The following is a 69,154-nucleotide window of genomic DNA, read 5'->3' as shown; positions in this document are numbered from 1 at the left end:
ATGTGGGAGCACACACACACATTTTCGGCGTGAGGAATGAGTGACCCAGCTCTGTCCCTTCCTAGTTGTCTGACTTTGGGTCATTTCTGGAGTCCCTGGGACTGTTCCCTATCTGTAGAATGGACGTAGGAGGACTGCCTTCCTGCAGGGCTGCTGTGAGGATTAAAGGAAGTCACAGCTGGAAAGGGCCTGGTCCATTGTAACAACTCAAGAAACGGTAGCCACGAGGATCCCCCAGACCCGTATGGATATATCCACACAAACACACTCATGGACACACACCCCAAACCTCAGATGTCAATACACAGGCAAGGACCAGGTGTGTTTGCACAAAGATACACAGCCACAAACAGCACCCACAAGGATAACAGCAGCCCCCACAGCAACCATAAATTCGGGTTTTACTGCCCAGGGTGTGACGGGAACAGCCAGCCCAGCTGGGTGGGGGGCGGAGGCCTCAGCGTCGGGTGGTGCCACTCTGCCGGGCTCCCACGCAGCCCCAGGGAGAGGACGCTTTCATTCTTCCAACACACCCCTCTCTGTGCCCCCGAGAGCAGTCACCCCATCCTTTCTCCACTGTCACCAGATATCAGGCCTCGACCTCTCGCAGGCCTGAGCCCCAGGGTGGGGCCCCCCAAGGATCTGGGCCCCGTGTGGCTGGTGGGGGGGCATGATGGCCTGGCTTGCTGGGGAGGGCTTGGGGGTGGGCAGGGACAATCCTGTCTCCACTTCTCAGGCCTGATGGACTCTGGAGGGGAGTGGTTGTGAGGATTTGGCTGCTGGGCCATGGAGGCAGCCAGAGGGGGACCACCTGCAGCTGGGGATACCCCTCTGAGCTCAGATCCCCCTGGGCTCCGGACAGGTTTCCAGCAGCTTCCCTCTACTTTCTGTCTGAGTTTTATTGTGGTAAGAACACCTAATACGAGTTCTACCCCCAAACAGGTTTTTGTGTGTACACTGTGCTGCTGTGCGCTGCAGGCGGGGTGTCCTGCCGCAGCTCTCTAGAACTCGCTCTTCGGGCACAATGAGCCGCCCCCCACTGTGCCTTGTGCCCCCATCCCCAGCTCTATCCTGACCCCCACCCCTCCCCAGAGCTGGGGACATTTGAAAATGGTTCTCCTGTCTCAGGGGAGCTAGGAGTCCCAGCTCTGGAAGGAGAGTGTTTTCCCAGGGAGCCATGGCCACAGCACCTGTCCTTCCACTTAGGGCTTTCCCATTGCCCCGGAGCTCCCTTCCTCCATCCGCACATTAGGATACTGGGTGGTCCTAGTACCATAGGCTATCGGAGCTGGAAGGAACTCGAAAGGTTACTGAGTCGAGACCTGAGATGGAGGGCCCCATGGCTGAGGTCACACAGTGATTCTGTAGAAGCAGCAGTGGGATCGAACCTGGGGCTCCTGCCTCCTCATCCAGAAAAGCCCCGAGGCTCCGTGCCCCCAACCGCCACCCCCATGTCCATTTTCGCAGCGAGCAGGTCTGCGCCCCTCCGTGGCCCTCTGTCCTAGGAGCTGGGCTTGGAGACTGGAGCAAGGAGGGGACTCGGGCCCTGTCCTCTGGAACTCCAGCCCGATGGGGGAGGAGGCTGTCAGATCCAGGGAATAGAGAGCCACACGCCTTAGATAGGACCAGAGCACACCAGACGGGAAGGGTCGCACAGACTCTGGGAAGCTTAGCAGGCAGCTGCCTGGGGAGGGTTCTGAGGGAGAGGATGGACATGGACAAGTCCAGGGGTGACCTCTGGACCGTGGGGTTGGGGGTCTTGAGGGGAGATGGATGAGGCTTGCTCTGTCCCCTTCAAGGAGTAAGCTTGCTGATTGCCACCCTGGGGACTAGATTCCAGGGCTTGCCATGGGGCACCAGTCACCTTTGCTTCAAATGAAGTGGCCAGAGGGAGGACTGACTGTCTCATGCAGGACCTGGGTGTAATGTCCTACAGGCTGGGACATGGTCACTTTCAGGGGCTGGTCCCTCTGGGGGAACTTGGGGCCAGAGGATGATTCCACCAGTGCCTTGCCAACCTCCACTCTCCCATTCTAGAACAACCCAATTCAAGCTTCCCAGAGGCCAGCTGGCCCCCGAGTGTGGCCGTGTCTTGCGAACGGGTCCTCAGAGGACTGGAAGGCTTCTCAACTGCCCAGGCCTTCAAAAGACCCTGTCCTTTCCTGCTCTCAGCTTTCCTGCCCCCGCTCTGCCCCCAGGCCCTGGATGAGCCAGAAGGGTGGGGCTCCCAGTTGGCAAGACCCAATTTTGCTGGCTAGGAGTTTTTCAGGGTGCTAATTAAAAGGAGCCACCCAGAGAGAATGACTTCACCTGTTCACACACACACCCTCCTGCCCTGCCCTCTCCTCTGCCCCCATTCACACGCCCAGCCGAGGCAGGGGGCGGTGGAGGGAGCCCGGCGGGAAAGGGCGGGCTGTGAGCACACGCAGTGTCAACACGAAAATGGCAGGCTCAGAGCATTTCTGACATTTTTTCCCAAGTCAAATGTTGCAGTCGCTGCATTTCACCTCGCGTCCCCTCCCAGCAGAACTGGACGGGCAGAAATGATCTGGATGGGAAGGGACCCAGGTGTCTCCCAGGAGCCCCAGGGAGCCCCAAGACTGTGGGACATCCTCCAGGGGCCTGTCCTCACTCCGGTTAGCTGCAGCCCTGGGGGTGAGGCTCCAGCTGGAGAGGACTGGGTGGGTCCACCTGCAGGACAGGTGGTGTGAGCTTCTCCCCACTCCCTCACAGTCCTCTCTCTTCCCCAAATTCTTCCAAAAGTGAAACCACGACCCCTCCCATGGCGGAGTTGCAGGAGGGGGTTGTGACGCCTGTGGTGGGCGCAGGTGCAGATCCAGTGGTGTCTGGAGGGGCATTGCTGAAAGCCCACCCAGAGCTCCCTGATACTCCTGCTTCCGTGCTTGCTATGAACCCCTTGGTCTGGGCTAATTAGGGGTGGGATGTGAGTTTCTGGATTCCATCAGGACCTGGTGGGGGACCACCCCCAGAGTCCGTGGTCCCTGGAGTAGCAAGCGCGTGGGAGGCCAAGGGGCTGGGCGCTGGGCCCCACGTGTCCTGGGGAGGAGTCCGTGCTTGTTCCTTCCTCCTGTCCATCCTGGGAACGCCCTGCAGGGGTCGCCCTAAGCCAGGCTTCCTGCCGGCAGCCTGAGCACAGGCCCTCCTCAGAGGCAGGGTCCCAACTCGGGCTCTCCTCTCCCTCTGGGGTCCTGCAGCCCTCAGGATCTAGGAAAGGCCACGAGGAAGGGACAGAGACAATGCGGGGCCCAGAGGCTCTGAAGGGACAGGAGTGACAAGTGTCGGTGGCTGGACAGAGCACATACAAATGGCGTGCAGATGAGCCTGGCTAGCCTGCCCAGAGCCAGAACTGGAGGGTGTTTGGTCCCAGGCCCCTTTCGTAGCCATAGGGGGCGGGTCCTTGGGTGTCAGGATCCCCTCTCTGCTGCTCCCTCCCTCCAAGGAACTAGCTATGCCAGGCATGTGCTAACAGCTTCAGATGCCTCTCTTCATTATCACCGTAACCCACTGGCAGGGAGGTTACCCTCATTTACACACAGCTCCCAGGGGGGTGGAATAACATTTCCCAGCCTCACAAACGGCCAGATATCAAATGGGCTTGAGCAGAACGTCACAGAACTGGCACCCCAGCCCCTCGAGAGTGGGGTGTTGGGGGTCTGACTTCAGTGCCCTTGCTGCCACACTAGCCGTTACCCTGGTGGTGGGCCAGGCTTTCCGAGGAACTTTAGAAGAAGGTTTTTGATGCAGCTTCTGTATCTTCCTCTTGCAAAGGGCCTTCAGGAGGCCGGGGGGGGCGGCACAGTGACACTTGTCACTTGCCTGGAGTAGAGTCCCAGAGAGAGAAGGCCTGTGGAAACACTCGGCTTCCCTTGGATTTCTGATGCCTGTTCTCCCTGGCGCTTGGCTGGGCCTGGGGGAGCTGTGAGGGGGCCGGGGTGGGGCCCAGCGCGGTTTGCCCTGCCTGCTCCTTCAAGGGCTCTGCCCCGGCCTTGCCCTCCGCTCCCCCCATGGCACCCTTCATCCCAGTTCCTCCCCCCATGTTCTCCTCCCATCACCCGGCTGTCTCTCTCACCTCCCACTCCCTCCCTGGCCCCCTGCCCATCTCCTCCCTCCTGAATCTTCAGCCAGGCGCCCCCTTCTCTGGGCCTGCTCCTCTGGGCACCAGGGCTGGTCTCTCTGGGGTCCCACTGGGTTTCTCTTCCCCTTAGGCCTGGGGGCTCGGTGCCTCTCCCTGTTGCTGGGAATGAGGTGGCTCAAGGAATGAAGCCCTGGCACATTCCAAAGTCTGGAGGTGCTCAGTGCCAGCACCTGGGCTCCTTGGCATCTGAGACCCCCTGGCCCAGCAGAGGCTATGGGACAGATGGCCCAGGCCTCCTTGGGGTAATGATGGCACAGGGGACAGGCTTTTTGGGGGCTCAGCCACCAGGCCTCAATTCTACTATCTCCGCTCCCCACTCTCTGCCCTGCTGCATGTGCCAGCACTCCCCGGCCAAGTGTCACAGAGGCCAGGGTCCCCATCCTTGTCCCATCTTTCCCCCATGCTACAGTCTCTGCCCCTTGCGTCCTGAGGCCCCAGCCGCTCCCCTCTCCTGGAAGTCTTTGCTGACTGCCCCAGCCCACCATCCCCCGAGTTGTTCCATCTGGTCTGGGCACGTGCCTGTCTTTCTTTGGACCCCCCATCGCCTGATGGAGGGGGAAGAACAGAGGTGCCGATGCCTCCTGAGAACAGACAGGTGGATGCAGCCACAGACCTGAGAAGGGGTCCAAGCATTACAGACAGACCTGCGTTCAAATCCCAGCTCTGCCACCACTGGTTGTGTGATCGAGGACAAGTTATTTCACCTGACCAAGTCTCAGTTTCCCCACCTATAAGATGGGTTAATTAGAGGTACCACATGTAAAGCACCTGGCATGTCATAGTTGTGCTTAAGTGACAATTCTTCTTCTTATTTTTAATTTGATTTTTTATTTTTTTGAGGAAGATTAGCCCTGAGCTAACATCTGCCACCAGTCCTCCTCTTTTTTTTTGCTGAGGAAGACTGGCCCTGAGCTAACATCTGTGCCCGTCTTCCTCTACTTTATATGTGGGACACCTACCACAGCATGGCTTGCCAAGCAGTGCCATGTCTGCAGCCGGGATCTGAACCAGCAAACCCTGGGCCGCCGAAGCGGCACGTGCTAACTTAACCGCTGCACAACCGCGCCGGCCCCGGTGACAATTATTCTTAATACATATAATAGTATTAACAATTGAGACGACTTCATGGAAGAGAGGTCTTCTGCGGAACCCCTTCTCCAGCCCCTGCCCCCGAGTGGCCCTTCTCTCTGAGACACCCCCCCACCCAGTCCTCCATCGTGATTTTGCCTCCTTAGGAGAGGCGGGGCCCGGTTGGGGAAGTGCCTGCCTCCTGGGAGGGGGTTGACCGTGGGCTCTGCGGCTGCCCACCTGGCCCCTGTTCCCCTCTGGCAGGGAGTTGCCGGCTGCCCCTGTCGGGCCTGCCTGGGCAGGCAGGCAGGCAGGCAGAGTGCTCTCAAAGCCCGCAGAGGGGCTACAGCTTTCCCGGCAGGGGCTGGGAGCCACCCCGGGCGACCTTCAGGGGCTGGAGAGCGGCGGGGAGAGGGTGCGGGCCTGAGCCGAGGGTGGGCGATGGGGGGCGAGGGTGGGTCCCGGCACCCTGACATTCCCGGTGGGGGTGCGGGTACAGGGCGGGCCGGCTGGCGCTGGCTTCCTCCCCAAGTTTCGATCAGTGGGGCGGGTTTAAGGCTGGGCTCTGTTGAGCTAGCAGCTTCTCTCCGGGAACCTGGAAAGCTTTGAAGAGAAAAAAACAGCAGGGCTGGCGCACGTCGAGTCAGGGGCCCTACCCCCTCAGCGCGGGGGACGTTTGTCCCTGATGAAGTCCCCTCTCCAAGAGATGTGTGCAGGGTAGGGGGCTGGGGATCGTGGACATTCACACACAGCCCCACAATGCATTTGCACCCCTGTATCCTCTCTCTGTCTCACACACACCCTTACACACCAAGGTACATGAGTGTCTGTGATACATTCACAGAGGCCGTGTTCACACTTCCGCTCTTACCCTTACGCAGCTGAGTTACACATTGACACAAACCATACTTCCCAGTCCCTACACTTTTACTGGTCCACACACATATGGGCCTGTGTGATCGTATACAATCTCTGCACATTCACACTCCTTCCCCCACATTCATCTCACGCTCCCTGCAGTACACGCCCATGTGTTCACACACATGTTCACACACACGTCCCTACTGTCTCTTTTGCCCCAGCTCAGAAGGGACTGCTGTCTTCAGATGACAGGGAGAGCAGGAGGAGCTCCAGCAAAGTCAGCCTTGAGTAGGCCAGGCTGGCTGGGGAGTGGGGGCTCAGAAGGTAAGAATACTAACAAAAGCGGAGAGTTGGTGACGCCACCCTACACTAACCTGTTCTGAGCACTTGACGTGTATCATCTTGTTTGACACATAGCAGCCCTATGAAAGAGGAATTATTGTCCTCTTAATATAGCCACGGATGCAGAGGCACAGAGAGCTTGAGTCACCTGGCTAAGGTCACCCAGCTAGCCAGTAGTGGAGATAGCTTCTGAACCCAGGCAGTCCATGCTCTTGACCACCACCCATAGGCCCTCTTTCCAGATCCTCAGCCTCACTCTTGTGCTCGGCCCAAGTCACCTCTAGGATCCCAGGGCCAACTGGGACTTCTCACAGTCCAGAAAAATTCCCAGGAATCACTAGTGCCTGAGGTCCCCATATAGGGGCCTGATTGGGGCCTTATACCCCATCAGGCACCAGGGAGGCGGTGGCAGAGAAGGGACTTCAGGAGTTCTTGCTGGGCCCCTGTTTCTCTTCCACCTATGGCTGCAGGGCTGGCTCCGGCCCGGCTCCCAGGCCCTGTCCCAGTTGCGAGAGGCCCGGCCGCCTGCAGGGGGAGCCAAGCGTGGGAGATGCTGGGCTCCTGCTCCTGCCCGAAGGGAATGCCGGGAATGGGTCCGTGCCCCGGAAAATCCTGGAAAGATGTCTGGGCGCAGGACTGGATCAAACTGCACTGCCTGGCAAGCCGCCGGCTGGCTCCCATGGCTACGGTGTGTGCACGCGCGCGTGTGTTTCTGTGCGCATGCATAAGGCCAGGCTTCCAGTGGGTCACATCTCTTCTGGGAAAGAAATCAGACAGTGGACCTGGTGACAAGCCCTGAGGATCCACGCAAGGGACACTCTGAGCCGTTCACAATAGTCTAAGGGCGTAGTTACTGACACAGACGGGGACACAGGCTATCAATTCACATGTGTCGTATGATCCCACCTCTGGGAAAAACATGTTTATATGAATATGTGGTGCTTCCACTGCAGCAGAATATAGCACTCTCCTAGACACGTGGATGTGCGTGTACACACACACACGTCTTCGTGGTCACGAAGGCACACTCCCTAAGGGTGTGGCTTTCCATCCGTTTCGTTGAGCTTTATCCCCAGTGCTACAACAGTCCCTGGCACATGGAACGTGTCCAGTAAATACGGACTGAATGAATGATGAAAAACAGTTACCTCTGGAAAAATCTGGAAGGTTATGCACCCCAGTGTTAGTAGTGACTACTTCTGGGTGGTAGTATTTCGGAAGAGTTTTATTTTTTCTAATTGCATTTTGTTACCTGTTGTTTTACATTTCTTCAACAGTGAATTTATATTATTTGTATACAGAAAAGGAAGTGCCACAGGCTTACGATCTCCTTCCTCCACATTCTAAAACCACAGGCCCAGAGAGGCCGGCCCTGTGGCGTGGTGGTGAAGTTCGAGTGCTCTGCTTTGGCAGCCTGGGGTTCTGGGGTTCAGATCCTGGGCACGGACCTAGCGCCCCTTGTCAAGCCACGCTGTGGCAGCATCCCACATAAAACAGAGGAAGGTTGGCAACAGATGTTAGCTCAGGGCCAATCTTTCTCACACAAAAAAAATAGAAAGAAAGGACAGGCCTAGACTTTAAGAAGCCAGGCAGCTGGGGGGATCTGCCCCCGACTCCCAACGTCTTCCTGCCCCGTCCTCTCCTTTCTCTGCCCCCTCCCTGCCCACAGCTTCTGCTGGCTCAGCTCCCAGGCTCTCCTGTCACCTTAGCAGGCCCAGTCATCAGAACAAGGGACAGGCTGACTCAGGGGCCTGGAGAGGGCCCTGGGCAGCATAGCACCCTCCCCACCTGCCCGGCCCTGCCAGCAAACAGCGTCTCTTGGCCAAGAGGAACTGGGCTGACAGTGCAGCAGGAGGGAACGAGGTTAGACCTGAGGACTTCCTGACAGCGGTAAGTGTCAGAGCAGGTCAGGAGGTCACAGAGCCCATCTCTTCCTGGAGGGTGGCAGGTGCCTCCTTATTCTCTGGGGAGGATTGCTCGTTGGATCTGAAGCACCCATCACAGTGCTTGGCACTGAGAAGTGCCCAGGAAATGTGATGGGTGGATGATGGCCTTCATGAGCTTGCTGGGATGGCTGGGGTGGCTGGGTGGGGTTTGGGGTCCTCTTCTACAGGTCTCTATCCTAGTCCCAGGGCTCTCTGTAGTGCAGGATGAAATGAGTCCTGGCTTAGTGGGTTCTAGTCCCATCCTTGCTGTGCGCCATGGGCAGGTTGCTTTCCCTCTCTGAGCCTCAGTTTCTTATGCTGTGAAACAAAGCTCCTGCTCTCACATTCTACAACAACTGGCAGGTGTTACGCACGTGTGGGGCGTTTTTGCTGTCGACTCGCTCTCCAGTTGTGCATTACTGTGATCTTCTCAACTGGAGTCTACTTTCCCCAAGGGCAGGCTGGCTGTCTGACCCCGTTTGTGTGGACAGCACACAAGGGCTGGCCCACAGCAGGCCTGCGGTCAGCACCTCCCGCTGTGTCTGCGCTCCCCGTGCTGCTGTCTGCTCCCCTGGCCCGGCTGTTCTTCCCCTCCCTGGACCCAACCTAGGTTCCTGTCCTTGTCACTGTCACGACTCAGGGGTTACGTGGAGGAGGGGGCCGTGGCTCTTCCTTTTGGGGAGCAGGTGGGCTGCAGGGCAGAGCATGCATTGGTGGGTTTAGGGGTTCGCTTAGGCGTTAGGAGAATTTCCTGGCTCTCAGGGAGATAGGAGAGGTCCTCACTCTCGGCTTCCCCTTCCCATCCCTGCTTTCATGACTTCTCTCTTCTGGAAAAGCTCCTCAGACTAACCTCTATTTCCCACTTCTCGGTCCTGACAGCTAACGCCGTTCCTGGTTCTGTTCTTATTTCTTGGGTTTGCGAGTGTTCCGCTGTGGGACCACCTCCTCCATCAGAGGGTTTCTCAAACTTTCTTGGACAATGATCCCTAGTAAGAAATTCATTTTATAGCCCAGTTCTGCACACACTTCCACAGACCCTCGCATATGGAACAGACGTTCATGCCATATTCTTCTTACCGCCTGTGATGCGCTCTGATCTAGACCCCTTCCATTGATTTCACAACCCACTGCTGGGTTGTAACTTGCAGTTTTGAAAATATCATTTTCTTAGGCTGAATTTCCTTGGGGATGGGGGCAGAAGATTCCACGTTCTTCCTGCCTCACTCTGCTCATGCGCCATGCCCAGGGCACAGCTCTTCAGATGGCCGTCGGGGGGATGCTGGTGGGAGCTGCTCCAGGGAACCCCCCACCCCATCTCCCAGGCCGGGAGTTCCTACTGGGGCCTTGACCTTGTTTTCCCAGGTGGTAGGAACCTTGGGAACTTTCCCCTAGAAGTTGCCCTATGGGCCTTTCGCCCTCTGGGGTAAGGGGAGGCTGTCCTTAGTAACGTGCCTCCTAAATATTTGCCATATCTGGAGCAGTTCCTAGTGGCAGGGCACCCAACTGGCTGAACCTGATTGGGTCAGAGCGGCGGTGGCTGCGTGCTGAGCCCTGGATGGGCAAGTCTGGACTCTCAACTCTGGTTTTCTGGTCTGAACACTTCCCTCTTCCCTCTCAGCCCAGCCCTCTTCCCTCTCCCAGGTACTGTCAGTTTGCTCCCAGATGTGCGTTCTTGGCTCCCACAGGCTGGGCCAGTCTCCCATCCACAGGAAGCCTCCGCCTTCTTTGTCCCCGGCCAATGGTGCGCAGAAGCCAGCTGGTGCGAACTTGGCCCAGCTGATGGTGTTCATCTCTTCCCGGTTCTGTGGTCGGTGACTTCATGCTGGTGGCCTGAAATCAGCCACGGCGAGAGTACTTCACCCCGGAAAAGGGCAAACACTACAAAACAGAGATGTATTCCCCCAACCCTGCAGACAGCCTGTTCTTACACAACAGCGCAGTGCTGCCCAGTTCAGAAGCACAGGGAGGCACCCCCCACGGCCTGCCCCGGGCTCTCCCCCAGCCCTGAGCATAGGGGAAGCGTCAGTGCTTTGTTGCACAAGGACACACATCCATATATGCATTGCCCAAATGAGCCTTGGAGGATGCAGTGGTGCTCCCGAGAGGACCGCAGGAAACGTTAGAAGGTCTAGGTTGTCTTTGACTTGGCCTCTTTCCACCTTGAGATCTTGGGCAATGCTTCTGTTTCTGTGTCTGTAGAGTGAACAACAATATTACCCACTTCTCACATTGCGGTGAGGATTAAAGAAGGATCTCAAAGGCTCAGCACGGTGATGGCATCACAGGGTCCTCACGGAATGTCTAAAAGCGCTCAGTAAAACGCAATCATGTTATACCTGTAAGAGAATTATTATCCCCATGCGAGAGTTTGGCCTTGTCCCTTTGCTGCCATCCTCCAGGCGGGACTTGGAGAAAGATGTTTAAATTCTGAACTCCCAGGCCAAGCTTTGCGAGTCCCTTCTCCCCAAGGCCTCTGTCTCGGGAGTGCCCTTCCTCTGGGTTTGGGGGCCTCACTAGCTGGGCATGAGGGGCTGCGCAGGTGGCGGCTTGCCTCACCTGTGGCGCACCACTTTCTTGTTGCAATCAGCCCGTCCTCAGGACAGGTGCCACCATCCTTCATCGCCAGTGCTGTGAGGCAGGCAGAGAATCCTGGAGGGGGTGTGCTCTGCCTGGTCTGGGGCAGAGTCGGGGGCGGTCTCTTTAATCCCCTCCCTCCTCTCTCCTGCCGGGACAGGCCCCGCGAGGTGTACTTGCAGGTGTGAGGGACATGGGCCACCTCTGAACGAGGCTGCTGCATCCTTGCCCTCGCTCACTTTGGGGGCACTTGGAGCCTTCCAGCTCCGGTGCAGCGAGCATGGTCGGGGCTGACCTGCGTTCCCTACAAGGAGCTGTGCAAGCCATCGGCACACGGACGGACGCGTCGCATCTTAATAGTTATGCTTATTTGAGTATGAATTAGAAAAATTAGAGCTAGCACACAAAAGCCATGATTTCAGGGATGTTATTGCTGAGGGTCAGGATAAGAAAAAAGTGAATGGATTTAGATTTGATTTAAAGAAAAATTTTAAGTACATAACAGTACCTCTGGAATGATGATACGGCACGGTGGCGGAGGTTAAATGCGAGTGACGGGTGTTTGGGGTATTTGGAATATTGTGGGTTAGAATTTGGCAGGTATTTCTCAGCTGCACGGGCAGAATGGAGGGATGGTCCCTGGCGCCTAGATCGGGGATGTCATCAGTGTCCGAGGTGGGGAGGGGAGGCTGAGCCAGGCAGACTCGGGACATTGGAGCCCTTTCTGTCTGGTTCCCCTCAAACAACACGACAGCACCAACCCCTTCACTGCCCCATGAAGGCCGGGAAGACCTGAATGAGTGTGGGAGCCCAGCCTCACCTTGACCCCCGGAGGTGACTTTCATTTTTCCTGATGCCAGGATTAAGATCGCTTGCTGCTGCTGCTTTGGGAAGACCCCACGGCCCCTGCAGCACCTTGTGCACATTTACAGCGACGCCTCTGACACCGGACTACATCTACTGGTTTCCCCATAGATTTTCCGCCCCTCCTCCCCACCTCCATCAGACTGCAAATTCCTCGAAGGCAGGGACATTTATTAACCTTTGCTAACCTGGGCTCTCATGGTGTCTGGCATCTGGTGGTGCTTAATTAATGTTGATAACGGATGAGCGTTGAGGGATGAGTTTCACTTTTGGATCTGCTGTGTGACCTTGGGCAAGTCGTTCCACCTCTCTGAGCTTCAGTTGGCTAAGGTGTCCTTCACCACTGACACCCCTGGGTCTCTGAGAGGAGCACAGTGTAGCAGTTAAGTGCTAAGACTCTGGAGCCCCACTACCTGTGTTCAGATCCTGGCTCTGCTGCTTACTAGCTGTGTAGCCTTGGGAAAATTATTTGTTCTCTCTGTGCCTCAGTTTCTCCTGCTGTAAGCTGGTGATAATAATAGTACCGATGTCAAAGGGTTGTTAACATGAAATCCTCAATATATGTAAAGTCCTTAGAACGGGGCCTGGCATGCAGGCCCTGTTTATTGTGTTATTGTGGGATAAAATAGCTCACTGCCACTATTGTCTTGACAGTTTTGCAGACAAGACAGAGGCTCCCTGGGATTCAGTGAGACGTTTGTTATGCTTTCTGATGTCCTTGCAGACAAGATGGGAAAAACGGGGTCCAAATGAAAGTACAGCTGGGTAAATTTCCAAACAGCTGAGTACAGGACCCAAAGGACGTACACCGAAAGGGTGTAAGACTGCACAGGGAGGCTTTCTAGGGGCATGTCCCTGGCTCTGTCCTTGCTTTCCTGCAGAGCATGCCACTGGGTCAAGCGGAAAAGAGGCATCCCCACTGTCGCCCCACCAGGCCAACTGGCAACCTGGGGCGGTCCCTCTCAGCTCATCCCGCAGTCTGTACTCATCTGTATCCTCCACGGGACTATATGTTCTTTCAGGATGGGGACGGGGCCTTATCCATCTTATATCTCCTGTGTCATTTGGCTCAGGGCTCAGGTCACAGTAGGAACTTGATAACAGACACACACGCACACATACATAGACAGACAGACAGACACGCACACACACACACGTGCACTAACAAGACCATGTTCTTGAATGTATGCCTGCTCCCAGCCTTGGGTGGGCGGGTGGGGAGTGACTAATGCTTTGGAGAACAGAATTACAAGTCACGAGGGTCTCCAGAGCTGGAAGATGGAAGAAAATCAGCACGATGAAATCGAATGGGGATTCATTCAGTTAAGAAACATTTATTGAGCACCTAAGGTCTGCCGGGCACCATTCTCCATGCAGAGGACACGGAAGTGCGGATAGAGACAAAGCCCTGCCCTCATGGAGCAGGGAGACTGAGAAACAAAATGAGTGAGGAAAACACTTGGCATGTTAGGAAGTGACAGGTGCTAAGTGGAAAGAAATAAAGCAGGGCAGGGGATGGCAAGCCTCAGTGTTGTGGTTTGGTTCAGGGTGCCAGGGAAGGTGAGCTACGTGGGGATCTGGGGAGGAGCTTTCCAGGGAGGGGGAACAGCAAGTGCAAAGGCCCTGTGGCGGGAGTGTTCCTGGAATGTTCGAGAATAACTTAGGTGGTAAACCATGGTAGGGTTCTTCCATGCTCTATAGTTCCTCTCCTTATCACAATTGCAATTAAATACTGGTCTAATGAACTGTTCAGTGTCTGTTTCTGTACTAGACTCTAAGCTTTCTTGGTGCAGAGGCTGTTACAGAAAGTTTGGTCTCTGAACTTGGTGCCAATCCAAATAATGAGAACAGAGTTTTAGGTGAAAAGGAAAAAAAACCAGTTTTATTATTTTTCTTTGCTAGATAAAGGGAGTACCAGTCAGCTAACACCTTAGGAACTGCTAGCTCCCCACTAAGCAGGTAAGGGGTTTTAAAGGTTTGTGAGGATGTGGCTGCCTGTAGGGAGGGGGGACTCTGTGACCTTGTGGTCAGCACTTTCCCATCCACCGGGTGTTTGGCTTGTGAGGCTGTTTGCAGAGAGGAGGGTGGTGAGATAAGGAAATCTGCAGGCAGATGTCCTTGGCTGTCTGTCTCCATGGTGGATGGCGGATTCTGGCGCCAGGAATCCGAGGAGTTGGGCCTGGGGAGCTTCAGTTTCTTGATGTTCTCTGGACATCAGTTTCCCTGTAACAAACTTCAAGGACCCGTCATGAGCCACGACTTTAGTGGGAACCCCGTGTGAGGCCACCTGACTCGAACAGTTTGTAACTTCTGTTTGGTTGTAAAGCTCAGGGGGTCAAAGGTTAGACAGACAGATATTTACATATGACTGTAACTAAGGAAGCAGGGAACAGGATGAGCGTGTTTGGTTTTAACCCCATATATGCTGGGTTCAATGTAGGGGAACCGATATCAGGGCTGTATTAATTAAAAGCCTGTGACAAGGCTGGGCCTTGTTCTTTGCTAAATTCCTGTCTCTCAGCACAGGCTCTGACACATAGTAGGGGCTCCATCGTATATTGTTGAGTAAATGAATAAATGTGAATAAATGGCTTTTGGGTCAAAAAATCAACTGCACAAGCAGAACAGGTTTGTGAGCAATTCCAGAGAAAGAGATTGAGAAACAGCAGCTGTGGCTGGGGGTGAGCTTAGGGTGGGGCTGTGAAGGGGGACGGCTACAAGAAGCTGTGTGGCCAGGGGCATTCCCGAAGGTCAGACCAGGTGGGCAGGGGCTGCAGAGCGTGAGGCGTGGTGGAGAGTGGTTAACCCGGAGCCCGGATCTAACCCATTGGACGTGATCCGTTAGAGGCTTCATTGTAGGGATTCATGCGAAGTCCATGGCTCGAACCTTTTGTACTTTTGCTGCTGCGTGAATTGGGATCCCTTTGTTCCCTTTGTGAATTGGGATCCCTTTGTTCGCTTTGTGAATTGGAACCCCTTTGTTCCCTTTGTGTGCAGGGGTAAATCTCTCAGCTCCGGAGGGATCTGGCACTCACATCTCCAAACAGTTTTCATCATTCTCTCCGTCACTGCATGATTTTTTTTTTATTGGAGGAAAACATATGTTACAGCAGCATTTGAAAACCTGGGGATTCAAGAAGGTCCCTGGGTGTCACTGTCATGCATAAGAATTAATCTCTTAAAACAAATACTTGATGATTAGTATAAGCCAGACTCTGAGTTGGATGGAGTGGTGGACAAGACAGACATGGTGGAGTTGTCATGGTCAAGGGTTTAGGGGGCTGCTCCATGGGGCAGTGGTCTCTGGGTCAGGGTCCTGGCTCCAGCCTGACCAGCTGTGTGGGTGGCCTTGAGCAAGTCCCTCAGACCACAGAGGGCTGGGTCAAGGCAGGCTCCGAGGTCAGCTGGTGCAATCTCTTAGGTCACTCAAGGGTGCACAGTCTCTACACCCCGCCCTACACCCTACTGGGCCTCTGAGTCCTTATGGGTAAGACGAGGCCTTGGACCAGATGACCTTGAAGCTCACCCTGGCTCTAATATTCTATAGTACTGCAAATATGGGGAAGTTCCTGGGGGGTGGATTTGGCCCCATCCCTAGTGTGACCTCTGCCCTCCACCCTTAGTTCCGGAGTGGGGGATGGCGGTAGAGTCCAGTCCACGGACATCTTCCTTAAGCATATTCGTGGAGCCCCCAAGGAAGGCACCTGGCCCTTCCTGCCTCTGCAAAGGGTCCCCAGGAGGGAGGGTTTGGAGGAGGGTCCTCAGTGGGACTGAACCCATTCCCCAGACTCTCTTTCTAGACTCTGGGGCTGCTCCATGCTGCCTCCCCTCTCCTCGGCGAATTTCTGCTCTGGTCTTTTCTCTCCTCTTCTCCTCACTGGGGCCATAGTCCTTCAATCTCTTTGTTTTCCCCACCAAAGGCCCTGCTTCTTCTTCCCCTTGAGGTCCTCTGTTGTCTGTTTCGTCCAGGGGCGCTGCCGGATGGAGCTAGGGCGAGGAGGAAGGGGCTCCTAATCCCCTGGAGGGAGGGGAGACTGGCTCCCCCACTGCCTGGCCTGGGGTGGAGCGTCTGTGGGGCGGTTGGCATCGCTAGGCCTCACTTCCTCATAGCATATCTCCTGAGTGTTTGTTATGTTGAGTCTCAGTTGATCCTCGGTTGAGTTGCATTGTCAAAGCCCCAGTATCCTACCTTCCGGGTGCCCCAAGCTTTAGGAAAGAGTGGGGGATGGGCAGGGGGAAATACCCCTCCCACCATTTAAAGAAGAAATTTTAGAAATTTCTGAAAATCAGAGCTGCTCAGTCCTGCTCCCCAGCAGCGGCGGAGTCGCAGTGGAATGGGCTGGATGCCTCCTCCAGGGGTCCTGCACGGGCGGGGGGCTCGCCGAGTACTAGAGGAACCCTGGGCTCCTCTTAGCAGATGCTCAGGGCAGGGACAGAATCGGTTCCGTGGGGAGCCCCAAAGCTCTTGTTTCTTGCTCCCCGTTTCCCAAATGCACATTTTATCTCTGAACCTAGGTGCCTCTGATTTGTAACCTGGCAAAGGCAGCGCTTGACCCGGTGGATGGGCCAGGTGCTGTGTTTGTGGAATTAGCCAGGATGTGGGCTGGGCTTAGAAGCGCTGTCTGCTGTGAGCCTGGATGGAGGTGCCCTGTTTGAGTGGGGTGGCGCCTCGTGGATGATTGCTGGGTTGGGCAAGAGGAGGGACCCGGACACCCTGTTTTTCTGTTTCATTTCCAAATCCTGGAGTGTCTTTTAGCCAATGGTGTCTTTTAGCCAACACCTCTATTAACCTCCTGGCCTCTCCTAGTGCTTCAAAGCGCCTTTCTTCTCCAGCTCTTGTAGGGAGATTCTCCCTCGAGAAGCTCCATTCTCCTCTGTCCAGCATCTCCAGGGCACTCAGATGCCCTATCTGAACCACACCCCCACTTCTTATCCCCTTGAACAGCATTTCTTTCTTCCCCCTCTCCTTCTCCAGGAAGCCTTCCTTGAATGACTCTCAGTGGGTTTGCTCAGGCCATCCCTCCCCATCCCCCAGCAATGAAGGCCAGGTCTGGCTGCTTCCTTGTCTTCGGGACGTGCCCATCTCTCCCACCAGCCTGGCAGCACCGAGGGCAGGGTTGGGGTGTCCTTCTCTCTTGGGCTCCACACGTGTCGGGCACCTATTCTCCAGGTGTGTCAGAGTAAGTCAGCTGGAGCCGGTAACAGACACAGTCAGGCCAAGAGCATCCTGCTCTCCAAGGCCCAGCCCAGGCACGGGAGGGGATAAAAGTCCCGTGCCGGGGCCTCGGGGCAGGAACTCACACACCTTGACGGTCCTCTGTCTGGAGCTGTCTGACTGTCGGTCTCTGCCATGTCTCTCTCCTCATGCCGGGCCCAGAGGGGCTTCAGCGCTCGCTCAGCCTGTTCTGCTCGCTCTGGGGGCCGTGGCAGGGGCAGCTTCAGCAGCAGGAGCCTCAGTTCCTTCCGGGGGTGCCGAGGAGGCTCTCGTGGGAGGGCCTGGGGGTCGGGGGGAAGGCTGGGGGTGCGGTTAGGGGCGGGGAGTGGTGGGCCTGGGCTTTCCCTGTGCCCTCCGGGGGGCATCCAGGAAGTGACCATCAACCAGAATCTGCTGACCCCACTGGAGATTGAGATCGACCCCCAGTTCCAGGCCGTGCGGACTCAGGAGACCCGGGAGATCAGAGCCCTCAACAACCAGTTTGCTTCCTTCATTGATAAGGTGAGGGTCCCCTCAGCCTCCCTCAGAGGACGTGCTCTCCGTGACTTGGGAGTGGGGAAGTCTGGTCTCCTACTGCTTTTCTAATCACTTCTGCTGCAGGGAAGTCTCTCCTGTGGTCTACCTGGAGTCTCTCTGGTTACACTGAGGCCCTGTTGTTCCCTGGTTGGGGCTCAGAGGCCAAGAACAGCGGCCAGCAGAGGGAAGACCCTTCCCCGTGAGTCCTTCTGACCGTGTTGATGCGCTCAGAGTCTTGTGGAAGGGCCTGAGGCTGCCACTGCCCAGGCTCGGTTGGGGGCCAGGGGGAACGTGGGCTGACTTGAGGGTCCTCAAGGCTTTACTTTCCAGAGGCTGTGCCCAAGGAGTCCCCCACGAGCCTCAGGGACACTCTGCTTGTGCTGCAGGTGCGGTTCCTGGAGCAGCAGAACAAGGTCCTGGAGACCAAGTGGCACCTGCTCCAGCAGCAGCAGGTGAGTGACAGCCCCAAAGGCCTGGACTCCTTCTTTGAGGCCTACCTCGCTCAGCTCAGGAAGCAGCTGGAGCAGCTCCAGAGAGAACGAGGGGCCCTGGATGCCGAGCTGAAGTCCTGCCGGGACCAGGAGGAGGAGTATAAGACCAAGTAGGCAAACCGCATGGGGTCTGGGTGGGGTCCAGGAGGGCTGGGGTCTGTCAGCCAGAGGGTCCCTCATGCCGAGCTCCTGGAGATGCGTGACTGGGCCCCCTCCACCCCTATTCCCTCTGACTGTGTCTGCCATCAGGGTGCCCACCTGCTGCCAGTAATGAGGCCCCACAGGCCCTGAGGCCCAAGTCTGGAGAGCCCGGGATCCAGCTGCCCCAGCTCGGAGGCCCCTGTTTCTGGTCAGGCCTGGGAGGGGCTATTTTAAACAATGCCTCAGTGGATTTTTTCTCGACAGTTTCCTGTTGAGCAGGCTGTGGGCCAAAGTGACTCAGATGTTCTCTGGTCTCAGGGGTGCAAGGGAATCCATTTAGGGCGACCATCCCCAGGCCACAGCCTGATTCACAGCTGGGCTGCGGATCTGGGCTCCCCACCGAGGTCACCTGGTGGTGTGCAGAAAGCCTGAACTAACAGGAGTCTTGACTTTGGTGACTGAGTAACGGGTAGCTGGGTGGCCTTGGGCAAGTCATTCACCTCCCCCAGCCTCAGTTTCCACATCCGTAAAACTGGGAAAATGTCACCTGCCCTTTGACCTCTCAGAGCCATTGGGAGGATGGGATATGAGGTGGAGTGGATCCTGGAGGAAGCCCAGGATGGCGCTAGGAGACCTGGGGTTTAGGTTGTGTGGCTACGTGTCACTCTCAGACTTGGGTAAGTCATGTAACTCTCTGTGTGAGCCGCCTGCTTCAGCTGGTGATTAGTAAATGAGAAAAGGTCTGACTGTGCCTTACATGTGAGGTAAAGTGGCCTTATGTCGTTAAGGTGACATGGGCTGAAAGAGCGGAGAGGGATGTGGCTGGGACAGACAAACACTTCCTGATAGGAAGGTGGAGGGGCGGGCAGGTTGTGGTCCTGCTTTGGAGCATCTAAAGGCAAAAGCATCCTTTCCAGGGAATCGTGCGTGGAGGAGGGGCATGTGCTGTGGTCTCAGCGTCTTGGGCACTGTCCCTCTGATTTATTTGGCAGGTACGAGCAGGAGGCCCACAAGCGCGCCACGGTCGAGAATGACTTTGTGGTCCTCAAAAAGGTGAGGGTGGGTCAGAAGCTCCACTCGGATCCTGAGCACTCACGGTGCACAGAGCCCAGTCCTGGGCTGGGGGGGGGCAAGGGGTGGGAGATCCTAATGCAGGATACGCTATCATGCTTCCTGCAGCGCCCCCGGGGAAATGGGACATCTGCCTAGACATAGGGACCCACGACAAGATCTGACTGAGGGACCATGTGATGAGCTCTGGGTGTCACTGCAGGAAGAGGGTGGGGAGGGAGTGGAAGAAGCAAAACCGGCTGAAATTAATCAGGGAAAGCTTCCTGAAGGCGGTGTGGGTCAGTGTCAGGCAAAAGAGAGAGCAGGGCAGGGACGGCTGGAGGAGGAAGGAGCGGGTCTCCAGAGATGGCGGTGGGTGGGTGTTGGGCAGTGTGCGAACAGACCCCCCCAGCCAGAGTGGGACCCATGGAGAGAAAGTGGGAGATACACGGTTTCTGTCTCCCTGTTCCCAGGATGTGGATGGGGTTTTCCTGAGCAAGATGGAGTTGGAAGGCAAGCTGGAGGCCCAGAGAGAGTACATCTGCTTCTTGAGGCATCTCTTCGAGGAAGTGAGGATCTGCCAAGGGCAGGGGGGACAGAGGGAGGGGACAGGGCAGGCGGGCTCCCTGTGGTGACAGTGGGAGTGGCCAGGGGTGAAGCCTTGTTAGGGTGACTTAGATCCTGGTCATTCAGTCATTTGACAAAGAATTACTGAGAATTTACTATATGATGGCTAGGAATTTCAGAGACACCAGTGAGTAACCAGACAAAAATCACGAACCTTGCTTTCTCAGGAGATGGAGGAAAAAACTGCAGACCTAGTACATGAGCAAATTACACAGGACGTTAGGTGTTAAATGCTATGGAAAAAAGGGAGGTCAGAGCAGGGAAAGGAGGATGGGGGCGTAGGGCAGGGGGCACTTTCAAACAGGCTGGTTGAGGGGGCTTCATTTAGGAGACAAAATTTGAGCAAAGGTTTGAAGGAGGCGATGAAGTAAGGAAGTGGACCACAGAGGTGGGCATTGGAGATTCCAGGCCGAGGGAACCGCCTAGCCCGGGTGTGCCTGGTGTCTTTGAGGAGATGCTGGGAGGCTGCTGCGGCTGGAGTGTGACAAGAAGCTGGAGGAGTGATGGGGACCAGCTGATTTTGGGCCTTGCAGGACCCTTTCCTTTAATGTCCAAGCTGCAAGAGTCATTGGAAGCTGCCTCCTACAACCCTCATTTTCAGATGAGGAGACAGCCCCACAGAGGGCGCGGCGTGCGTGCTCAATGCCACCCAGCGCGAAAGAGGGCTGCCTGCTGACGGAGGGTGGGCCAGGAGTCAGGCATCCTGCTCACCTGCCTGGGGCTCTCAGGGGGCAGGGAGCCGGGGGGCAGGTGACACTGAGCCAGTCTTCTTCGCAGGAGCTGGGCCAGCTCCAGACCCAGGACAGCGACATGTCTGTGGTGCTGTCCATGGACAACAACCGCTGCCTGGACTTCAGTGACGTCATTGCTGAGATCCGTGCCCGGTATGAGGAGATCGCCCGGACCAGCAAAGCGGAGGCTGAAGCGCTGTACCAGACCAAGGTGCCGGGGCCAGAGGGCAGCAGCACCAGGCTGGAAGAGGCTAGATCTCCATGCCCACGTGCCAGGGTGGTCGTCCACCTCGGTCCCATCCGGGCAGTACTGAGAAGCTCCCTGGAGCTCCAGGGCTGGGTGGGCATGACTCTCTCCCTTCTCCAGGAGGGAGGCACCACAGGGAAGCCGTGGAGACGAGCCCGGACTCCTGCAGGCACGGCCCCCCATGTCCTGGTCTCAGCGTTTCACCCACTTTCCAGATGAGGATGTCAGGAGGCAAAGAACTGGGGACATGGTCTTGGGGTCAAATGGTCCTCTCAACCAATGGTGTCACCTCTGTCCTCCCTCAGTACCAGGAGCTTCAGGCATCTGCCCAGCTTCATGGGGACAGCATGAAGGAAACCAAAGTCCAGATCGCTCAGCTGCAAAGGGAGATTCAGAGGCTGCAGAGTCAGGTTGAAAACCTCAAGAAGCAGGTAACGGTCCCAGAGCCCCCACACCCTCCCTCTTGCTGCCGTTGTGCTGTGGTCACCGCCAGGTTTGTGTGAAACCTCGATAACTGGCTGGAGCTGTGGGTAATTTGGGGTGGAGAGAACCTCATGCCCCATTTAAGAGGAATTCAGCCTTCCTCCTGTGAATTCTGGCTGCATGGCTCTGCTCTGAACAACTCCAGGGGGCGCTGCTCACCCTGCCTTCTACTCTCAGATGTACATCTTGCTCGCAGAGAGGGCTAATTCATCTCTTTTCTCATCTCTTCTTTTGACTCTCACTCCTCAAGCGCAGCGGGGACTCTAGGCCATACGTTGAATTTCCTGGGTCCCTGCTGGGGAGGGTGAGAGCCGCGACCCCGGGGATCAGGTGGCATGGGCAGCAGAGGCGGGGCTGAGGCCTTCTTAGGCAGATGCTTTGCAGGGATGGGAGGTGATCTGCTGGTGCCTGGCGTGGGAAGGGGCAGGGAGGGGTGGAGGAGCGAATGGCACTGGGGGCAGGTGGTTTCCTGCTCCTCCTGGAGACCTCACTTCTACATGGGAAGGATTACAAATTCCTAAGTTTTCGAGTGTCTCTGCACTCACTTTCCCCAAACCCAAACAATCATTTTGGGATCAACAGAGGGTTGAGAGCTGAGACCAGAGTCGGGCCATTTCATCAAGCACTTCGGCCTGACTCCAGAGTCACACGTGGTCCGTCCGCTCCCACGCTGGGCTCTCCTGCGGAAGTTCTGGGAGCGCAGAGCACTCAAAGCTCAGATCAGCTCCGAGCATCCTTGCTGCTCTCCTTGGGAGTGTGACGCAGGGCCTGAGACGAAGGTGACTGGGCCCTTTAACTCAATTTGCTGCCATGGTGTTTCGCCCATACATCTGGAACCTTGCTTTGGGATTCCTGGATGTGTGTTAAGATGCAGATTCCTGGGTCTCCTGCCAGGCCAAAGGAATCAGGGTCTCTAAGGGTGGGACCCAGAAACCTGCTTTCAAACTGAGTTCCCCCAGGTGACTGTGAGCACGTGGATTCCCACAGCCCAGTGGCTGGCACTTAGGAGTGTCACTACGGCCCTGTGTCTGGGAACCACAGTCCTCCCGCAGAGCAAGGTGCCTTTCCTGTGAGAATCCCTCTTGGGGATACAGCCCCCCGTCACTCCTCCCGTTCATGCACAAGCGTGATGGACGGGGCTCCCCTGTGCCTGGACCCGGGCAGAGCCCTGCGGGCCACAGTAGAGGCGGTGAACTGGACATCAGTGGTCCTGGGAGAAGGTCCCAGCTGTGCCGCTCACCACCTTCCTGAGCCTCAGTGTCTCTCTCTGTAGAATGGAGGTGGTGTCCCCATCCACAGGGCTTGTGCGGGGATAGAATAATGAGAGCCTTTAGGGAATGCCTTGTCTGAACCAAATGTGAGGGTGCATCAACTGGCTGGTCCGTTAGACAGAGATATTGTCCTTTTGTTTCTATGGGATGGAGAGGTAAGTACAGAGAGCATATTTTCCAAACCAAAAATTGAGGCACCTGGTTTGATATACTCTGACCGCAGCACAAAGTATTTGAAATGGGCTGTTCTAAAAAAATCAAGGACAGGGCTGGCCCTCAAGAGGAGATTTGCAGATAATGACCCCTACAGGACAGGAAGAGCTTTAAGTGCCCCGGGGAGAGAGAAGGACCTCAGGTCAGGTGCTAAGGGTTGGGGCGGGAAGAAATACAGGCAGATCACTGAGGATGAGGCAAAGGAGGCAGATTGGTTTCCCGTGCTGCCGTGACAAAGCACCACAGAGCTGCTGGCTTGAAACAACAGAAATTCTTTCAGTTCTGGAGGTGAGAAGTCTGAAATCAGGTGTCGGTGGGCCACGCTCCCTCTGAAGGAGCTAGGGGGCCATCCTTCCTCGCCTCTTCCTAGCCTCTGGTGGCTCCGGGAACTCCTCGTCTTGTCGCTGCCTCACTCCAATCTCTGCCTCCATCTTCACGTGGCGTCATCTCTCTGTGGCTGTCTCTGTGTCCTCTCATCTTTTTCTAGGGACACGAATCATCGGATTTAGGGCTCACTCTAAATTCAATATGATATCATCTTGAGATCCTTAATGACATCTGTAAAGACACTATTTCCAAATAGGATCATGTTCTGAAGTTCTAGGTGAACATGACATTTTTGGGGACACTATTCAACCCACTATGGGAGTTAAGGAAGCAGGAGAGGCAATACTTTCCCTTAGAATGAGAGGAGCCGGGGGTGGCCATGGATAATTTGGAGCTCACGAGATTATGGTCCACGCCAGCCTTGAAGTTATATCCACAGTGGGTCCTTTGGGAAGCTGCTTTGGGCTTACAGCCACTTTCTCTCTCATTTCTACACCCCTTCCAGAATGCCAACCTGCAGGCTGCCATCGCCGATGCCGAGCATCGCGGGGAGCTGGCCGTCAAGGATGCTCAGACCAAGCTGGAGGAGCTGGAGGCCGCTCTGAGGACGGCCAAGCAGGACATGGCGCGGCTGCTGCGTGACTACCAGGAGCTGATGAGCACGAAGCTGGCCCTGGATGTGGAGATCGCCACCTACCGCAGGCTGCTGGAGGGCGAGGAGTGTCGGTGAGGACCCCGGAGCATGCAACCGAGGTTGAGGTGGGAGAGGAGGATGGAAGCCGACACAGCGCTCTCCTTGCTGAGGGGGATTCTGAGAGGTTTCCTGACACTCCGAGCCTCTAAGGGAAACCCATTCTGCTGGGAGGGGTTTTAAACTGAGGACTGTGGATTTTATGTGCTGAGAGGGTAGGTGGGCTTCTCCAAGAGCCTTAAAAGCAGCTGGGGACACATTCTTTGCAGCCTTTCTTAGCGTTTCCTCCTCTTGTCCTCTCTCCCAGGATGTCTGGGGAATGCACCAGCCAGATCACTATCTGTGAGTATCAGGGGACCTTGGGAGAGGGGTCCCCATGGGGAGCCGAGGACCCTGCCGTGACCCTGGTGCATTTCTTGGCAGCCGTGGGAGGAGGCAGTGCTGTCGTGTCTGCAGGAGCAGGTGGTGGCCTGGTGGGCACCTGTGGACTCGGAGGCGGGAAAGGCAGTTTTGGGTCCAGCTGCTCCAGCGTTGTGACCGGAGGCTCCAACGTTATCCTGAGCTCTGGGCAGGGCCCTGTCTCGGGCTCCAGCTCTGTGTCTGGCACCAGCTCCAGCTCCAGCTGCCATACCATCCTGAAGAAGACTGTTGAGTCAAGTCTGAAGATGTCCGTCACATACTGAGTGACCAGGCAGACACTTGCCACCCCCGCCTTCCTGAGCCCTTTCAGCCCTGCTCCCACCCCAACATCCCCATCCCCGCATAGCCAGCTCTGTGTCCACCGCCCACAGCCCAAGCTGGCCCACAGGGAGCTCTGCAGAAGTCAATAAAGTCATGCTTGCCTGCTCTTCTGAACACTCACCCAGCCTGGCCTTGCTCTGCAGACTGATTTGTGTCTCATTTGTCTGCCGCCCGCCCCAGCCAAGATGCGCGATGCCCCATCCTCCAGGCAGCCAGCCTCACCCTCTCTCCACAGCCTTCAGGCTGAGCTGGGAAAACTCCTGGCTGGGCTTGGCCAGACTGCATCTCCATCCCAAGTAGTGTCCTTTAGAGAGGAGGGGGGAGGCCTGGAGCCTGCTGACCAGAGCCTGGAGGCTGGAACCAGGGGCTGCTGCCCTTGTCCTCTCCACCCTCCTCTGGGCCTCCATTTCTTTAGCTCCCCTGTGAAATGAACAGCACCCAGTTCTCCCTGGGATGGATCTTCCTTCCTCTCTCTCCCCCTCCCACAACTCCTCCCTCCCACAAACTTCACTGGGTGCAAACCGCACTCGAGGCACTGTACTGGGACTGGGGCTGCTCTGGCGCGCAGTATGAAACCCACCCTGCCCTCTTAATGGGTCCAGTCTCTCCCACCCCTTCTGCTTCTGGTGTCTCCGGCATAACCCTCCCTCCCACGAGAGCCAGCTCTTCCTTCTCGGAGTCCCTCCGGGGCCAGCCGCCGGCCTCCTGTGGCTAATTCAGTCACCGTGGGGTGGGAAATGGGGATTTGTGGTGAGGTCCTTTTGGGGTAAGGACTCATCCTTACCCCATCCTCCACGCCCTCTCTCTTCTTCCAATCCCCTCCCAGTGATGTCCTGGCTCCAGCTCCATCCAGGGTGGCAAGCTGGGTCCTGTCACCTCACCCCGACCTCTCGTCTCTGAGCTTTAACCTGGCCCTTCTCGTGGACAGGGGTACCCGGGCAGGTTAACACTTCAGCACCGATGCTGAGCTGTAGCCTTACATTTGTGTTCAAAGGGCATTTAGAGGAGATGCTGAAGGGCAGGGGCGAAGGCTCCCCGTGGCAATGTGCAGCTTCTCGGCCACTCTGTCTGGCAATTCAGCTCTGCCCCCAGCCTTGCACACCGCCCTCAGGGTAACAAGAGCTGAGCAGCTGCCCAGCCTGCTCTCCCAGAAGGCGGTTTGTGGAATGTCTGTGGTTGTTTGGGTACGTCCTCTGGGCAGCTCCCTCCTCATCCCAGTCAGCTCATGAGGGACTCCCTCCAGCCTCCAGTGTGCTCCCTGGGATGCCCTCCACCTCCTCCATCACAGCTGACGTTCTAGTATCTCTTGGAGCTTGTTCCCTGGCCAACTGCCCGGAACAGGCTCTATTCCTGATGGGGACAGCCCCTTCACCCCTGCGCCTCCTTCTTCCCAAGTCTGCACCAGATCTTCCTGCTGGAGCCCTGCCCTAATTCCCCATGTCTGAAGGCGCCAGACCCTTCCTGTCCCGGCACAGCCATGCTGCACCTGTTGCTGTCCTGGGCTCGCTTCTGTCTGGCTCTGGTCTGGGACCCCGCTTCTCTTTTAGCCTGGGACCTCTGGGCAGGTTCTTCTCCTGTGCCCAGAATGGGAATCAGCAGCTCGGCTTGTGCCAGGGGGCTCTGATGGGACTTGGGACCAGAGCTGTGCCCCATCCTCCTGATCCTTGGCGCTCATCCCATCACTGGGCCTGTCTGAACGTGAGGCTGGAAACGTGTTCTCCTTCCCTCTTCTGCAGGAAGCCAGGAGTGTGGGCGTCAGGCCGGGTGCTGGAGGGTGAGCAGGGTCCCCCGCCGCCCCCCAGCAGCCATCTCAGCTCCTGCGCTGCTTCTCCCTCTGCCCCTGGGCCAACTCCAGACTCCACGGCCTGGGCTGCAGGAGGTCACACCAGCCCCGTGTTTTAGGGGGAGGTCAGCTCTTCTCTCGGATCCATGGATCTCTCTGTCAAAAGTACCCAAGGAGGGTTTTCAGTCCTCTGTGAGGAGACACGAGTGGGTGAGCACCTTGCCCTGGGGCCAGAATTCCTGGGCTTGAATCCCAGCCCTGCCATTGGCTAGTGGCATGACTTTGACCAAGTTACTTGACCTCTCTGTGCTTCAGTTTCCTCATCTGTGGAAAGACCTTAATAACAATGCCTACCTCACAGGGCTGTGGGGGGATGGTACCACTCAAGATCCCAGAAGGAAACAAATTCACCCAAGATAGTTCAACTAAATGGACTTTAATGATGGGATTACTTACAGGGGTGGGTGTGGCTGAGGAAACAGACGCAGGATGGAGAGGCGAGAGACTGGCAGCCCTGGGAAGCCATTCCCACCCCCAGAGCCAGGGGGCCCAGCTCTGGTTTGTCCAAGGCCGAGGGGTTTTCCGGGATGTGGCACTTTGAGTGCTAAACCGGAACAGTCCTGGAAAAATCGAGATGGGGTGGTCATTCTGTGTAGAGCTGCAGAGACAGGAGGATGACACAGATTACAAGATGATAGAGTTGTGGGAACCATGGCAGGGGGGAGTCACCTGGGAGAAGGTGTAATCACAGAGGAATGCAGCCACCGCCGAAGCAGGGACAGATCGGGAAGAAATTCCCGACTCCCTCCACCCCTCCCTGCTTCCTGCGGGTGTCTCCCCTAGGCAGCCAGAGAGCAAGAGAGCAGCCTCCTGGGGTCGAGGAGGTTGGTTCATGGATCTGGGGTGGGAAGGAGGTAAACACAGCACACCCAGAGTGGAGAATAAAGACCTTATTGCATGGGACGTGTCTGCCGTACAGCACGTGCTCCGTAGATGCGGACTATGATAACCACGACTGTTCGGTTAGAAAGCCCCACCCCTGGACACAGCCTCCTGTTTTCTTCGCCCCTGTGTCTTTCCTACTGCTCAGCACCAGCCACACCCATGGTGGGGGCTCAGTCGATGCCATCAGCTGTCTGGCCTCTGAGACATTCCATCCCCTCTGCTCTGTGTCCTGCGCAGGGAGGGACCACGGAGGCCCTCAGACTGAGCAGGGGAGGGGAGAGGAAACTGCTCCTCCTCGCTCGGCTGCAGGAAGAAGGTCTGAGCTTGGGTGTCCTGTGTGAAAGCGGAGTGGAGAGTCAGGGCCAGAGGAGGCCCAGCGGCTCCCACACTCCGTCTGGGCTGGGACTGGGGCGCTGTCCTGCCTGGGGAGGGGGCAGGCTGTCTCCAAGCGGTAAAGTGAGGGCAGGCCTGGGCTGCCTGCAGGTCTGTCACCTGCTCCCAGCGCAAGCCTGGCACGGGGTGCCATGTAAGTACGCGTGGATGTCAGTCTCCAGGGACAGGCGGAACGTGTTAGCAGCTGACTCTAATCCCACCACCCAGCCGGGCCACGCACCTGACTCAGAGGGCTGACATCACTCAGGCCCACTCTCGACCAACTGTCTCCATCTCTCACGCCCCTGTGGGGAGAGAGAAGGGAGGCTGAGAGAGTGATCACAGCCTCAGGGATAAGAGACAAAGGTCACTGGGAAGTGACAGGTGTCTCACAGTCCTGAGATTGTGGCCAGTGCTTCGGTTTCCGAAAAGGACTTCCCTGGCGGGCCCTGCTTATAGGCGGAGATAAGGAGGCCCAGAGAGGTTGAGAGTTGCTCGAGGACACACAGCTCAGTGGGGATTCATCTCCCAGCTGGCTCTCCCAAATGCCTGGTACCCAGCTCCAGGCAGGGAGGACAAGCCCCTCTTGGGTACTAAGGCACTAGTTCTGTGAGTGCCCCTCACTCCCACTCCCCATGGGAGCCAGGTTCAACTTCTTCATGCAGCCAGGAGCCACTTACAGCCTCCCCGTGGCCTTGGGAGAGAATCTCGCAGCCTCCTCTGGGCCTGCCTTCCTTGGGCTGTGGAAGAGGTCCCATGTTCTCTCCTTGTGGGGCCCTGGGGACAGAAGCCAATGGCAGCTGTGTGAGGAGCTCAGCAAGTGCTGTCCCCGGTCTGTCCCTCAGGCAAGTCTCCTCTCGGGGCTCTTTTCTTGCGGGAAGCTGAAGTGGGTAAAGAAAGACAATTAAGGTCACCTCCTCGACCCTCCCTTGCTCCTCACTTGACGGCTCCAAGTCTTCCCTTGGGCTGTAGCCTGAGATGAGTGGGCACGAGGGGACCATATGAAGTGATATGAGGACCCTCGGCCCCTTCTGAATCAAGCATTGGGCTCCTCTTGGACTCAGAGGATGGGAATGTTGGGGATCCATTGGCCTCCTGGGCTCTTAACATACACACACGTCTTGGATCCGCACCTGTGTCCAGCCAGGACAGAATGTCCTGCACCACCTCCAGCTGGGCCCTTCTGGGGAGGCTCTGCTGTGGGGCGGAGGGTTGGGGGCGTAAGATGATGGTTGAAGCCCCCCCCATTGCTCTTTAGCCCCCAGAAGAGTGTGATGGCTCCCCTCCCCTCCCAGGCCTCTCTCTGTCCTCGTCCAGTGCTCAGGCCCCATGGTTGGGCAGGGACCCTCTTTCTGTCCTTGTAACCACTGTGCCATGCACAGGGTCTCCACCCAGCAGACAATCTGCCAGTGTGTGAAAGAACAGCAGCCGGCTCTGCCCCCACTCTGTCACCTGTGCCCCCCACCCTGGACCTGTTAGGAGGGGATGAGGCCGTGGACTGGGAGAGTGGGACTGGAGCAGGCCTGGGCACTCTCTCCACAGGCCATTGCCCAATGCTCCCTCCGTCACCACCTTCACAGCCTGGGCCCTGGGGCCTTGGCTTACGACAGGGGCCTGGGACAAACTCCACAGAACAGAGCCCCATTGATGGCGGCCACCAGGGCTGGGTGAGAGGAGAGCAAGCCACCCCCTGGGTGGTGGGGGAGGCCGTGGGAGACTGTGTCATCTTGTTCCAAGTCAGGAGAGCCCCGGGCAAGACGGTGGCATCCTGCCCCAGATAGTCCCGGCTCAGCCCCAGCTCTGGAGCACAGGTGATAACTGGGAGCAGCCCCTCCCTCCCACTGGGGGAGAGGGGACTTCCCTGGGCCCCTCCCTCTCCTCCTGGGGCGATGGGGCAGGAGTGTTTGTGGAGCCCAGGAGCCAGCCCAGTTGGGAAAAGATAAAAAGCCCATCGCTGGGCCAGCAGCTCACTGTGCTCCCTCCAGCTCTCTCAGCCTGCATTGTGGCCCCTCTGACAGCCATGAAGTCCTCTGTGTCTCAGCAGATGTACTCCACCAAAGGGGGCTTCAGCTCCAACTCTGCCAGTGGAGGCGGCGGGTCCCGGGCCCACACCAGCTTCAGCTCGGTCACAGTGTCCCGGAGCAGTGGCAGTGGTGGAAGCGCTCGCTGTGGCCCCAGCATGGCCGGCTTTGGCAGCCGGAGCCTCCATAACTTGGGGGGCAGCAAGAGCATCTCGGTCAGCGTGGCTGGAGGGGCCTCATCAGGGCGGGCCCTGGGAGGCTTTGGCTTTGGCAGCAGGGCCTATTCAGGCCTGGGGGCTGGTAGGCAGATGTTCGGGCCCGCCTGTCCTCCTGGTGGCATTCAGGAGGTCACTGTCAACCAGAGCCTGCTGACCCCCCTCAACGTGGAGATAGACCCTGAGATCCAGCGGGTGCGAACCCAGGAGCGGGAGCAGATCAAGACCCTCAACAACAAGTTTGCCTCCTTCATTGACAAGGTGGGCCGAGGTGGAAGGAGGTAGGGAGGGGCCGTTGGACTAGAAGCAGGAGCCTGAGGGAGGGTGGGCTGGGCGGAGGCTGTCATAGCCTGTGTGCACCGGGGGCCAGAGAGGGGGTTGATGGAATGGCTTTTGGAGCTCTCCTGGCCTGAGCCTGGGACACCCAGATGTGGATGGCTGGAGACAGTCTTCTGGATCTTTCCTGTAATTGCTTGGGTGAATCTTGAGTCTACTCACGAGGCCTATTGGCCAAGCCCTGCCGACGGCTGTTGCAGCCTTTGCCCCATCATCAGATTAAACAGCAGCCTTATTGCACAATTAAATAGTGGACGGTCCTCAGCGCTCCTCCTTGCCAGGTGGCCCTATTGCCTCTCGTCATTTTACAGCTGGGGAAACTGGCTCAAATGTCAAACGAGTTACTCAAGGACCCCATCTCTCCGCTGTTCTCAGTCTTGGGGGAGGCCTAAGGACAAAGATGTGATGGGGACACAATTAGGAGGGGTCCTAGGGGAAGTCCCCTTTTTGCTTCTCCAGTTCTTCCTCGCAGTTTCAGCCAACAGGCTCAGTTTGGGGTGGACAAGGAGGAGAGTGGTCACCAGGTTCCCACAACCTGGGGCTTGGATTTGCTCTCTCCCCGAGTGGGGCGTTCTGACTCCTTCCCTGCCTCCAGGCCTGCCGGGGGCTCCCGTGCTGTTCTCTGGCATTCCCAGGTCCGTTTTGCTGCAGTGTCCCCCTCTGGCCGGAGACCCCAGGCAGTGTGGCCATGACGGGAAAAATCCCAGTGGATGACCAGATGTTGGTTCAGCCATCTGTAGCTTCCCAAAGGACATTCACATCCTCTGTCTCATGTGATATCCACAGTGTCCCAGAAGGAATTAGAATAGATGACATTGTGCCCATTTTTAAGAAGAAAAAAATCGAGGTTTAGACACGTCAAAAGATTTGCCCAGGATCCTACAGGTCCTTGGAGGCAGAGGTGGTCTTGGGGCCCCGGGTTTGTGGGCCCCCTGGTCCTTGGCACTAAGAAATCTCCTCATTGCTCGTGGCAGGTGCACCTGCTGCGTGGTGCGCTGGGCCATGGCATTGTGGGCCTGGGCTGCTGTGGGGGTGGGACCTGGAGAAACCGGCAGAGGGTGAAGCAAGCCATTCCGCCTACTCTCTCACCTTCTCCCCTAGTGACTTTTGGTTCTTCTGTGGGACTGTTCCAGAGGTCAAACAAGCAAAAACCCTGCTCAGGCTCTCAGAATCACGGCCTGGCTGCTGGGGCCTGAGAAGGTGTCTGTGTCTGGCGTCTCAGAACCCTGGCTGGGCAGAGAGACCCCTGGGGGGCCTGTTAAACCCACACCCTGGACCCCTTCTGAGTCTATAGACATAGGCCTGGGCACCCATATTAAAATTTTTAAAAAAAAGTCAAATTTACAGAAAAGTTGCAAGAATAGTACAACATATTCGTATATACTCTTTCACCCAGATTCACCAGTTTTTAACATTTTGACACATCTGCTTTCTTTCTCTTTCTCTCTTTCTTCTATTATTTTTTCTTCTCCCCAAAGCACCCCAGTACATAGTTGTACATTCTAGTTGTAGGTCCTTCTGGTTGTGCTATGCGGGATGCCACCCCAGCATGGCCTGACGAGCGGTGCCATGTCCGTGCCCAGGATCCCAACCAGCGAAACCCTGGGCTGCTGAAGCAGAGTGCGTGAACTTAACCACTCGGCCACTGGGCCGGCCCTGTGCACCTGCATTGTTAACCGTTGGCTTTGTTGCAGGATTAGGGTTCAGAAACCTAGATCCACTCCAATTTCCCAGGACGAGTGAGAAAGGGAGACTCTTTAGAGTCCTTGTCACCAGATTGGATTGTTTCCAGCAAGGATTGTCCCCTCAGGAACTCCTCCCCTCTGCCAGGGATAAGCCTGCAGTGCCACTGTGACGTCCAGGCTGAGGACAGATGGTGACGATGGGCCCTGTCCTTGGTCTCTCCTGGGTCCGGGGAATGGCTCCAGCCCACTCTTCTTGCTCTGGCTCAGGTGCGGTTCCTGGAGCAGCAGAATAAGGTGCTGGAGACCAAGTGGGCACTGCTGCAGGAGCAGGGCCAGAGCTCCGGTGTCACCAGGAACAACCTGGAACCCCTCTTTGAGAACTACCTGGGCAGCCTGCGGAGGCAGCTGGACACCCTGCAGAGCGAGCGGGGGAGGCTGGACTCGGAGCTGAGGAACGTGCAGGATCAGGTGGAGGACTTCAAGAACAAGTGAGGAGGGCTGACATGCTGGGGCCACGTCTGGAGGGCACGGGGCGGTGTGGGAAACCTCCCAGGAGAGGGCTACCCCCTTGTCCTGGGACCCCCCTGGGGGAGCGCACAGACAGAGCTGTTTCCTGGGTGCTCAGGGTCTAGACACACTGCCTCCTGGAGAATTGTCTCACTGTTTGTGCAGTGTTGCTCGTAGTTTAAAAGCTCTTTATCATAAGGTGGGGAGAATAGCGTGAGAACCTTGATGCTGTCGTTGCCCAGCTTTACTGTCAGCTCATAGCCAGTCTGGTTTCATCACTTCCCCTCCTCGCTCATCGTCTTGAGGCAAATTCCAGCCATCATGTCATTTCACTTGCAAATATTCTACTGGATATATTCACGTAGTTCATTTACATGACTCGACTTGGTAAAACATAAACACAATGCCATAATCATACCCAGAACTTTTAAAACAGTAATTCCACAGTATCGTCAAATATCCGGTCGGTTTTGAGTTGCCTATCGTCCCATAAATTTAAAAAATACCATTTGTTTGAATCAAGATCCAAAGGGTTCACATGTTACAATTGGTTGATATGTATATTTATAACTTTAAGGTATAATTTCCTCAACTCTTCCAATAACTTGACCCTGGCAATTTCTAAACCTTAAATTGTCAGCAAAAGCAGTTGGAGAGGGTTTGCTGTTCTGGGCGACATCTTGTTGTTGAAAATGAGTGCAGAGGTTAACCGCTGTTGACACATCTTCACCTGCTCCTGTAAAGCCTCTTATGGGCTCTGGTCCAAAGAGACGGCTGCTCTCGATTGCCGTATTATTGCATAAATTCTGGGCCCATTTCCTCCAAAGGGGGTGGGAAGGAATATTTAGAGACCGTACCGCAAGTTTCTTCACTAGTTGGCTGCGTTACAGAACTGCTCCCCAAAGGTGTTCTCGGCCAATATGGGACCCATCAGGGCTTCCTTAAAGCCGAGAGAGTCCAATGCCGTATAAGGCAGAACTTGGCTGAGCCCTGGCCTGAGTTTTCCCTGTGTGACAGGTACGAGGATGAAATCAACAAACGCACCGCCGCGGAGAACGAGTTCGTGGTGCTCAAGAAGGTGAGCAGGGTGGCAGAGAATGGGGTCAGTTGTCTTTTGGCTGCCAGGGTGCTGCGCTGACTCAGAGAGGGGTGCTGAGCCACTGCCCTGCTCTCTTCCTCCCCTGCAGGATGTGGATGCCGCGTACATGGGCCGAATGGATCTGCACGGCAAAGTGGGCACCCTGAGCGAGGAGCTCGACTTCCTGAATCATCTCTATGACCTGGTGAGATGGCCAATGGACAGGGATAATCGCAGACAGCACTGGGGATTCCCCTGGAGGTCTGCCCTGAATTCACCAGTGCAGTTTAGTTGATAGAAGCTAGAACCTGGACCTTTAATTAATACCAGCTTCTATGTATTAAGTGCTTAACGACGGCCCAGGCCCTGGGCTAAGCTTTTTACGTAACTCTCTCAACAACTCTATAATATAGAGTATTACTATTGTCTCCATTTTATTGTCAGGGGCACTGTGGCTCAGTGTAACTTGCCCGTGGTCACACAGCTAGTCAGAGGCAGTGCTGGCGCTAAAACCTGGTTCTTGACTTCCAAGTCTGCTCTTGCTTCTGTGTTGTACCATTTCCCTTCTTGCCCAGTGTGTACTGGAGCAAGGGATGGAGGAGCAGAGATGGGCAGAGAGGGGGGGACTGAGGTTGCAGGTTGGAGCTGGAGGTGGGGGCGTGGCTAGTGGGTAGGTCACAGGATCGAGGAGGGGTCCCAGGAAATAAGGGGGCTTTGAAAATGAGGGTGAGAGGGTTGAACTTAACATGAGCGGATCGTAGAATCATAGGCTCTTAGACTCGGTGGGGACCTCAAGGCCAGCCTTTCCCTGGTACAAGAGCCCTTCCTCGAATATCTCTGACGGGGGTTCACGTAGCCTCTGCTCGAATACTTCTAGAGGCAGGGAGCTCACTGCTTATTAGGGCAGGCATTTCTATCTTTGAACAACTTTATTAGAAGGCTGCCTTGCATCTTCTTCCCATGACTTCTGCTCTCGACCGGCCCTGGGCTGCTCTTCTGCCCTCTGGGCTGCATGCATCCAACTATCTTGCATGTGACATATGTCTTTCACATGACAACCCTTTAGGGGTCAGGATGATTGGGGCTGAAATCTACGGCATGTGAGGAAATTCAGGAAACAAGGTTCTTGGTCCAGAACTCAGGAAACCGACGGGTGGGGAGGGGGGTTACTGACCCAGACTTCCATTCTTGCAGCCTAATGTTGCACTCGTTTATGGGTTATTTTTAGAAGCCACTTCACAATGTTTGCACCTTAAAACCCCCGGGATTTTTTCACATGTATGCTTTTAAGTGAGACACGCATCCACTCTCCTGCAACCTCCTGTATTTGGGCACTTGAATTTTTGAAACCACATGCAGGAGTTAATGATTCCCTTTTTTCCTATGAAATGTTTTGTGGTTTCATCCCATCGTTTTAGATCATCGTGGGCCCTTTGAAACTTGATTCTCCTGTCCATGTATTGGAGATGCTCAACTGGATAACTGGAAAGATCAGTGATGCCTCAGCTTTGGGTCATCTGCAGACCTGATAAACTTTCAGTTTAGTTATTTGATAACATTTCAGTGTAACTCATTGATAAGCGTGTTAAGGCCGGTGGGACAAGGGCAGAGTCCTCATCCAAGAACTAGGTCTTCAATGTGCCGTCTCACCAGGCTGACCTCACTCCACTCATCAGTAATTTGTGGTTCAAGTGGCTCAGCCACTTTATAATCCAACTAACCATACCATCGTCTGGTCCTCATTTTTCTGTCTCATTTTCAAGAATGCTATGAAAGCCTTGCTCAAAAACATCCGTGGCAGTCCTTTAGCAGTCAGGTAATACAGCCACGGAAGGAAATGAAATCCATTCGGTTTGACTTTTCCTCAGGGAAATCTTGCTGACTCCATGCCTCTCACACACATTTTATAATTTGTTCTGGAGATTCACAGGAGATTGACATTAAGTTTAACTTGGAGAAGTCTAAATCTCATCTCTTTAAAAATGAGGACATTTGCGGGCTGGCTCAGTGGCATAGTGGTTAAGTTCGCACCCTCTGCTTTGATGGTCTGAGGTTTGCAGGTTTGGATCCCAGGTGCGGGCCTATGCACTGCTCATCAAGCCATGCTGTGGCAGCGTCCCACATACAAAATAGAGGAAGATTGGCACAGATATTAGCTCAGGGTCAATCTTCCTCACATAAAAAAAGAAAAAATGAGGACATTTGCTGTGTCTGGGGTTCTGGAACCTCTTCTCCTTCCGTTTCTCAAGAATCACCAGGGGTGTTTATCTCCTTGGCACTTCCCATGGCCTCCAAGGATATGTTCCTCTGGGTGGGACCTGTAAGGTCCCCAACAAGGTCAACGCCTCTCATACTCTCTGTGTCTATCTTGGTTTTGATGACTGTCTCCTTGATGGAAAAGAGGCAAATGACATAGCAGTCAGGTTGTTGGCATTGCCTGGGTCTTCTCTAGGGTTAGCCCACTGCTGCCTTCTTCTCCTCGCCTGCAGCTTATCTGACAGCCCCTGCCCACTGGCCTTAGCATTTCCCTGGCTCAGCCGCGGCTGTGTTGCTCTCCCTCTACCGTCTCTGCCTGCCCCGTCAGGATGGAGCCTGCTGGCGTGTGTTCTTTGCCATCACGCTGATTTCCTAGGTGTCCCCCAGTTTCTTCTTTACTGGGATCCTTGATGGTCATTCACTGTTTGGGGCACCCTCATTCTTCTCTCTGAGGTTCTTTTCTCTTTTAGGCCGGGTCAAGGGTGCCTCCCTCCTTGTCTCAGAGTGGGTGGGAATTGGCTTTCCTACGGTCTCAGGCACATGTCTGTCATACCCAGCATTCCTTTCCTTTGCTCCTCCTCCTTCTTTTTTTTTTTTCAAGATTTTACTTTTTCCTTTTTCTCCCCAAAGCCCCCCGGTACATAGTTGTATATTCTTCGTTGTGGGTCCTTCTAGTTGTGGCATGTGGGATGCTGCCTCAGCATGGTTTGATGAGCAGTGCCATGTCCTCGCCCAGGATTCGAGCCAACGAAACACTAGGCCGCCTGCAGCGGAGTGCGCGAACTTAACCACTCGGCCACGGGGCCAGCCCCCACCTCCTTCTTCTTTTAACACATATTACCAAGGACCTTCCACACGGCAACAGAAGGACAAGTCCCTGCCTTTGGGCGCCTGCAGTCTCGTGCTGGGGCACCACGTGGTGAGAGCCACGTTGGGACAGGGACAGGGAGCATGGAGCAGGCTTCCTGGGAGGGCTCAGGGAGCTTCAGAGGAGATGGCATTTGCGTTGGATTTCCAAGGAAGGGTGGGACTTCTAGAGCAGGAGCAGGAAGGGCCCGCGCAGTGATGGAGGAGTCAGAGCACGGCGAGTTTGGGAGTTTGGGGAGTGGCCGGTGGGCTGGGCATCCGTGTGTGGGAGAATTAGATGAGGAGGGGGACAGGAAATGCAAGTTGGGACCCAGCCAGGACCACCTCCTGTCACAGTTCCTCCTAGCCTATCTCCATGCCTTGTTGGGGGTGAGAAGGAAGCTGGAGCAGCCGTTCCTGTTTGCATGTCGGCTGTGATGGCCAATACAGCACCCAATAATGGACCTCGTGATCTGGTTTTGGTTGAGCCAGATCTCAAGGAAATCTGGAGGGCCGACCGCCAATCCCTGGCGTCTTACAGGGCAGGAAGGCAGCCTCGTGGCCTCCCTCTGGCCTGGCGGCGGCAGGGGAGGTGGGGGGCGGTCCCTGTGGGATCCAGCCCCTGCTCCAGTGACATCACTAGTGTCTCTGGCGCCCCCATGCCCACAGGCTCTCCTCTCTCTCTTCCCCTCAGGATCCTGGAGTCTAAGGAGACACGTGCCTTTTAATTCACAGAGCTCTTCCCTCTCCGCTTGCATTTGCTCCATTTCTTTGGAAAGCCTGACCTTTTAATTTTCTTGTTCTAGCAAGATCACCCTTATCCATTCTTAGTGGTATCTGGTAGATAGTTTTAAAAATTCCAACTTGAGGGGGCTGGCCCTGTGGCCGAGTGGTTAAGTTTGTGTGCTCCGCTTCAGTGGCCCAGGGTTTTGCCAGTTCAGATCCCAGGCATGGACCTGGCACCCCTTATCAAGCCAGGCTGAGGCAGCGGCCCACATAGCACAACCAGAGGCACTCACAACTAGAATACACAACTACGTACTGGGGGGGCTTTGGGGAGAAGAAGAAGGGAAAAAAAAAAAAAGATTGGCAGCAGATGTTAGCTCAGGTGCCAAACTTTAAAAAAAAAAAAAATGCAAGTTGATTTTCCTCAGAACCGCGCTCCGGGATGGGACTGTGGAGGGACCCCAAGCTGGCGAGGCTGAGGAGTGATGCTGTAAGAAGGTGCTGGCAGTGTTGTCCTGGTGGGGAAGGAGATAATGCACGGTGTGACAAAATGATGTCATCTGTAGCAAACACGCCTCCCAGGCGTCTTGACTCACCTTCAGAAAACTCTTGGCAAATAACGCATCTTACTGATCACCTGCCATGGGCCACGTATGGCTCTGGGTGCTCCCATCCACCGCATCAGGAGGGTATCATCACGGCCATTTTACAGAGGAGGGGACTGACACAGCGTGAGGCTTAGGGACCACCTGTCCCACAGCTAGTGAGTGTCAGGCTGGGTCTTGAACTTAGCTTTGTCTGTCTCCAAACGGCGTGTCCTTTCACTAAACCTCAGTGTTTCAGTGGTGGGATTTCTGTCCCTATCCTGCAGCCCATTCCACTTTCTAACAGACAATCTAATTGAATAACCTAGATCTATGTCAGCAGAGACATCAGCTTGGCTTAGGGGCTCCTCTCTATTTATTTCTGTCCATCTCTAAGTTAGCCTGTGTTGTCTCAGGTTCTGGTGTCAGACTCCCCAGGTCTGAGACTTCTTAGTTTGTGATTTTGGGGCCAGTTACTCTTTGTGCTATTGGAAAAGGGCATGTGATGAGCTAGTTCCTGTCAAGCGGCTGACACAGCGCCTGCCCACAGCAAAGGCTCAGTGAATGAGGGTTGTCGTCATTACTCCCATCTCTTTCTACGATAATCCCATTGGCCACAGTGAGGGCCAACGTGTGAGAAAAGCTGGAGGCAAGACCAGAATATGCTGGCAGGTGTTGACTTTTAGGGGATGACTCTCTCCCCTTTGGGAGCCTCTGAGGAGCACTGAAAGTGAGTGACTTGATCACTCAAAGATGGAGTAACGACAACAACCCTCGCTCACCGAGCCTTCCCTGTGGTCAGCTTGCTTCTGGGGTGGAGCCTGGGGAAGAGCACAGGCCTCCTCCTGCCGCCTGGGGACTCTGTCCTTCATGCCTCGGCTGCCTCCGAGGGGCCTAGGGCAGGGGCGCCGGTGGCAGCTACTTCTGTTTCTGCAGGAGCTGAGCCAAGTGCAGACCCACGTGTCTGACACCAACGTCATCCTCTCCATGGACAACAACCGCAGCCTGGACCTGGACAGCATCATCTCCGAGGTCAAGGCCCAGTACGAGCTGATCGCCCAGAGGAGCAGGGCTGAGGCTGAGGCCTGGTACCAGACCAAGGTGAGAAGAGTGGCCGACTCAGGGACGTGGGCTGGCACTGGACACAGACCTTCCACCATTGTGAGAGGCCTGTGGCTGGACACACCTAGTCTACACAGGGTCCTTCAGCTATGAGAGTGGACCCAGGACCAGTTGTCACCCACCTGGGCCTGGAACCATCTGACAGCTCACTGCCACTTCTTTGGCCTCCAGTACGAGGAGCTGCAGGTGACCGCTGGGAAGCATGGGGACAACCTACGGGACACCAAAAATGAAATTTCTGAGCTCACCCGCACTGTCCAGAGGCTGCAGAGTGAGGTGGATGCAGCCAAGAAGCAGGTGAGCCTCTGGCTGGGGGCCTGAGGGCCAGGTCTTGGTGTTGGCAGAGGTGGGGGGCCTTCTCCATGTCATAGCAACTGCTGAGACCTACTCTTCTCCTCATGGTTGGGACACACTCAGATGCTGGACCATCGAGATCAACATGCTCCTTTTACAGGAGAGGAAAATGAGGCCCAGAGAAGGGAAGGGACTTGTCCAAGGTCACACAGCACATTAGTGGTAGAGCAGGTGGGGCGACCTCCTCTGAGGAGATTGGTCCCATCTCCAGGAGGTCAGAGAAAAAGACTGAGAGTTCAATGGTCCAGATCACGGCTGCTGACTCCATCTAGGGCAGGGCTAAAAAGCGAAGGCTCTTCTCCAGATCAGATGGAAGCATTTGGTTAATGGTGAGGCTGTATTATGTATTTTATCTCTTTTGAGGCCCTGGGCTGAGCTGTAGCAGGAAGGACTAAGATTAGACTCAGTAAGAACTTTCCCAGTGATGCTACGTGATTTAGCTTGTATGACAGCATCTCCTCTTTCAGATGAATATTTCTGCTTTCTTTCCTTCCTAGTTGGTTGGGGTCAGGGGGTGGGGCTGGGGTTGGTGGCACTTGACTTGAGGACAGAGAGATGGAGCCGATGACCCTGGAGAGTGTTCCCAACCCCTCTTGTCCTCTGGGCAGTGCCAGCAGCTGCAGACTGCCATCGTGGAAGCGGAGCAGCGTGGGGATCTGGCATTAAAGGATGCTCAGAAGAAGCTTGGGGACCTGGACATGGCCCTGCACCAGTCCAAGGAGGACCTGGCCCGGCTGCTGCGCGACTACCAGGCCCTCATGAACGTCAAGCTGGCCCTGGACGTGGAGATCGCCACCTACCGCAAGCTGCTGGAGAGCGAGGAGAGCAGGTATTCAGAGAGCTCTCCAGGCCTGCCCTGTGGGAGAGCCCGTGTGGTCGGCTCTGGTGCTGAGGCCACGGGGGTGAGAGAGGAGCCGGGGAGCTGGGCTCCTAACTCATCACCCGAGAGAGACTCTCCCACTTGTGTTCACTGTCTCTGCTTCGTATCTCCTTGGTTGACACGATCACTGGTAATCGTTACTGTGGTTGGCAGCCCAGTAGGAGCGAGGGTTCCTCTTTCAACACCACAATCCACCACCAGAGGAAGCTTTGGAAGAAATTTGTCATCTCTGTTTCTAGAAGGTGTAGAGAGAGTCACCTTAGCCAGGAGCTAGGCAGCTCTGCTTTGGCATGGGCTCTGTTTCCCTTCCCATTGGAGCAGGGGTGCTGTCCATGGCCCTCATGGGAAGGGAGGAGAGGGCAGGGGGAGGTGCGCGGCTCAGCCTGCCCCAGCTCTGCTTTCTCTGTGGCACTGGCTTTAGGACCTGCTGGAAGGGCCACCAGGCCCAGTGTGGCCACATACATGTACTTCTCACGTCTCCTGGTCTTGTCACCTGGGCCCTGGTCCTCGAGAGTTGGCCCACTGAGTCGATCCATCACAAAGGCAGAGAGGCGGGGAGAGGGTTTTCTCTTGGGTTCCTGGGACTGCTGACGCTTCTGGCCTTTTTGTTTCCCCAGGATGTCTGGAGAGTGTCCCAGTGCAGTCAGCATCTGTGAGTACTTTGCGGCCCCGCACCGGGCCCTGCCCTGTCCTCTGTGCAGTCCACTCCATCTGTCCTTGGCCTAAAGCACACATTCCCTCCACTTGAGCCCCTGGAGGCAGGTTCAGGGGGGTCCCAGAGAATGAGCTTCCTGCCCTGGCTCCTCTCTCCGTTTCTCATGGCTCGTTTCCTTCCCTCACTGATTTCCGGAGTTCCTGGCCTCTCCCAGCGTGGCTGTCCTGCCTGACCTTGCCCTTTGCCTTGCAGCCATGACTGGCAGTTCCAACACAGTGTGTGGAGGCGGCGTGGCCGGCTTTGGCGGTGGCATCTCCCTGGGTGGGAGTGGGGGGGCCAGCAAGGGAGGCTTCAGCACCAAAGTGGGCTACAGCACCGTCAAGGGAGTGCCTGTCTCTGGGGGCACCTCCATCCTGCGGAAGACCACCACGGTCAAGACGTCCAGCCGGAGGTATTAGCTGCGAGCCTTGCCAGATGGGCCCCTGAAATCCTCTCCCCACCCCCCTCATCCACCCTTCTTTCCCTGCCATCCCCCACCTGCCACCTGCCTCCTTAGGAGCGGGAACAGCCCCAGGACCACAGATGCGGTATGTTTGCATGGCACACTCTCTTGTGACATGTGATCTGCATTTTGGGAAGGGCTCAGATCTACCCAGGTTTTCTCCTTCGTTCTGCAATGGGATGGGAGGGGAGGTTAAGGCTACCAGCTTGAGTGATGCATTTGGGTGAGTTGAGAGTGACCTTTTACCCCTGAGAGGAGGCTGGATTTCTCAGGCCATCGAGGCCTCCCTCACTTCCTCTGCTCTGAGCTCAGGGCAGGCTGAGGGAGGAGGGCGGAAGTCATGCACGGTCTCCAAAGGCCCTTCAACCTCCCCAGTCTCCCACCAGACGCACCCCTCCCTGAATCTACCCACACCCCTCTCCCCCGTCTCTGCTTGTGATGTGTCTGTCTCAATAAATGGCAACTGCTGCTAGCTGTCTGTGGCTCTGGTCTGTCCTGCTTGGGGAGCTGGAATTGTCCATCGATTAACCCCCTGACGGCTGAGGCAGCAACAGTCACATGCTCACTGTGCCCCCATCACCGTGCTGCAAGCACGTCAGCTCAGCACCATTGGGCAGGTGACTTAATCTCTCTGAGCCCCGGTTCCCTCTTTTGTAAAAGCAGGGATGTGATGAGAACATGTGTAAAGCATCTGGCTTATGACGGCCTTGACAAGAATCAGTTCCCTTTGCTTCCCTTTCCCCTGGCTTCTGGTTTCCCAACTCATCACCTGGGAGTCAGATGATTTTTCTCTCAGCCCTCATATCCAGTCACCAATAAAAATTCACATTTTTCCAACAACAGCAGAATACTCATTTTTCTCAAGTGCATACGGAACATTTTCTAGGATAGATCATATGTTAGGCCACAAGACCAGTCTTAGCAAATTCAAGAAGACTAGAATCATACCAAGAGTCTCCTCTGACTGCAATAATATGAAACTAGAAATTAACAACAGGAGGGAAACTGGAAAATTCATGAAGACATGGAAATTAAACAGCATTCTGATGGACAACCAATGGATCAACAAGGATATTCAAAGGGAAATAAAAAAGCATCTTGAGACAAATGAAAATGGAAAAATAACACACCACAACTTATGGGCTGCTGACAAAGCAGTTCTAAGAGAGAAGTTTATAGCTATAAATGTATACATCAAGAAAATAAGGTCTCAAATAAATGACCTAACTTTATGCCTCAAGGAACTAGGAAAGGAAGAATAAACTAGGCCCAAATTTAGCAGAAGGAAGGAAATAATAAAGATTAGAGCAGCAATAAATGAAATAGAGAACAAGAAGACAATAGAAAAGATTAACAAAATGAAGAGTTGGTTCTTTGAAAAGATAAACAAAATTGACAAACTTTTAGCTAGACTAACCAAGGAAAAAAGGTAGGGGACCCAAGTTAACAAGATTATAAATAAAAGAGGAGATATTACAACTGATACCACAGAAATACAAGATATCACAACAGGGCTACTGTGAACAACTATATGCCAACAAAACGGACAACATACAAGAAACGAATAAGAGCCTAGAAACATACAACCTACCAAGACTGAATCAGGAAGAAACAGAAAATCTGAACGGATCAATTACTAGTAAGGAGATTGAATTAGTCATAAAAAAAATCTTCCAGGCTGGCTTGGTGGCATAGTGGTTAAGTTCATGCACTCTGCTTTGATGGCCTGGGGTTTGTGGGTTCGGATCCCGGGTGCTGACCTACACACCCCTCCTCAAGCCATGCTGTGACAGCATCTCACATACAAAATAGAGGACGACTGGCACAGATGTTAGCTCAGGGCCAATCTTCCTCATCAAAAAGAAAAAACAAATCTCTCAATGAAGAAAAGCCCAGGACCAGAAGTCTTCAGAGGTGAATTCTCCCAAACATTTAAAGAAGAATTAACACCTCTCTCTCTCAAACTTTTCCAAGAAATTGAAGAGAAGGGAACAATTCTAAACTTATTTTAGAAGGCCAGCATACCTGATACCAAAGCCAGATAAGGACACTACAAGAAAAGAAAACTATAGGCCAATGTCCCTGATGAACATTGGTGCAAAAATTATCAGCAAAATACCAGCAAACTGAATTCAGCAGCACATTGAAAGGATTATACACTATGATCAAGTGGGATTCACCCCTGGGATGCAAGGATGGTTCAATCTATGTAAATCAGTAAATATGATCTATTATATTAATAGAGTGAAAGATAAAAATTGTATGATCATCTTAATAGATGCAGAAAAAGCATTTGACAAAATTCAGCACCTATTTATGAAAAAAACTCTCAAAAAAGTAGGCCATGTATGAAAGCCTGCAGCTAACATCATATTTCAATGGTGAAAGGCTGAAAGCTTTTGTTCTAAGATCAAGAATAAGACAAAGATGCCCACTCTCACCACTCCTATTCAGTATAGTACCAGAAGTCTCAGCCAGAGCAATCAGGCAAGAAAAAGAAATAATAGCCATCAGAATTGGAAAGGAAGAAGTAAAATTTTCTCTATTTGCAGAAGACGTAATTTTACACATATAAAATCCTAAAGACTCCACCAAATAAGTATTAGATCTAATCAATGAATTCAGTCAAGTGGCAGGATAGAAAATCAACATATAAAAATCAGCAGCATTTCTACACACTAACAACAAATTACTGGAAAGAGAAATAAAGAAAATGAGCCCATTTACAATAGCATCAAAAAGAATAAAATACTTGGGAATAAATTTAACCGAGGAGGTTAAAGATCTCGACACTGAAAACTACAAGACAGTGATGAAAGAAATTGAAGAAGACATGAATGAATGGAAAGATAGCTCATGCTCATGGATTTGAAGAGGAATAAATATTAACCAAAGTAATATTAATTAAATTAAAAGCTGTAGTATTGATTAATTAAAATTAATTAGTAATATTAATTAATTAAATGAATTAGTATTACACGTTCTACCCACAGCCATCTATAGATTTAATGCAATCTTTTTTTTTTTGAGGAAGATTAGCCCTGAGCTAACTACTGCCAATCTTCCTCTTTTTGCTGAGGAAGACTGGCCCTGAGCTGACATCCATGCCCATCTTCCTCTACTTTATGTGTGGGACACCTACCACAGCATGGCTTGCCAAGTGGTGCCATGTCCGCACCCGGGATCCGAACCGGTGAACCCCGGTCCACTGAGAAGTAGAACATGCACACTTAACTGCTGTGCCACTGGGTCAGCCCCCTAATGCAATCTTTATCAAGATTCCAATAGCATTTTTTACAAAAGTAGAAAAACAATCCTAACATTCCCTGTGGAACCATAAAAGACCTCAAATAGCCAAAGCAATCCTGAGAAAGAAGAAGAAAGCTGGAGGTACCACACTTCCTGATTTCAAACTGTCTTATAAAGCTATATTAATCAAAACAGTATGGCACCGGCATAAAAACAAACACACAGACTGATAAAGCAGAAATAAACCCATGCGTACACAATCAACCAATATTTGACAAAGGAGCCAAAAACACTCAATGGAGAAAAGCCTCTTCAATAAATGGTGCTAAGAAAATTATATATCCACATGTAAAAGAATGAAATTATCTTGCACCACTCACAAACATTAATTCTTTAATAGATTAAAGACCTCAATGTAATACCTGAAACCGTAAAACTCCTAGAAGAAAACATAGGGAAAAAGCTTCTTGACATCCGTCTTGGCAGTGATTTCTTGGATATGACACCTAAAGTGTAAGCAACAAAATAAAAAACAAGTGGCACTACATCAAAGCAAAAAGCTTCTGCACAGCAAAAGAAACCATCAGCAAAATGAAACGGCAACACATGGAATGGGAGAAAATATTTTCAAACCATATATGTGATAAGGGGTTAATATCCAAAACATATAAATAACTCATACAATTCAAAAGCAAAAAACCAAATAATCCATTTAAAAATTGGACAAACGACCTGAATAAACATTTTCCCAAAGAAGATATTCAAATGTCCAACGCGTACATGAAAAGGTGCTCCACATCACTAACCAGCAGGAAAATGCAAATCAAAACCACAGTGAACTATCATCTCACACCCGTGAGGATGGCTATTGTCAAGAAGACAAGAGATAACAAACATTGGTGAGGATGTGGAGAAAAGGGAACCCTTGTGCACTGTTGGTAAGAGGCAAATTGGTGCAGCCACTATGGAAGATCCTCAAAAAATTAAAAATAGAAATACTATATGATCCAGCAATTCCACTTCTGGGAATATATTTGAAGGAAACAAAATCGCTGTGTCGAGGAGACATCTGCAGCCCCGTGTTCATGGCAGCGTTATCACGACGGCCAAGACATGGAGACAGCCTGAGCGCCCATCGATGGATGAGTGGGTACAGAAGATGCAGTATATATACAATGGAATATTATTCAGCCACAAAAAGAAGGAAATCTTGCTGCTTGCAACAACACGGATGGACCTTGAGGGCATTTTGCGAAGTGAAATATATCAGACAGAGAAGGATAGATAGCGTATGATTTCACTCGTATGTGGAATCTAAAAATATTCATAGAAAAAGAGATCAGATTTGTGGTTACCAGAGGCAGGGGGGTTGGGGGGGGGGAATTGGGTGAAGGATGTCAAAAGGCACAAACTTCCGGTTATAAGGTAAATATATTCTGGGAGTGTAACGCACAACACGATGACTAGAGTTAATAATGCTGTATGGCATATTTGAAAGTTGCTAAGAGAGTAAGTCCTAAAAGTTCTCATCACAAGGAAAACAAATGTTTTTGGTAACTATATGAGGTGATGGACATTAGTTAAACTGATTTTGGTGATCATTTCTCAGTATTTCCATATGTCATCACCATGCTGTACACCTTAAACTTATACACTCTCGTATGTCACTTCTATCTCAATAAAGCTGGAAAAAAATCCACATTTTAATTGGACTTTGTGGTTGACAGATACATTACTTTGCCTGTGACCTTCACAGCAGCCCCAGAATTCAGTGGGGGCACGCCATACTCCTTTTACAGGCGAGGCAATTAAGGCTCACAGAAGTGAATGTTCACACCTGGGGCTGTCGAGTGGGTCAGTGGTGTCCGGGGCTGCTGACGTCAGGCCCAAGTCCTCTGTCCACAGAAGCCACCTCCGTCCCAGCCCCGCTTCCATCACTCCCCAAATCTTACTGATCCCTCCTCCAGTGTGTCTCTCGGAGTCACCCCTTCCGCCTCCATCTCCACGGCTCCCTACTCTGAGCCTGGACCCCGCTCCTCAATCTACACCCAGGTAATTCCCAACTGGCTGAACCCCAGCCCCGGGCCCCCACACCCCAAAACTCTGCTGCCAGATCCACATGACTGAGCCGAGGCTGTCACGGCCCCCTCCCCTCCTTGGGATCCTTAGAGCTCCTGTTGGAATGAACCCTTCTTGACGTCCCCTCTACTCTGAGCTGGTCACTCAGTCACTTCGAAAGAGCCCAGCCACACCCCACAGAAGCTCCCACCGGGGTTATGGGAATGCCAGCCGAGGGATTTGAGCCAAACCCTAAACCACAGCTTAGGAACACTGGGGCCTGGCGCCTGGCTCTCAGCTCCACCTCATGAACTTGGGTGGTCCCCAGAGGCAGTCACACTTTCAGAGTGAGTCTTCTCATGGGGATGGAGTGTAGAGCCCCCACCTTGAAGAATAGCTAATATTTATTGAGTGCTTACTGTGTGCGGGAACAGCTGTCGACCCTCTAACTGTTCACTCTCCACAAGAGCCTAGGAGAGAAGTATGAGTACCAGCCCCATCTTGCAGATGAGTCACTTGAGGCACAGAGAGGTTAAGTAAGTTGTCTAAGATCACACAGCTAGTAAGTAGCACAGCTGGGCGTGGAATCCAAGCAGCCCGGTTTCGGAGCCCAAGTGCCTAACAACTGGGTTATGCTGCTTTTATAGAAAGAGAAACTGGGAAGCAGTGGGGCACTGGAGCCGGAGGGACTTTTGATGTAATCTAGTCCAAACTTCATTTTATAGGTGCGAAAGCTGGGGCTGAGAGGGGTGGAACTTGCTAAAGGCAGAGGAAAACAACCAAACAAAAGATTTTATCGAAATTATATTTAGGGCTTAAAAACTAAATAGAGACAGTTTTAACTATCATGAAACAGAACTCAGAGATTGTGTCACCGGCCGGGAAGATCCACCAGCAGCAATGCGTTACTTAGAAACACGGGTTGAAGGCTGGGGACGACCCCGACGCAGGGGTTTCCATACCGAGTTCCTGAAGCCTGAGGACCCCGGGCGCTGCTCTCAGGGGTCAGGGGAGGCCAGCAGGTGAGAAGACTGGGGTGCCCTCTTCTGCACCAATCAGAGCATCTCTGCTTTTATCTCTTTTACAAATGGGGCTGCGCATATGATTTTGATGACAAGAACGGCTTTGTTGCCAAAGCATGTTGGGTAGCCCCCCTGCATGCACAGGCCCGGGGTGGGGGACCAGGAGGGGCTGCTCTCTACCCCTGGGAAACCGAGGACCCTGTGCACAGACCCCTCCCCTGCCCTGTAACTAGGAGTCCCCACCCTCTCACTGCCCTCCCGGCCCCTTCCGATAATGCTGACTGGCCCTTTTCTGCAGAATCTCTGATCCCCACCTTGGCTCTGGCTCCCCAAAGAGTGACTCAGGCCTCGTGGGGCGGCCGAAGCCAGGTGACCAACTGAAACGGGTGGGGTGCTTTCCCACAGCACACACTGGGTTTGGGGCTGAGAGAGAGCTGGGTTCAGGATCCCCATAATCCCGGGCTGAACGCGAGGGCTCACCTCCTTCCCCTCCAGGACGGCCCGGAGGCAGCACGCCCTCCTGGCCCTGCTCCATGCCCTGTCAGCCGCTCAGCTTTCTCTGACAAGGTTGGGACAGCAGCCAGAGGAGCGAGGGTCACAGAGGACAGTAGCGGGAGCTAGGGCGGTGGGGTGGGGACCGGCTTTGAGCTCTTGCCTCCAGGTCGAGTGCCCTTGTCTGATCTCTCACCTCCGGCCCAGGTAGGCAGGAGGCATCTTCCCATCTTCAGGGGGAGAGACTCTCCTCTTTGCCCCCCACTTGAGGGTGAACGCTCTCTTGCATGAGAAGCTGTTCCTTATGGCTACCGTCAGTTCCTCATGCTACAGCTGGAGGATTTGCTAAGCTTCTAGAAATTCTGACTTAATAAGGCCACAGGATACAGCTCTAGTCTAGAACTCTCTTCCTGTTTGGTTTGAGTTTATTATAGGGTTTGCAATTAAGTTAATTTGGACTTAATTAATTGGAGGATGCAGCATTGGCCCCTTAGGACAGTGTCATCCCTTACTGGGTACTTTTAAGGGCAGGGCCGAATAAACCAAACAACCAATCATGTGACAAGAGCAAGGACAGAGGAGCTGGGACGCCTCTGCAGAAGACGCAGCGTGCTGGCTGAGCCCCCGCTGCTGCTCTGCTGGACCGTAAGCCACGGGTTCGTATAAGCTGCCGTGTATTTCTTTTTCTGCGGGTATTATGCAGGGCACAATCACTGATATAAAGCGCTGTGGTGTAGAATTTAAGGTCACGGTCTTTGAAGTCAGCCAGAGAGGACTGGCCTCCCACCTCCACCACTTCCTAGCTGTGTGGTCTCAGGTAAGTTACATAACCTCTCTGAGCCTCACTGTCTGCAGCTCTAAACTGAGCACAGCAGCGCCTCTTTTGCAGGGTTGTTGTGAAGAATGGGCCCGTCATAAGACAAGCACCCGGTGTCCAGCACACAACGGCGGCTCTAAATGAGAGTCCTTTCTACCTGCAAAGGCCTACAGCCTTTCCGTCTTCTTACTTGCTGTCTTGGGGATGGTGTACGCCTCAATTGAGAGTTAACTTCGCAACAAGTAGCTCATCCGTGGCTCCATGGTTTGGGCGCCCCACAGGCACAAAAGAAGACTGAGTGTATATTAAACAGTATTTCTCCCCAAATCCCTTCCACTCCTGCTTGCCTTTTGTTTTGGACACTGGACACAAGTGGACACAACTCCAGGTACAACACGCCACATCATTTTCTCCTAGTGCTCGAGTGTCACAACCACAGACCATAAGACACCATGACACGTCGTGAGCCACCTGGGGGCTCTGCAGACGCGACCCCTCCTCCCAGCCCACGGAGTCCTCGGCCCACCCCAGGGCAGCCGGAGAACAGAGGGTGACTGAGAGGTGCAGGTGACGTAGCAGGGGTGGAGCTCCGGGGGTCGCTCAGGCTGCATCCTGGTGACCCTCCCACCTCCTCTCGCAGGAGGAAAGCAGACGCCCAGACCTCAGCTCCCCAGGGCGGGCCCAGGCCTCTTTTGCTCCTGCCCCTGCAGCCCAGAGACCTGGAGTAGCCCCGCCTTCCTCCCCAGCCGGCCAAGCCTGGGGTCAGGGTGGAAGTCGGTAGGGGGGGATGCTGGTGGCCTCAGAGCCCGCTTGACCTGCCGAGCCCGTTCACTCAGGTTTGCTCAGGTGCCCAGTACAGGATCGGCTGCTGCACGACTTAGGCAAACCGACTTGTTACTTCTCTGGAGAGGCCAGAGAGTGCACAGCCTTTGGGACCAGACTGATGTGGGTTCGAGTCCTGGCTCCACCACGTGCTCCTGTGTGATCCTGGGGCTACTTGCCCTCCTGGAGCTATCAAGTCATCGTTTGTAAGCACGGCTGTGATGCCGACTCAGAGAGCATTTAGGGAGAGGAATTGATAGCACATATAGAAAGCATCCAGCACAGTGCCTGCACACAGTGGGCACTCAATAAAGACCCACTGAAGGGATGAGTGAAGGGGATGGAGGAGACGGTCCCGGCTCTAGAATGCTCCCTCGCTACCGGTGGAGGGACCACCCCTCGGGCTTCCTCCCATGGACGTTTGATGGAGCCTGGAGCCTCCGGTCCTCGCTGCCACGGCTCCTCCGCCCCCTCTCCATCTTCTTAGAGGCCACCTGGGCAGGGGCAGGGAGAGATCAGCAGAGCCAGGATGGGCGGGATGGGGAGAGGGCTGTAGGTTAGAGGAGAGGAAGAGGAGGCAGGGAGAGGGGATGAGGGTGGAGGTGGGGAGAGGAGGAGCTGGCAGAGGCGAGGGCTCCCAGCCAGCCCAGCCTTCCCTGCAGGCCCTGGTCCCTCTTCTCATCCCCCGGGCCCTGCTCTCTCTCTTTGCGTGGAGGGAGCCCTTCGTTTTGGCCGTGATCAGCTTTCGCTCGGTCAGGGGCAGCTCAGGCCTGCAAGAGTTACCCGGGCCCTGATTGCTGCTGTTCCCGGATCTGAAATAGCGGGCTCACGAGGGATTAAGAACAGGGAGCTGCAGATTTGTCTCATTTCTCCTCATCTCAATGGCAAACCCAGGCAGGAAAAGAATGAATGCCTGCCGACCTACTATGTGTTAGGCACCATAGGCCTGTCGTCTCATTACCTATGAGGCAGGTGTCCCATTTTATAGACGAGAGGATGGGTTGAATGGGTTCAGAGAGGTTAGGTGACCTGCCCAAGACTGCACAGCTCCTTAGTGGCAACAGGTGAGATCTGAACATAGATCACTCAGTGGGGAAGAACTCAAGTTAGGGCTTAAAAGTAGGATTTTGTATTCGAAAACATTGGTCTGAGAGGGGGCTTATAGGTTTCACCATTCTACCAAAGGGGTCCCCAACACCAATCAAGATACAGATTCCTGCCCCTGAGTGCCGGGATGGTTATGGGAAGACAGAACACGCTCTGTCCTGTGGATCCGAGCAAACAGCTGTCAGCAGGTGGGGCAGCAGGGCGCACAGCGAGGGCCCCCGGAGATCGCTGACCTGGAATCCTGCAGACGCAGTGCTGAGCAGAGGCGGGGGAAGGAGCATGCGCTCTGCGGGCCGGGGCTGGGGCTGGGGTTGTGCTATGGCAGGTGTTTCCTCCCCGGCACCTCTGTCTCCTCCGTCCCCAGCTCCTCGCTGGGCACATGGCAGGTTCTCTTGACTGTGTGTCAAGGCGGGGGGAGTCTTGCTCTGGGTTTGGAAGGCTATACGGCTGTAGCACGGACAACCCCTTTCATTGTGTACATGGGGCCAAGTGCACACGGAAGAATAGCAACAATGACAGCGACAGCCGTATGTGCAGTTTCTGACAGTTTACAAAGCACTTTGTTAATCGTGACCTCACTACCCCTGACAGGAGGAGAAGGTAAATATTTGTATTATTTCCAATTTACAGGTGAAGCGACTGAGCCTCGGAGAGTGCCAGACTCCAGGTCTGCAGAGCTGTCGGGGCAGGCGGTGCGCCTGAGCCCAGGCCCTCAGCTTCCAAACGCTGTGCAGCGAGAGGTCGCCTTGTCTGGAGCAGGGAGACCGCTGGGAGGCTGTGAGATGGGAGTGTTGCGGGCGGGGGCCTGCAGGGCTGGGCAGGGCAGGGGCCCACGATTCAGGAGGCCCTGGGGCGCTGGTTCAGGTTCTCCTGGAGCCAAGTGTGCTGGGATCCAGTAACGTGTGCCCTCCGAATGACTTCTGTAGGTGTGTTTAGTGACATGCTTAGCAGGTCCGAGAAGGATGGGCCGGTGCCAAAGGCCAAGCCCAGGGATGTTTCGGATTTTTCCCTTTATGCCCCTGCAACCAAGCCCTGCTGCTCCAGCACATATAAGAGACCCGGGCCGGGGTTGCGGCACTCACCGGCCTGGCCTCTCTCTCGCTTCTCTGACAACTCCGAGCTCACTCTCCTCTCTCCAGCCATGATCGCCAGACAGCAGTGTGTCCGAGGCGGCTCCCGGGGCTTTAGCTGTGGCTCGGCCGTCGTAGGTGGAGGCAAGGGGGCAGCTTTCAGCTCGGTCTCTTTGTCTGGGGGCGCGGGCCGCTGCTCCTCCGGGGGCTTCGGCAGCAGGAGCCTCTACAACCTCGGTGGGAACAAGAGCATCTCCATCAGCGTGGCTGGGGCCCGGCAAGGCGCAGGCTTTGGGGGTGCGGCAGGTTTTGGGGCTGGTGGCTTTGGTGCTGGTTTCGGTGCCGGCAGCTATGGTGGTGGTTTTGGGAGCTCCTTCAGTGCACGAGGTGGTGCTGGCTTCCCCGTCTGCCCTGCCGGGGGGATTCAGGAAGTCACCATCAATCAGAGTCTGCTGACCCCTCTCCATGTGGAGATTGACCCTGAGATCCAGAAGGTCCGGACGGAGGAGCGGGAGCAGATCAAGATCCTCAACAACAAGTTCGCCTCCTTCATCGACAAGGTGAGCTGTCCCTTGGCCAGACAAGGTGGTAGAAGCCAGGGTTCCTGCACCCCAGGATCTCAGACCTGCACCTGCCACGGGCATTGGGAAAACCTCTGAATTTCTCTGGGCCCCTGTTTGTCCAGCTGTTAAAGGAGCATCATTACTCTGAGTCTTTCTCTTCTGTCCCATGGCTGGTGGGCAGATAGCTCAAAGCAGTGACTGTTTGGGTTTCCTAGATGTGCTGTGTGTCACTGGGGAAATCACTGAACTTTTCTGGTCCAGTCACCTCAGTTATCAAGTGGGTTCATTGTTTCCCTGCCTTTTCTCAGATTTTGGTTTTGGAAGTTACACAGTTAATAAGTAAGAAATTAGCAAATAATTAATTACAGTTAATGTAATCATTTAACTATTGGCACTTCTGTTGTTGGAGCAGAAGGAAACCAGGCTGGTTTCCCAAAAAGGGACAGCCTCTAAAGGCAGATTCTAGGTCCCAACAGGACCTGGAAAGGTCGTCGCTTCATCCTCCTGACTCTGGGTGAAATTGCTCATTTCTCTGGGTCTGTCTGAAGAGAGGAGAGGGTGGGGCTCTCCTTTTCTTTTGTATTCCGACGCCCTTTCCATGCGAAGTCTAGAGATTCAAGTCCTTTTAGCTGAGTGACAGCCAAGGATAATGGGTGATGGCAAGCAGATCAGACCCAGAGAGCTGACTCAGCCAAAGATTAACGCCTGAACGGGTGGGAGGAGCACACTCGGTCAAGGATGCCTGGCTCTCTGTGCATCAAAGTCTCAGTTATCTAGACGTGTGGGGCAAGAACGAGCAGTCTTGGAGTAGACTGAGTGGGAATACTTGCTCTTCTCGCTAGTTTGGATAAACCCATAATAGCTTCAAGAGGCTTTACTGTGACTCTCGGACACACAGCTATAAAAGCAGGACAAAGTTTCGGTGCTTCTTTCTCTCGTCTCCCCTTTTGGATTCAGACTGTGATCAGTCACCCTTACCTGCTTTCCTTTCGATTCGGAAGCACAGAAAGTGGAGATGTCACGCTGAGCTGCTCCCTGGGTTCACCCGGCTCCATCTTTCACGGAGAGAGGGGAAGGGCAGGGGAGTCCCCTTGCATGACCGAGTCTGGCTGAGCCTCAGAGTCTGTCTGGGGCCTTGATCTAAAATAGTTATGCTCAGTTGCATACAGGTTCCCAGGAACACTCCAGGTCCGTTTATAAGTAAGTTTATTTAGAAAATCTTCAGTGAATTTACCATTCCTTTGCCTTGGGTCAGGACCGCTTTGAATGCAAGCCCTCAGACTGTGGTTGTAGTTCTAAATTTTAGTCTATTTTACAGTTTCGTAGAAGTTCAGTGTTCTCAGCAACTCACCCCAGGACCTGGGGATCCCTGTGGGGGAAGTTTTCTTGTGCAGATCAGGCCCTGCTGCTCTGGCTGAGCTCTGTTCTCCATGGCCCACACGGCCCATTGCTGCCCCGGCTCACGAGTGGGGCCACCGTGTTGACTCTAGTGGATGGTGCCTGGTTGTGGTCTGGTGGCCTGCTCAGTGGCTCTTGGGCCGCCTGGTTGGCTTGGATTGACTGGGCTGGTGTTGGCCCTGGTCAGCCCTCCTGCCGCAGCTCCGGGCCCTCATCGGTTGGTCGGTGCCTTTTTAACACACAGGTGCGGTTCTTAGAACAACAGAACAAGGTCCTGGAGACCAAGTGGAAACTCCTCCAGCAGCAGACGACCACCACGTCCAGCAAAAACCTGGAGCCCTTCTTCGAGGCCTACCTCAGTGCCCTGAGGAAGCAGGTGGACACGTTGGCCAATGACAAAGGACGCCTGCAGTCTGAGCTGAAGACCATGCAGGACAGCGTGGAGGACTTTAAGACCAGGTGCTGGGGGAGGGAGGGAGGACGCCATCCCACAAATCTGCCCCGCCGTGTGCGGGGGTCCTTGGGCTCCTCTCTACTCATTCAGAATCCCAGACTCTGAAGATATCCCAAGGCGGTCAGGATGGTCCTCTAGTCTGTTCCCCTGTGTCTGCATGGTCACATTTTAGTGGGGTGAGGTCGAGTAATCCTAAGATGCCCCAAACATAAAATGAGCGATACATGTAGGAAGCTGGGCTTGCCATCTACCAACCAGATTAGAAACCAAACAGATGAAAAGTAGTACAGCATGGTCAGAAGAATCCAGGTTGTAAAACCAGGTGGACCGGGTTTGAATACTGATTCCGCCACTTACTAGCTATGTGATCTTGGGTTAGTTGCTTAACCTCTCTGAATCTCAGTTTTCTTCATCTTTAAAATGGGGATAATAGTCACATCTTATAGGTCGTGAGAATTAAATGAAGTTAAATGAGGTGGAGAAGGCACGTAGCACAGTGCTGGACGTATAAGGAACATTCGATCCGTGGTAGCTCTTATAATGCTCACTATGGGATGGAGCTGAGAAAATACCAACCCTCTCTCTCAGTTCACTCCCACACAAAACAGAGAGAACTGGAGCGTTGGCAACACTCCTGAGAATTGAACCCACCAAATGGCCCAAGGACAGCCCTTCTACAAAATAAAATCAACCAGATCATTGCTGGTTCCTCTCCTCATATCTCATCTCCTGAAAATAGTCTTTTTAGGGTTTGGTTTCCACTTCTCTGGATAAACCAGAGTCTAGACTGGTACCTCATACAGGGTAATTATTCAATAAACGCAGGTTGAATGAGTATCTGCACGAACATGGGGAAATGTAGCCAAGTAGTGGATATTTCCCAATGGTTCCGTGTTTGAAAACCAGCAGCGGAGAGCTGAGAAACACTACTCACTGTGGGGCTTCGTCTCTTCCTTCCCATCCCCACCCCCAGGTACGAAGAGGAGATCAACAAGCGCACAGCTGCCGAGAATGACTTTGTGGTCCTCAAGAAGGTGAGAGAGGAAGGGGGCAGTGCTGTGAGGGGCCCCTGCCCTCGGGAGCGGTCTTTGACTTGAATCATGGGTTCGTCTGTCTCTGCCTCATCTCTACCCCATGTGGTGCCATCCAGATCTAACTGAACCAGGGCCTAAGGAATTAAGGTTGGGATAAAAGCCCATTTGGATAATTAACTTCCATGTCTGCAGGGGGCTTTAGGGGCAGAATGTGTCAAATGATGTCTCTCTCCACCTCGCCTGGTGAAGAGAAGCCTTTCCCAGATGCTGCTGAGAACCCCTTTGCGTGTCCTTTAACCCCCTGCCCCCTGTCGGAGTTCCTGGCCCTTGTCTCCTACCCTCCCTCCTCGTCTGCAGGACGTGGACGCCGCCTACATGAACAAGGTGGAGCTGGAGGCCAAGGTGGACGCCCTGAATGACGAGATCAACTTCCTGAGGGCCCTCTACGCTGCGGTGAGGACACCACCCCCCTCCACTCAGGGAACGGAATCCTTTACCTGTGAGGCTGCTGCTTGGAGTCCACAGTTCTTTGAAAGGACCCTTACTTCAGGGCAGTGGGCTCTCCGCAAGGTCAGGGAGAGGAAGGGTTGAAGTGAGGAGACTCAACTGAGAAGTTCTCAAAACCAGGTGCTGTCTTAGAGGAGGCGATTAGATCTAAAGATTGCATGCGATGGAATTTATTGCCACCTAGCATTTCTCTAGAGACATGGATCCATTGTGTTTCCTTCCACCCAGCATACTGAGTGCCCACTGGCGTGGCATGGCATAGAGCTTCCAGGGAGCAGTAATTCCTCATGCTCCTACGTAAAATTGCTTTTATGTCCTGAGATGTCACCAACCACTCGATTTTGACATAGAAATTTACCCTTCCTCTCCTCTCTGCTCTACACATTGGGAATGCCAACTCTGCCTCCATCTGAGCCTGTGGCATGGCCATTTCCACGATGGTGGCAGACTCCTGGTGTCACAGATGAGGAAAGGCTCTCCAGGAAGCCTGATGTGAGACATTTTCTGCACAGGAGCTGTCCCAAATGCAGAGCCATGTCAGCGACACATCTGTGGTCCTGTCCATGGACAACAACCGGGACCTGGACCTGGACAGCATCATTGCCGAGGTCCGCGCCCAGTACGAGGAGATCGCCCAGAGAAGCAAGGCGGAGGCCGAGGCCCTGTACCAGATCAAGGTGGGTGTTGGTGATCTCTCAGGAGGTGGGAGTGGCTTCCGGGGCTCTGCTTTTGATGTCCGTGGGCAGGAGATCATCAGCTCCAGCCCAAGAGAAGTCAGGATGAACTGATTCTTCCAGGCTTCACTGATCCTAGTCTGATTTGAGATTCTGTGACATTTTGTGTTATCCCTGCCGCCTGTGGTTATTCTTGCTGAGTTCACTTGGAAATGGACCCCAACCCAAACACCCCTGACCCCTGGTCGCCTGTGTCTCCCGGGTATTAGGTCCAGCAGCTCCAGACCTCAGTTGACCTACATGGTGACAACCTCAAGAACACCAAGAATGAGATTTCAGAGCTCAACAGGTTGATTCAGAGGCTGCGGGCCGAGATCGAGAATGTCAAGAAGCAGGTAGATGTCACCTCCTTCCAGCCGCAGTCCAGGGCCGGGGGCCTAAGGAAGACGTCTCCTTAGCAGACAAGCAGATAAGGCATCAGGCTAGAAGATCCTGAGCTTTTCTGCAGGGGATTTGTAGTCCTCTACATAAGCCACAGCCAGGTCTTTCCAGCAATATCCTGGCTGACATGACATGACATCCTAGTAATTATGTTTCTTGGGTCGTTTTCATTCGTTTTTCTCATCTTCATCTAATCAGTCTGATGGGGGCATTGGTGGACTCTGGCTGGAGTGAACGAAATGCATAAGAGTCAGGGAAGGTGGGGAGAAGGACAGGCAGAATCCTGACATCTTAACCGAAGCAAAGCTGCTACAAGAGAGGGGGCAGTTGTAGAGGTCCTGATAGCAGGACACTGATGCTGCTTGTCCCACGCTCTTGTCTACAGTGCCAGACTCTGCAGGCATCTGTGGCTGATGCAGAGCAGCGTGGGGAGCTGGCCCTAAAAGATGCCCACAGCAAGCGCACAGAGCTGGAGGCCGCCCTGCAGAAGGCCAAGGAGGAGCTGGCCCGGATGCTGCGCGAGTACCAGGATCTCTTGAGCGTGAAGCTGGCCCTGGACATCGAGATCGCTACCTACCGCAAGCTGCTGGAGGGCGAGGAGTGCCGGTGAGGGGGGAAGGCAGGGTAGGAGCATGAGGAACGGAGAGGTCCAGGGCCCTGGCAGGACCAGGGTACCTCTGCTGGCCACCTGCCTCAGAGCTGCGCTGGTACATTATGAACCAGAACAGTGTTAGACAACAGGTTTACATGCAGGCCTTAAATTTGGCTGCTTAAAGATGGGCAAGGTATTGACACTTGCTTATTGAACGAGACGTGGCTCTGGGCTTGCTGTGGCTCATGGCTCTTTCTGTCCCCCACAGAATGTCTGGAGAATGCCAGAGTGCCGTGAGCATCTGTGAGTACCTTCTGCCCCTGCCGTGGCCGTTCGTTCATCCTGGTTTGGGCTGAGACTCCTGGTGGCCAGCACTGTTGGAGTAACTGTGTCCTTTGCCTTGTTCTCACAGCCGTGGTCAGTGGTGCCACCAGTGCAGGAGGCATAGGTGGAGGATTCGGAGCTAGCGCCGGGTTTGGCCTGGGCAGTGGTTTTGGCTCTGGCTCTGGCTCTGGAAGCGGCTTTGGGTTCGGTGTCGGTGGCAGTTCCAGCAGCAAGACCATCTCCAGCACCACCTTGACCAAGAGATCCCACCGATAGAGAAGACGAGGGTCCTGCAGCCCCTGAGCCCAGCCGGGCCCAGCCCTGGTGTCTCTGTGCTTCCTTCCCCCTGCCTCCACCCTCTTTTTCTGGGGCTTCTCTTAGCAGTGTCACCTCAGTGCTGGGGTGTGGACTCTGCCCTCTTGGAGTTTGGTAGCTTCTTCTCGATTTGGGCTTGGTGACTCCCCTGGAATGGGAGGGGTGTCAGCTGACTCTTCACCTCCACGGGCAGAGGAGAACACAACCAGGAGCTTCATCTCCAGAATTATCATGGTCACAAATGTCCCCTCCCAGCCCAATGCCGTCTCCTACTAGATCCTGGATCTCCCTCTACATCAGGACCAAACTCCTTCTCCATCACTTGGCAGCAACCGGCCCTGCAAGGTCAGGACAAGAGCCACTCAGAGTCCCACCAACTCTTCTCCTTCCCTCTGTCTACCTCTGGGTGCATCTTCAATAAAGCGCTTTTGTCATTCACTCTGAGCAATTGTCCTAGTTCTCTGGGGAGAAGTCTCCAGAATTCGGGTGAAGGTGGAGGAGCTGGGGTCTGAGGGATTTGCCTGTACAGATCAGGGTCATCAGCTAATTTCTCAAGTGTCTAAGTTGCCCAGATTATTGAGGGACGAGTACAGTGTGTGGAGCCTGAAGGCTGCCTGCAGAACAAGTGCACAGACTCAAAACACCCAACAATTATTCAAAGACACCCGTCATAGGCAAAGGCGGGTGGGGGTGGGAGGGGGGGCATGGGTATCTCAGTGCTGGGCCTGCATTTGTTATCGAAACCAAAGTGGGTTCTCCTCCTGGCGAGTTAAATCAGACTCTCCACCGGAAGTAGTTATCTCACAAAGTAGAGTATATTTGTGACAAGTAGGAGACCATGTGGAATCATTTCCAGAGTCATGGCGTCCCTGAACAAAGGGAAGCAGGGATGTTTATTTCAGATGGGGAATGGATATTCAAAAGGGAGAGGTGAGTATTCGCTTGTGCAGGCTCAGATGGAAAACGTGCTTCCACATACACTGCAGGTTATGGGAATGAGGCCTAAGCTCCTCCTGGAGAGATTTTAGCGTTAAAAATAAGGCACAGGTCCTAGAGCGCAGCTCGTGTGGTGGGGCTTGGTCTGGTTCAGGGAGGTTGGTGATTGCGTCTCCTTAACATAACAAAAGGAAAAAACAATTTGGAAAAACAGTGAAATGCTTCCAAACCCACCCTTGAGTTCTTTGGGGCAACTAGTTGGTGACACAGTGAACCTGGAGGGAAGGCGTCCAAGTCGGGAGGTGTGGGGCGCAGGGCAGGTGCGAGGACAGGCAGTCAAGGGGTCTCCCCTGAATACAGAGCGAGAGGTTACGGAGCTTGTGGAGAGTTTATACTCAGTGTCTCGCAAGGCCTCCCTGTTTGCATCGAACTCCATGCATGGGGCTCAGTCCCACCGGACCAGCCAGGCTTCAGGAACTTGTTGGTGGAACCAACCGGGTCACGATCATTGGATGGAGGAGTGAAAGCAGGTCCTCCTCGTGGAGCTTTCATGCCGTGCTCCCTTCCCCGTCCTCTCAGGGGTTACGTCTGGGCTCCCTTCCCCATCTTCTCAGGGGATTATGTCTGGGCTCATGGTCTATGTGACCGTCCCGGAGCGGTGGGAGAGTGGGGGGACACGAGGCAGGTCTCCTGGAGCAGTAGAGGTGAAGCTGCCTGGTTGCAGCCAGCCCTGGAAGTTCTGGTTGGTGAAATGCAGAATGGGGGTGAGGACAGCTGGGGTGGGGGTCCGCGTATAGTCCTTGTGGACACCCTGTTTCTATACTGGACCATTTCCTAGGCCTGGAGCAGCATAACCTTCTGTCGACGAAAGTAATCCATAACCAATCTATAAATGAAAATTTGGGTGAGTTTATTCTGAGCTGAAATCTTAGGGTTATAACCTGGGAGAGTCTTTCCACAACGGAACAGAGAACTCCAAAGAAGTGAGGTGTACAGAGTGGTTATATACCCCCAGGCAGGACGTTTTGCATATGATTGAAATGTCCCTCCCACAATAGTCACAAGGTTGCCCTGTGGGCACAGCGCTTGATGGACATAGCAGGTAGTGGGTCTGCTATCTTGGTGGGCGTAGCAGGAGGCAAGTCTATTGTCTCAAGCTGGGTGGTCACAGGTGAGCACAGGAATCAGTTCCTAGCCTAAGGAAAGATGCTTAATCCTTAAGGAAATGCCAACGTTGGGAGGGGGAGGGAAGTTGCACCTTTATCTCAAGGGCCTTTTGCTCTTGCCACAGGGAATCTCTAAAGCAGATATACAATGCATGCTCAACGGCCTCCGTCAGGCCCTTTTGGAAAGACAAGTTCAGGCTGAATTAGGTTTATACCAAATGGCTTCCTCATATACTCCAATATATCCTATTGCTTGCCATTTTTATTTGTCACTTTCCTTCTCCAGAGGGAGACCACACAGCTCCTCGTGCGCACTCTGACCTGGATCCCTCCTACTGCCGGGCAGAGTGCACTCATCCCCTTGGCCACCCAAATGGTGCCTCCCACGCTCGACTGCCAGGGAGTTCATTCAAACTCCAATCCTTCCAGGGCAGTGCCCATGGGCCCTTATTGTGCCCCAGGCCAATCCCTGCCCACGGGGCCTTTGTACGGATCCTGAGGCAGGCTCAGGGCAGCAGGGGCGGAGCAGCCGAGGGCTAATCCCAGGGGCTGGTGCTCCGTGGGCAGGGGCCTTTCACCAGGAGCAGCCGCTCCCTGGGTTGGAAGCTGGGTCCTTCACAAGCTCTGCCCTAATCTCCCCATTGTCTGGGAGCTCACCCCATGTGTCAGAAGAGGAAGTCTTTGACTTCTTCCCTTCACGGCACCCTTCCCCGGGGGAAAATGCTGAACTGGCTCTTTTCTGAGTTGCTGGGGTGAGGAGGAGGCCTCAAGGGTTGGAAGTGATGAGGATTTTTAGGCTGCTTAATTTTAAAACAGTTTATGATGAGGATTTTTAGGCTGGTTACTTTTAAAACTACAGATAAGAAGCAGGCTCCGAGGAGTGGAATTTGCTTGCCCTTTGATCAGAGACAGTTGCATTTGTGAAGGAAATCTCCATGACTCCCTTTCTGCACCAGGAGGAAGGGGGGATGGCCTTATCTCTGGAAACTCTTAATGGGGAAGGCAAGAACTTAAGTTGTTTACTGTCTGGCAACCTCGTGTAACTGACCCCCCACCCCAAAATCCTCCTTTGTCTTTAGTTGAAGATAATATTTGAGCGGTGACTTCTGTCATTTACTCAATCCGGTTTGATTCTTATCTAAAAGTTGTGGGACCGCCCAATGGCTGGGCCCTACCGGCACTGGTACCATTTTAACTTTTTTTCCTTTGTCTTGTAAAGAGATGACTCACATACCCATGCCTTAAATTTAGCCCTAACCCTCAACTCGGGGAAGCAGCAGGAGCTCTGATTGCCCGTGGGTCCTGTCCCCACACACCAGCTCTGCCTGCCCATGGGTCCTGTCCCCATGCCAGTGGGGGCAGCAGAAGCGGCAGCAGCAGGAGCTCTGACTGTCCATGGGTCCTGTCCCCATGCTATTCTATACTATTCTCTAAATAAAAGAGCACTACTGCCAGATCTTGAGAGTCTAAGAAATCTTTCTTTCGACTCCTCGGCTCACCGACCCCGCATCAGAAGCAGGGGAGGGCTTCTCAGGTTCACCCACCAGGAGGTTGTAGGTTGTGATTGATGCTGGGTCGGTGAGCCAAGGAGTCGAAAGAAAGATTTCTTAGACTCTCAAGATCTGGCAGTAGTGCACTTTTATTTAGAGAATAGTGTGGAATAGCATGGGGACAGGACCCATGGGCAGGCAGAGCTCCTGCTGCTGCCACTGCTGCTGCCCCCGCTGGCATGGGGACAGGACTCATGGGCAGGCAGAGCTGGTGCGTGGGGACAGGACCCACGGGCAGTCAGAGCTCCTGCTGCTGCTGCTTCTGCTGCCCCCACTGGCATGGGGACAGGACCCATGGGCAAGCAGAGCTGGTGCATGGGGACAGGACCCACGGGCAGTCAGAGCTCCTGCTGCTGCCCTGAGTTGAGGGTTAGGGCTAATTTTATAAGGCATGGGTACGTGACTTATTTTTACTGGAAAAAAAGAAAAGATGATGTAAAAAGTCATTAAATGATTTCAGTGCAGATGGGGTCTGGTTATTGTGCGGTCATATAACTTTAGATACGAATCTGGCCATATAGATCGGCATGTAGGTGAGGATGCCCTGGGCTTCGCTCCCTGGGGCGGTCCTAATTCATACCATAAAAAAAGTCCACTGGGTCGTATAGTTTGGCATGTAGGCCAGGTCACCTTGGGCTTCTCTAGCTGGGGCAGCCTTAATCCACATCAGTGATGAGTCCCAATGAGAAACTGGACACAGGTGAATGAATTTCTCATGCCCTCTGGGCAGGCGAAGGGGCCAGCCAGCCTGAGGGGCACTGCTGGGTCCCAGGGGCATCTTCAGTTGAATTTAAAGATTTAGACACAAAGTCAGGTCGTCAATTATATACGTGATGTGTATCTTAGAATAAACGTGTTTGTATTTATAGGCAAGTGGTTATGTGAGTGTGTTTGTTTTCTATTTGTATAAGAAGACCTCTGTTCCACATAAAAGAGGAAAGACATTCATGTTGGCCTCTGTTTCCAGAACAGTCCAGGGCAGTGGAGGATCCTGGCCATGATCACAGGTTTGGAGTTGGCTGGCTAGTCAAAGGGGATTATCTGGGGTAATCTGAGATCACAGGGGCCACCCTTCTCCTAGATCCTTTGAACTGGATTCTGGCCAGCTCTGCGTGTTCAGGGGAACTATGGAGACACAGGTTGCATTACCTACCTCTTGGCCTCTTGGGGGACCCCATGCTCTATGCGACCCCCAGCAATGCTTTACCTGGAGGTTTACTGAAATTACTTCTCACATTGTGATGGCCCAACTGTGGGTTGGCAAGCCTTTAACTTATTTGATTCATCTGTCCTGACCCCCACTCTCTAAGCTCTGGACTTTGAGTCCTGGCTGCAACCTCACCTTGGTTTGTCTCGGGCTCCTGGCTTCCAAGCAACGCTCATATTTGCATAGCCCCCTCCCCCTTTACCGAGAACCTCTGTTCTGGGTCCAGACTTCTCCGTTTCAGAAAATTCTTGCCACCACGTCTGAAGTCTCCCTCCCTTGTTGCTAGTGAAAACAGAAGGATATAGCAAAGAGGGGTTTATCTAGTGTTGTCCCGTTGGGGGATTCTGGTTTAGCTTACTTTGGCTTCTAAGACCAGAGGACCTCGGAATAAGGCATGTCCACCACCGCATCTTGGGTGGATGGTCCAGGTTTAGTGAGACAGCTATCTAGGGAAATCATTGAGGGGGCCGTGCCCCATTTGTGATGCTTCAGGGCATGGTAGTAGCAGGGAAGGCTTAGGGAAGAAGCCATTTCAGCACGTGCTCCAGCTTTTTGCTGTGTTGAAGGTAGAGACTAACAGTCATCTCTTTATTCCTTGGGCCGAAGGCTGAGCGTGTAAGGCTGTGGCCATGAGGCTCTTGGTGGTAGTGGAAGCCCCAGGACTCAGGCTCGTTGCTGCCCAAGGCTTCCTGGTTGACTCTGGGTCAAGGTAAAATTGTTGTGCATCTTTAGTTTTTTCACTTGCAGTATTATGGATTTGATTTTCAAGAATTCAAAGGAGGAGCTTGATGAGCTAGGAAGAGGTTTTCTGGAGAAAGTGTTTTGATTGCCATTTGCCATTCACCCATCCATCATCTACCACCCATCCATCCACCATCCATCCATCCACCTATCCATCATCCATCCATCCATCCACCCATCCATCCATCCATCCATCTATCCACCATCCATCCATCCACCCATCCGTCCATCCATCATCCACCCATCCACCATCCATCCATCCACCTATCCATCCACCATCCATCCATCCATCCACCCATCCATCCATCCATCCATCTATCCACCATCCATCCATCCACCCATCCGTCCATCCATCATCCACCCATCCACCATCCATCCATCCACCTATCCATCCACCATCCATCCATCCATCCATCTATCCACCATCCATCCATCCACCCATCCGTCCATCCACCATCCATCCATCCACCCATCCATCCATCCATCCATCTATCCACCATCCATCCATCCACCTATCCATCATCCATCATCCATCCATCCATCCATCCATCCATCCATCATCCATCCATCCACCATTCATGCATCCACCTATCCACCATCCATCCATCCATCCATCCATTCATCTATTCATCCATCCACTCATTTATTAGCCTTTGAATTCTTTAAGGGCAGGGACCATGGTTTATTCATCTTGATATTTCAGAGCCACTGTGCTTGCCACACAGTAAACGTTTAAAGAATGTTGGTTGAGCGAATGAACAAATGTTTATTAAGTGCCTAGTCTAGTCTAGGCAATGTTCTAATAAGAACTAGACTCTGCTTTCAAGGAATTTTCAATCTAGATGATAATATCGAGATAAAAACATGTACATAAATAACTTGGTAACTGGATAAATAAACGCTCTTGGGAGTTACAAACAAAGCCTATGAGAGTCCAGAGGAGGGTGAAATGACTTCTAGTTTTGGGTGAGGAGGTTGGCAATCACAGGAGGCTTCATGCAAGAGGTGGCATTTAAGCCAGGTCTGGTAGGACAGGTAGGCCTGGGAGCTAGAGATGGGGGGCAGGGGTGAGGAGGGCAGTGATGTGACAGAGGGCAGGACTCTAATCTCTACGAGGAAGACCTTTCTTCCAGGAAGTCTCCCGGCAGCGGCTCCGCCCTGCTGGCTCACCCCGTCACTCTGTCTCCCTCCCGCCTCCTCAGGCCGCATTCTGATCACACTCCCGTCCCTGTGTGGTGTCCTGAGGGGCTGCAGCGTCTCCTTCAGCAGACTGAGAGCTCCTCTGCCTGCAAATCCATGAAAAGCATCAGCTCGACAAGCATTACAGCGGGTCCTCGCCCTCGGGGAGGACGTAGTTCCGTGTGAATATGTGTGTGTGTGTATGGGGATTGTCGGGGAGGCAGATGAAAAATACAGATTTTTCTATACTTCCAGGAGAGTGTTAAGAGCAGTGGTAGATGTGAACACAGAAGCACAGGGGAGAAGCATTTACTTTTGCCAAGGGATTCAAGGAAGGCTCCCCGGAGGAAGTGGCACCTGAGATAACTCTTGAGGCTTGAGAGGGAGTCAGCCAGGCAAAAAGGGTGTGGCCCTGGGGTTGGGTGAACAGTGCTGGGGAGAAGGGTGCTCTAGGCAGCAAGAGCACCAGCGTACAGGCGGGGAGGTGTGACGCAGCACAGGGTGTGTACGCATCCAGAGCAGCTTCGCATCGCTCCAGGTTAAGGGCAGGGAGTGGTGGGGGGAGGCTGGAGAGGCAGGTTGAGGTCAGGCTGTGGAGGACCATGACTTGGCCCATTGTCCAACTTGTTCGGGGCCTGGGCTTCACGTGCCAAGACTAGGCAAGCTCAGAAAGAGGTGTGTGCAAGAGAAACAGCTCTGGAGGAGATGAGGAGAGAACTCTCGGCCACCTGCTCTCAGGGTGTGGCCTTTGGGCTCACGATGTGCTTTGGACTGCCGTCTGGGGACTGCCACCCTGCCCCTCACTCCCCTCCACGTAGCCATGGAACTGCTCTGCCCGCTTCTCTTCTGTTTACTGTGAGGAAGCGTCCAGGGCCTGAGGTTTGCTGTCCTTCCTTTGTCTCCTGGCAGAATCGTCTTCCCCACTTGACGTTCATCCCTTCAGTATTTGCTGTGCACCTTCTGCATGCCAGGAGCTGCCAGTCGCTACGTCCAAATGTCCTTAGATTACTTTCCCCGTGGTTCCCTCACTTCCTACTACGAGCACATCCTCTGCTTTATGTCCCGCTGGACTCCCTCCAATCCTGCAGTGGGGAGAGTGAGAGCCCCACCTGTCAAACCGTTGCCCGGAAAAATCAACCTAAATGTCCTCTGAACTTCTCTTTCCCAGGGAACGACCACTTACAGTTTTTTACACTCCTCCCCTCTTACCTTTTGTTTTGAGCAATTTCTTTAGTAACTTCCTAAGTTTTTTGGGGGAATCTCCCAGTGAGACAAGGTGTGATTTCTGCTATTTATGGCCTCGGATTCAAGGAGGAACCACCAGACAAACACGATCAGCGCAAACACGGTGGAGAGCTCCTGCCACGCAGAGGAATCTTATGTAGATACAGGCCTGTTCAGGGTGAGCCTCGCCTTCACTTCTATTCTTCTGTGTATCTTCTCTGTAACGTCTTGTGGTCACTGTTTCTTCAGTTTATTCTTTCAGTGGGATGTGGAAATGAGTCATTTAAAACCAGAAGGCAAGTTTCTGTCCTGGAGGTAAGGAAGGTGGAGGGGGTCTCAGCATGTTGTCCCTTGACCCCTGTAATCTGTCCTCCGCACAGCAGCCGGACTCATCCTTTTAAAGGTCCACTCGTGTCTCCCCTTTGCTGAAACCCTTCAATGACCTCGCCTCTCAGAGAAAAAGCCAGCTTTATTCAGCGTCATACAGGCTTGGGTGATCTGTCTCCCATCAGCTCTGAAGCCTCTCCTCCTTCCTCACTCTGCTTCAGCTATGCCAGCCCCACACTGTTCCTCAAACGTTCCTTAGACGCCTGCCTCAGGGCCTTTGCACTGGTGGTTTCCTCTGCTCAGGACACCCTTTACCCAGATATCTGCATGCCTTGCTCCTTCACTGCATTCAAGTATCTGCTCAGGTCCACTTGGACCACCCTCTATGAAATAGCCCCCCTGGTCATGTCTACCCTCCTTTTCCTGCTGCATTTATTTCGTAGCATCTTTCATTGTCTGACACAACGTATATTTATTTCTTTAATGTCTGTCCCCCACTGGAAGGTGAGCTCTAGAAGAGCTGGGACTTCATCTGTTTTGTACACTACTGCATTCCTGGTGCCTAGGACCATGCTTGGTAAACAGTAAGTGCTCAATAACTGTTCATTGCATGAACAGAGAGAGTGAGGGCAGGCTGATCAGGGCTGGTGCTTTGCATCTGTGGAAGCAGAAGGACATTAAGTCAAGAATATGATGGAGAAAGTGGGGCACTTGAGTGGTCACAGGAGCAATTAATTCATTGAATTAACCTGTGATTTTTCCAAAGCAACAGAAAAGGCCCTATTCTCACGTTAGGACAGAGACGCAACCCAAAGTGACACCAAATGACAAATACAAAATAACAGCCAACGTTTCCTGAGTCCTGACTATGTCCAGGTCCCATTCTTAGTGTTTGCCATATGTTATTGGATTCAGTCCTCACAACAGCGATGAAAGATCAATCTGCCATTATCTCCAGTTTACAGATGATGAAACTTAGGCTTGAGGAGGTTTAGTAACTTGTCTTAGATCACACAAGCAAGTCAGCAAGAAGCAGAGCCTGGATTAAAACCCAGGACTGCCTGGCGCACATGGCTAGCGCCCAGGGCCGACCCCCAGCAGGACTGATATGAGCCAACAGCTAAAGAAGGGACAGAATCTTAACCTGCACTGAAAGAAGCGCCATGTCCACATCACAGACAGTAAGGGTCCTCCTAGTGGTTTCGGTGCACGTGGCACCACCTCTGAATACTAGATCTTAATTAGGCACTGTGATTTCAAGAGGTGCATTAACAGAATGGAGCGAAGAGCCCTGGAAGCATGTGGACTGCAGATTGGGGGAAGCAACTGAGTATATTTAACCTGGAGTGCAGTTTCTGGAAATTCAACAGTATTTTCTAATATTGGAAGAGTTGTCACACAGAAGCCAGGGAAGTTCGTGTGTCTTACCCCGGAAGGCCAGACGAGAGCAAACTCATTTCAGTTCTGGTCACATCCGTTGAAGGCCTGCCAGGACTGAATGTGATGGACACAAAGGCAGGGAAGACTGGTGGTGACAGCCCTCAGAGGGTCCGTGCAGCGGGGAGTCTCAGCTGGGGAGGGTGAGCCCTGCCCAAGACACAGAGGCGTCCAACAGGGGAAGAGGCTGGTTGGCAGCAGTTTGAGACCTGAGGCTGAAGGGCCTCCCTCCGTTAGGGCGGTGTTGCGTTAGTACAAGGGTTCCAAGCATCCAAGTGTGCACAAAGGTCCGCAGATTGAATAAATAGTATGTGTTTCATATATACGAGTTACCTTTTCCAAATGCGTGTGATTATAAAATGCAATTCTATTTCAAAATAGTGCTGAATTCATAGTAAAAATATATGCTCTCAAAGGATACTGAACGAATGAGTTCTGACATATGTGATGTTAAAAGGAGCCTTCAGAGCCAGAGAGGGCCAGGTGCCATGCCGGTGGTGGACAGGTGCTGAGGCCCTGCCAGCCCCACCTTCACTGATCCCGTGAAGAGGAGTCAGGCTCCCACTGGAGCGGAAGGCATGAGAGCTAGGTCCAAGAAGACCTTCCTCGGGTCAGGGTGGTGCCTTGCTGGCCTGGGCAAGCCGGAAGATTTGATACCTGGCCTTCCACGGGGATCCTGAAGAGTAGCAGAGGCCGGCGGGGGGACAGCCTTGAGGTAGGGGAGCCGACCAGCTAGCCTCCTGGCTGCGGCACCCTGTGAGGCTCTGATATTATACGTTGCAACACAGTGACTCACTCTTTTCTCCAGAGAGAAAGTACTTAAGTCACTTAATTAAGCTTCACATAATCCAGGTGTTGGGGTTGAGTGTAAGCCAACTCTGTTTTCTCAAAATATTTATTGGGTCCCAAGTCCAGAGGGCTGGGCCCCAGCATCAAGAATTTCGACTCACTGATTGCTTCCTCCCCTTCCATCATTTGCGTCACTCATGGCTCTCCCATCAGAATTAACACTCTAGTTCTGTTAACGTACTCTGGTAATGTATCCCC

At 53.8% G+C, this 69,154-nt stretch overlaps 3 protein-coding genes across 6 annotated transcripts; all 3 read left to right on the top strand.

Annotated features, from left to right (window-relative positions):
• Positions 1 to 13,729: 13,729 nt before the first annotated feature.
• KRT78 (keratin 78) lies at positions 13,730 to 24,654 on the top strand. Of its 2 annotated transcripts, none has more exons than XM_023643610.2 (9): positions 13,730 to 17,506; positions 17,908 to 18,122; positions 19,146 to 19,206; positions 19,677 to 19,772; positions 20,608 to 20,772; positions 21,114 to 21,239; positions 23,608 to 23,828; positions 24,101 to 24,135; positions 24,217 to 24,654. In XM_023643610.2, exons 1-9 carry the CDS (start codon positions 17,141 to 17,143, stop codon positions 24,474 to 24,476), a joined length of 1,545 nt encoding a protein of 514 aa, XP_023499378.2. In that variant the 5' UTR covers positions 13,730 to 17,140; the 3' UTR covers positions 24,477 to 24,654. The 2 variants fall into 2 exon arrangements, with proteins under 2 accessions (XP_023499378.2, XP_070126359.1); XM_070270258.1 differs by having other exon boundaries at positions 17,032 to 17,506; positions 20,596 to 20,772.
• A 4,948-nt stretch (positions 24,655 to 29,602) lies between these two features.
• KRT79 (keratin 79) lies at positions 29,603 to 41,868 on the top strand. The gene is given in 9 exon segments (NM_001346237.1): positions 29,603 to 30,131; positions 32,159 to 32,379; positions 33,416 to 33,476; positions 33,586 to 33,681; positions 38,825 to 38,989; positions 39,182 to 39,307; positions 39,973 to 40,193; positions 40,862 to 40,896; positions 41,152 to 41,868. Coding segments are annotated over 9 exon segments (1,608 nt in total). The 5' UTR covers positions 29,603 to 29,654; the 3' UTR covers positions 41,358 to 41,868.
• Positions 41,869 to 48,357: 6,489 nt separating this feature from the next.
• KRT4 (keratin 4) lies at positions 48,358 to 58,778 on the top strand. Of its 3 annotated transcripts, none has more exons than XM_070269198.1 (10): positions 48,358 to 48,878; positions 51,599 to 52,598; positions 54,244 to 54,458; positions 55,427 to 55,487; positions 55,845 to 55,940; positions 56,507 to 56,671; positions 56,938 to 57,063; positions 57,495 to 57,715; positions 57,970 to 58,004; positions 58,114 to 58,778. In XM_070269198.1, exons 2-10 carry the CDS (start codon positions 51,882 to 51,884, stop codon positions 58,299 to 58,301), a joined length of 1,824 nt encoding a protein of 607 aa, XP_070125299.1. In that variant the 5' UTR covers positions 48,358 to 48,878; positions 51,599 to 51,881; the 3' UTR covers positions 58,302 to 58,778.
• The last annotated feature ends 10,376 nt before the right edge of the window (positions 58,779 to 69,154 follow it).

The sequence above is a fragment of the Equus caballus genome, chromosome 6 (assembly GCF_041296265.1).
Source record: "Equus caballus isolate H_3958 breed thoroughbred chromosome 6, TB-T2T, whole genome shotgun sequence".
Classification (NCBI taxonomy): domain Eukaryota; kingdom Metazoa; phylum Chordata; class Mammalia; order Perissodactyla; family Equidae; genus Equus; species Equus caballus.
Note: the sequence above shows the minus strand (reverse complement) of the source record. Positions and strands in the feature narration are given on the sequence as shown.

Bases quoted from the DNA above. Each gene is read 5' to 3' on its own strand.
- KRT78 (XM_070270258.1), top strand. From the start codon at position 17,141: ATGTCTCTCTCCTCATGCCGGGCCCAGAGGGGCTTCAGCGCTCGCTCA. The intron at 23,829-24,100 runs GTGAGGACCCCG...CCTCTCTCCCAG, and splicing joins CTGGAGGGCGAGGAGTGTCG to GATGTCTGGGGAATGCACCA. The intron at 24,136-24,216 runs GTGAGTATCAGG...ATTTCTTGGCAG, and splicing joins CACCAGCCAGATCACTATCT to CCGTGGGAGGAGGCAGTGCT.
- KRT4 (XM_070269198.1), top strand. From the start codon at position 51,882: ATGACTTCTGTAGGTGTGTTTAGTGACATGCTTAGCAGGTCCGAGAAG. The intron at 56,672-56,937 runs GTGGGTGTTGGT...CCCGGGTATTAG, and splicing joins AGGCCCTGTACCAGATCAAG to GTCCAGCAGCTCCAGACCTC. The intron at 57,716-57,969 runs GTGAGGGGGGAA...TGTCCCCCACAG, and splicing joins CTGGAGGGCGAGGAGTGCCG to AATGTCTGGAGAATGCCAGA.